This window comes from Molossus molossus, unplaced genomic scaffold (assembly GCF_014108415.1).
Source record: "Molossus molossus isolate mMolMol1 unplaced genomic scaffold, mMolMol1.p scaffold_m16_p_12, whole genome shotgun sequence".
NCBI classification, from domain to species: Eukaryota; Metazoa; Chordata; class Mammalia; order Chiroptera; family Molossidae; genus Molossus; species Molossus molossus.
Window position 1 is genome coordinate 33,725,486 of NW_023425347.1, and position 72,089 is coordinate 33,797,574.

Genomic DNA, 72,089 nt, shown 5'->3' on the forward strand with positions numbered 1-72,089 from the left:
ATTCAATAATTTCATGTCCCCCATTCCACCCTCAAAGTGTACTTCTTTTTATTATGATAATTATTTTGTTAATCCTCACCCCCATGATTTTTAGAAAGAGTGGAACGAAGAGAGGAAGAGGGAGAGAGGGAGAGGAAAAGAGAGAGAGAGAGAGACATCAATAAGAGAGACACATTGATTGGTTGCCTCCCGCACGTGCCCCGACTGGACCAGGAATTGAACCCGAGACCCTTCAGTGTGCAGGTTGACACTCTAACCGTTAAGCCACACTGGCCAGGGCTCAAAGTGTACTTCTTACAAGTCAACAAGTAAAAGATTAATGATTCACAAAACTCAGTTCAGTGTTAACACTTTTTACCTGTTTAATGTAGGGCTAGACACTGAGTTGCTTTAATAAGAAATTTGGTTATAGTTAGTCATAATTATTACCCTTTTTAAAAAAATCTTTATACGTTAGGAAATTCTAATGCTCATTTAAAGCCCTAGGGCACACTTTTAGAAAGCATTTTCTCCGTAGGTCAGCATTTATCTAAGCACGTCTGCAAACGCTCTGTTACAGGGAGAGGAAGAGTGTTGAGCAAATTCTCCTCGACAACCAGACAGCTCCGTTTTAGGGACTGACAGCCTTCCAGCTCGGGGGGAAGTGTTTCCAGGTAATTGCCAACGAGCTCCAGATGAGTAAGGTTCGACAGCTCACCCACACGGGGGGACAAACTCATCAGGCTATTTTTCCCCAAAAGTAAACACTGCAGCTTTTTGCACTGAAACAGCCCATCTGGTAGCGTCTCAATCTGGAAATGGAAAAAAAGAAGCCAGTGAAACCAGTTTTTTGCTGGCCTACTATCATACATTCACTTATGTACACCTCGGCCCTTTTCCCAAAACATTTCTGGATGTTTACATCTAACAATGATGATACATTTGAAGGAGATGGAAAATATAAAGAAAAATAAGGATATTCTGATGTGGAGCCAGAATTAAGGCTACCATAAACTTCTAAACCCTTGTTACATATGCATGGGCAACAAATTTGGTGCTAAACATTCCAATAAGCAATTCTCAAACCAAACCTAAATCAGTTACATACTCGCTGTCCCTAAGATAAAAAAAAACAAACCAGTAACTCAGGAGAATCATAATTATTCTTGAGTTCTAGATCAGAAATAAACTGCTCTCAAGAGTCCTGGTAAAGAGTTTATAGCCTTAAGCAATGAGCAATATCTTCAAAAACATCTTAAGAACAGACATGATGCTATTTTCTTAGGGTTTCACAGTAAAGCCAGAAACTTCATTCTGTTAAAAAACAAAAAAGTCGACAGAAGCAGAGACAAGAGGATTTGATATTTCATTACCCTCTACATACACACTCTTGAGTATTTCTTTACCCTTCTTCCTGCTTTCTGGCTGGTTCGATTAAATGATGGAGCAGAGAGAAATAATTTTAAATATAATAAATAGCCTGCAATTAGGTCAAGTCCTAGAGCCACTCGACTGAAATGCTCCCCTATCTAGTCGGTAGGTTGCATGTGAATTTCTAAGGGAGGCACTGTATGTCTATGAAATAGGGTTTATTGGGGAGACGTCCAGAGGAGAGTTGAGCATGCACAGTACCCTCGACTCTCACCACGCCACTGAGAGGTGAGTTCAGGCCAGGCAGAGCTGGGCTGCACACACCTCACCCTGTAATACTCCATGTATCTGTACAGGTGGGGCCAGGGCATCTTGGCTAGTACGAAACAATGTGGGCTCTTGGTTCAGGAAGCAGCTGCTAGAAGCAAGGATGAAAGGAGCACTCTGGAGGAGCTCAGCCTTCTCCTCAGGTGGCCTAACGTGGCCCCACTGAGCCAGGTCCCTGCTGGGACTTCTAGGGCCATCCAGAATGATCTCCTCAGAAGGATAAACATTCTCTATACAAACTAAAGAATTGTCATACTGCATTAAAAAATGCTCATTATGTCGGAAACTCCCCTCTCCTCCGTCGCCCACATGTACACTCAGTACTGGAGAGCCTTGAGAGTAAATCTAATGATCGCCTTTGCTAAGACCAGCGTTCAATGTAGCGCATCACTGTACACTGAAGTACTTGGTATAAGCAATGAAAAAACATCGACCCTTTTATTACAATCCCTTTTCAAGAATGCAAATGCAACACCGTACAAATGTAGATTGCAACCCTTTCTGGTCAGAGACTTCAGCAACTCAGAAGTAGGGTCACTGAGATATAAACAGAGGAAACAATCAGTCCTGGCGACTTGCTCAGGGTTGACAAGTGCCTGCCAGTGCCTAAGCAATGACTTAGGCGAACCGGTTGAAACGGGAGAAGCTTGGCTCAGCTGTATTTGTGAATGAGTGCTGAGAACCTCCTTTTATGGTTCGTGTTGGGGATAACGTGCTGGGCAAGACAGATGGGTCTTTAAGAACCTCAGTCTAGCATGGGTTCTCAACTTTGGCATTGTTCACATTTGGACAGGATAATTCGTTGTGTGGTGGGTGCCCTGTGCATTGTAGGATGTTTAGCAGCATCCCTGGCCTCCACCTCTTAGCTGCTAGTGCCACCCTCTCCCCAGCTGTGACACCCAAAAATGTCTCCTGGGGGGCAAAGCTGCCCCCCTTTGAGAAGCACTGGTCTTCATGGGAGACACAAGTATTTAAACAATTACACAAATAGTCTGTAATGGGTGCTACAAAGAAGAGAGCCCTAACCAGAGGTGCATCAGGGTACCCCACATCTCCCTTCTTCAGTCCACTTGCAGATCCCAGCAAGAACCTTGCATAATTGAGCTGCCTGCCTGGTGGGTGAGCACCCTGAAGCCATGGCCCCCACTCTCCTGCCCGGCTCTCAGCACTATTTGGTGCTCAACAATCATCTTTCTATCTCTGTCTTTGTAATTTCAGTGACTTCTCAGGAGAGGGATTTCACAAGACCAGGGAGTGAGCCTCTGGGCGGGCTGTCAACATGTCTGTGCTGCTCTGAGAGGGTGAGTCAGGGCTGTAGTCAGCGGACCCACTTCCCCAGTGCCAAGTGTCAGGGGCTTTGTCTCAACATCAGCATGTAGTTAAAGCACAAGAACTTGACTCACCTACTTGACTTCAATTTTGCTAAAAGAGGCTGGGTAGCTATGTTAGAGACTCAAGACTTTCTTTCAACTCAGCAATTTTATCTTGAAAAATCTACTTACACCTTTAAAAAATAGTTCACCCCAAGCTCACAAGAACACCAAACACTGTGCGTGGGCCGATGAATTTTATTAAAAAATATTTGTATAGCATTTATTTATATTGAATTCATTGAGCATGTTTTTTCTTCGACTGTAGACTACATAAGCCAGAAAGAAAAGAATGACCTTGGTGGACCACTGATTTCTTTTAAAAAATCAGAAGAAATATTTATAGACCTGATCAGGGAGATGATAAAGTTCATAAAAAGAATGATTTTACAGACTAAACTATAATACACACATATAATAAACTATAAAATGTACAACATGGACCACAATAAAAACTAATGCTACAATATCACTATATCCTAGAATTCTCTAGCAATGAAAATATCTTCAACTAAATGTACGAATGCCCCCAAGACATCCAAAGAAGAGCTCTCCTCCTCCTATATCTAAGGCTGACATTGATAATGAAATGCTCCACTGTTTCCCAGAGCATCGGACCTTACTTCTGAATCCTTCTCAATGTCACATTTCCTTCTCTTCTGGCTACTGACATATGCTCTCTCACTCAAGACATGCTAATCAAATACATAAAATCCAATCATTTCAAAAAACAAAGCTGAATATTTCCATTTCTAAGCAATGATGTCCAAAACAACTAGCCCTGCCACAGAAATGATCTTCTGCACTGTTCCACATTAATATGTGAAATAATGAGGAACTTCCATAGTATTCACCCTCTGGCTACAAGTTTCCGAGTTAATAAAATAAATGCATTACATGTAGAAATGCAGATGTCAGGAGACCAAGGTGTAAACTGGACTGGTTTTCAAGATTTGAGTGCAGTTATGAAATCCCCTCCCCCCTTCCTTGTGCTTCTCCATCACATTCCGTACATTCAGAACCCAGGTACCCCTTGGCACTGGGACAGAGATGGATGCTGCCTCTTCCCCTCCCATCCTCCACACACACCCCTTCCTAGTAGCACCAGTTGGACTGATGCATTATTTAATGTGTAGTACAAAGAGCTCAAGAGTAGGGGTTGAAACACTCGGATGCCATTCCAGATTCATCACTAGGAAGCTTCAGACCTCAGTTCAATTTACTAGGAGCCTTTGTTTGAGTGTCAGTAAAAGGAGGGCAGTGGACTAGAGCAGAGGATGGAGGGTAAATATTCTAGGTTTTGTGGACCAAGAGGGAAAACTGAAAATTATGCCATTGCTTGTATAACAAGAGAAAAAAAATTTCACACATTTTTATGTGATGAAATTCAAAATATAATAAACAGCAACTGAACATAATTTTTTGTAGTATAAGCCCACTAATCAGAATTTATTCATGGACACTGAAATGTGAGTTTCATAAAATTTTTATGTGTGACAAACTATTATTATTCTTTTGACCTTTACTCCCAACAATTTAACAATTTAAAAACCATTCTTAGCTCAGGCTGTGGGTAGACCTGACTCCCAGGCTGTCTGCCAACCTCTGACCCATAGTGTTCCTTTCAGATACGAGTCTTTGTCTCTTGGTTTAGATCTGTATTCCTCATCGTAAATCATAACTGATTAAACCTTTTCATGGGGTTTTGTTTCTTGACTGTCCTCTCCCAACTCTTCTTAAAAAAAAGTTTATTTATTGATTTTAGAGCGAGAGGGAGGAAGGCAGAGAGGGAAACATCAATTTGTTCTTCCACTTATTTATGTATTCACTGGCTGATTCTTGTATGTGCCCTGTCAGGGATCGAACTTGCAACCTGGGAGTATCAGGACAGTGCTCTAACCAACTGAGTTTTTTGGCCAGGGCCCAACTCTTCTATATGCTACAATCAGAGCCTCCTTTGAAGCTACCAGTTCAAGCTAACTAGAACTTTCAAGCTCAAGTTTTACCACAGCCAGTATCCAATGAATCAAACATGAACTTGACTTGCAGACCTCAAGGCGCTCTCCATTCCGACCACCTTGCGAAACACTCTCATTCTTACTACATCTGGGCATGCCTGTGGTAATCCTCTGTGCATGACCTCTATCTCGTCACATGTCCCGCCTCCAGTGTTCTCAGGATGTGTTCCACGGACTGTCTTGCTCAGGTAAGTTGGACAAATGTTGCATACCACATCTCCCTCTTGGAGAAGCATAATGCATGCTCATATTTTAAAGGCTCTAAAGTATCCTGCTGCAAGAATATAACAAAAAATATTTAATGCTTTTGTGATACTACCTATTGTTATCCTGTGGAAGAAACTCTGGAGTGCCCGCTCCTTGAATGTCTGTCATTTGGGGAACTGCCTAGAGAATTCTCTACCTGGAGCCCAGTTCCCACGAGAGGAACTGACACCACCAGATTCTTGTGTTCCCAGCTGCCTTAGGGCTCAAGTGTGGGCATTCCTAATTCTGCCAACCAGTGCTCAGACTTCGAATGGGGTAGCGTCACGAAGAAGCAGAAACCACGAAGAACCTGTTTGGTGAAGGGCAAGGGCTTCCGGGAGCACTGGTGCCCAGAGTTGGTCAGTGGCAAGGTTTCTGTACCATGTTGCTTTTGTGCTATGATTCTGGCTGTGGTCCTTTTTGCTGTCTGACTAACTTTATACTTGTTTTCTTTTTTTAATTAATTAATTAATTTTTGTTACAGATGTTTCTCCTCCCCCCCCCCCCACTGATTTCCCCCTCTGTCTCCCTCCCTGCCCTGTCCCCAGCTTGGTTGTCCATGTCCGTTGTTCATGCATACATTATGCTTGTTTTCCAAGCTTAATTCTGCAGTCTTGTCAGTGATAATATGAGCTATCCAATGCCCTTAAAAGAAAAAAAAAAAGTCTTTTCTGCTTAACTTCAGATTTAGTATTTGTTGCTTCCATTTATGAATTTGATACACTGCTTAAGTCTTTAAAATAATCTTTAAAACATCTATTCTCAGGAACCCTTACCAACCTCCTCCATTCCAAATGGATGAAGTGACTCACATTTCTGTGTATGTACATATCTAAATACTTATGTATTGAATTGGATGTTTTATGTTCTAATTTTTAAACATATTTTGGTCTACCTCATAGAATCATGAGGATCTCAAGGTTAGAAGGAACTTGAAATTAGTTAAATCCCTACATGAAACCTGAATCTCCGATTCCCTTTAACAACCTTCCTACAAAGTGGTTGTCTATATCTGGACAGTTTATTTATTTATTTATTTATTTATTTATTTATTTATTTTTATTACTGAAATTATTATACATGCCCCCTCCCCTTCCCCCATTGTCCCGCTCCTTGTACAGTTTTATTAATAACAAAGTCACCTCTCCCTTCTCAAATATTCATTCAATCTTTGGACAGCTTTTTGGGAAAGATGAGAAGTCTTCTCCTGCTTGCCCTAGTCAAAGACTTATGGGTACTCCCAATGCGCCTTCCTTTCTATGTAAGTCTTCTGAAATTCTGAAGACCACTGTGTGGACTACTCCCTGTCCCTTCTCTCCCCATCATCAGCTGACCTGTTCCATCGGAGAGGCACTTACTTCTCAGCTCTCTAGTTCTGTCTTCGGACGGGCTCCCGTTCCTCCGCAGCGCTATTCAGCACATCTCTTCAGAGTCTTAGGACTGTCCCTCCCCCATTCAGTTGTCATGGTCATCATTATGGTTCTGAGGATGCTCAGAGACAGCTTATCAAAACTGAGACAACCCAGCCAAAGATATCTTTCTACCTTGACCATAAACTACTTTCAGCATAAATTTTTCATGTGCTACCAAGCATACACCCTTATCCAAGATAGGATTTGTCTGAAACTCACCCCTAGTCTCTCAGACACGGTCCAGAAGTCAATAAACTTGGTGTTAAAAGTACTAATGCTCTTAGGTTTCATTACATTAAACTAAAAAAAAAAAAAAAATTAACTTGCTTCTACATTTGAAGAATTCATGGCCAGCTAACAATTTAATCAGCTGCAACTTTCAAAAATGCATATAGTGATTTAACTGTATGATACTTGGTGAAACCAATGCCCCTCAAAATAACTATTTATACTTTTAAACACAAATTTATTAAAAAATTTAACCAAAATATTAATATTAATCAACTGCAGAGTTCACCAACATTAATGATAACTCTCTAGACCCGTAGTCTTCAAAGTATGGTCACAAAACCAGCAGCATCAGCTTCACCTGGGACTTTTTACAGTTACAGACTCTTGATCTTGCACCAGCCCTACTAGATGAGGAGCCCTGGAGTGGAACTAGGAACCTGTGTTTTATCAAGCCCTTTAGGTAACTGTAATGTGCACTGCTAATCTCAGTCAAGCCTAAAAGAGTTTTAGAACCTCCTAATCCTTGAAGACCCGATGATGTCTCATTTATCTAGTCTCTGACATATGCGTGAAGTCTTAAGAGTTCTAAAAATCAGCATGAATTTTGCCCTCACTCCCTGACTTTCTGGAATTCCTCTAACAATCCCTGGTTCTCAAAAATAATACCTGGTGATTAATATGTGTATTAGCCGACACCATGCTCACAGCTACATTTAGCATGAAATATGAATAATAAAACGTCTAGGAGATAACACAGTTGGGTGGGTGGTAGAAGGAAACAGTTCCCGGTTTCAACTAGAGGAAGCTCCCTTTCCTCTCAGCAGATGCGAGTTCTGAGCGGTTTTCTCCTCCCCCTTCTTTCCATACGGGCATCGGCATCGCTCTCTTACCCCTTTCGGCTAACACACGTTTTTTCTTTTTCCTCCTCCTTCGCATTTTAACCTAGGAAACTACTCATTTGTTTTGTTTTTTCTTGTTTCAGAGATGTTAAGTTTTCCTTAACTTGGCTTTACTGTTGCAAATTATGGTTCATTTTTAAGGCATGGAAGCTGGAAAAAGCCTCTGAGAAGCCCTGGTGTCGCATTATAGCACCAGGCCTCTCATTTCGGACTCCCTTCTAGACATGCACGCGGACTTCGGCTCTCGCCGCACCACAAAGACAGCTTTATGAATAACTCACGATCGCAGTAGTTTTAACAGAAGTCTCTGCTCCCAGAACGGATTTGGGAAGCTGAAAAGTTTTATGAAACTTTCTAAGTAGTTAAGACCTTTCCGAAATGAAAAGTAAGCTCTGCCATAACTAGTTAGTTTAAAACACTTCAACCGGGATCTTTAGGTAAAATATGGAGAAAGAGAATAAAGAGAACATATGTCGAGCAACTACTACGAGTTAGGAACTGTGCCAAGCGCTTATATAGTTTTTCATAAAACCTCCACCCCAACGTGTCAGTTAGATTAAAAACTGCTGCTCAGTGTGTTAGTAATTTGGCCATGGTCACATGTCCAGTAAGTGGTAGTCAGGCTGTTCTCAGAGGATGCTTAGTATGACATAATGTCCATTTTCTTTACCTACATTACACACTATGACAGCAGATACTCAAAAGAGTCGCTGAATGAAGGGAAGAATGGATTTACTTACATTGTTGTTGGTCACAGCAAAGTATTGCAAATCACTCAAATATTGGATTTCGTCTGGAATGAAGGTCAGGTGGTTATAGCTTAGATCCAAAAAATGGAGTTTGGTGCATAGAAAAAGCTGCAGGGGCAGATTCTCAATATTATTATGGTCCAAAGACAGCTGCTCTAGGTTAGATAACGCCCCGATTTGGGCAGGAATATAAGCAATGTTATTGTGCCACAATTTTAAGCAGGAAAGATTCTGGAGATGCTGAAAGCTAATGATCTCCTCCACAGTTTTAAGGTTATTCTCCTTTAGGTCTAACTCATGCAAATTGTTCAGGCTGAAAATGGAGTGTGGAATGCGTTCGAGGTCACAGCTGATCAGCTCTAAGCTTTTCAGATTGACCATTTTTTTCAGGTTGTTCAACACCACCAGTTTGCTTCCCTCATTATTGAGGGACAGCTTCTGCAGCGAAGGCAGGAGGTCTGTAATGACTTGGGGGATCCGGGACAGGCTGCTCTTTAAGTAGAGGGTCCTCAGGTTTTTTAAGTCCTGAAAGCCCTCCAGCTGCATGGTACTCAGCTGCTCAGGTAGAACACAGCCCGACAGATAAAGTTCCTTGAGATTCTTCAGGTGAAACACCCAGCGTGGAATTTTCCCCATTTCAGTAAATTTCAGGCGGAGAATTTTTAAGTTCTCCTCTAAAAAGGCCAGGGCAGGATGGTCTACCACCAGAGACGAATGGTACACGTGGAGCTCCTTGAGGTTGACCAGCTGTGAGACTGTGGAGGGCAGCTTGACCTCCGGAATCAGCTCCAGGCTGAGCACTTCGATTTCAGTGAGCTCAAACACATTGTCCGGAAGACCGTTGAGCATAAACAGATGCAGTTCGACCTTGTCCTGGGAATTTTTCACCAGCTTACTTTTCAGTTTCTCAACCGTCCATTCGTTATTGAGGTTGATCTGTTTCAGTTTGTTCTCACTGACCTCCGACAGGAATATGGAGAAGCGTTTGGAGTACAGAGGGTCGTACTGATCAGCCAGGTGGAGGATGAAGGCGAAGTCATTTTTGACATCGGGTATGTCGCTGTAGTTGCTTTTTTCTCTCAACGCCTCAAAGGAATACTGCTTCAGCGAGCTCCTCAGCATCCACCACAAGCTGTAGGAGGAGGTGAGACCATACAGTATAACCAAAATGACATAAAACGAAGCCAGGACCTTAAATATCTCTGCCAAGGAGTAGACACACTGGTAACGCTTGTAGCCGGTGAAAGCCTGCACATCAATTAAACAGTCGATTTCCAGAGTGATATAGGTTAGAAAATAGGGAACGTAACTTATGATGAGGACAAACAGAATGACTTTGACGATGATCTGCTTCAGATACACTCTGTAAATGATATCCTTCTGCTCCACGTGCATGCGGAACCTTTTCACTTTCTCAAAGATGGCTTTGGCCTGTTCGCCCTCCTTCTTGTCCAGGACACTGGACGTTGGGCTTTCTATGCCAGTCGTCTCCATGCCCGGCTGCGGGTAGGGCAATGACTGCTTATTGGCATCGACATCAGCTGAACACCCCGAGGATGAGAGCAAAACCTTGGACTTGGAGAGTGCCAGGGGCCTCACCGACTGCTCGGCCACCGTTTCCGACAGGGCGCGGGTGGTCCACGGGGAATCGAAACACTTGTGAAGGATGGCCACGAAATGCTCGAGCCTGGAGCTGGTGCTGGGGTAGTGCAGCCAGAAGTTGCTGCAGGCTGCAAAGATGAGCGTGTGCAGGAGCACCAGGTAGGGGAAAAACTTGGCGAACCAGTGGAGCTGCTTCTCGTAACAGACGGCGTCGATGTAGGAGTACTGCTGGCGGTGGAGGTCGTTCTGGATTCTGAGGGGGAGCGGAAGCGGGGTCCCGGGGTCAGAGGAGGCATTCACGCTGGCTTTCAGGAGGTGCCAAGGCACGGTGCAGTGATTGTCGAATTCCACTTTACAGGGAAGACAGCACAGGACCCTGCTCTGCGTGAGCTGGAGCGCGCCGGCCAGCACGGCCACCAGCAGCATGACCAGGGTGATGTAATACCAGAAGACGTCCCACCACGGTTTTAGGATATGATAAGATGATTGGGCGTCTGCTAAACATTTTAGCTCTGTTAGTGTAATCATGACTTTCCCTTGCAGGAGTACAGACACTAGAAAAGAAAAATAAAAGAAAAACCACTGAAGTAAAAGCATCGAAAATAAGCATTTAACTCTAAGTAGGATTTAGCCCCGGGCAAACCCTGGAAGGCAGCACTGATCAGGGGGTACGGAGGTCTTCTGGTTTCATTGAAAAATGTATCCTCTAAAGCACCTTAGATGAGATACCATTTGGTGATAACCAGACTGGGGCAGGAATCTAGTTTTTTCCTAAATGTTGACTCAATGCTAAGCTATTAAAAACCAGAATCCAAATTTTCTTCAATTACATTGCGAAATGTTGTTCTTATTCTACTTGTTCCTAGTTACATTTTATATCCTCCAAAAGGTCTGAAGAAGCTTCTTCCCACATCCTACCGCATCCTGAAGGCCCAATGTCTAGAGCATTGGTTCTAGCCTAAGAGTTGTGTTTCAGTCACGGTGAGAAACCTCTTCTGAGCAAGCACTGCCTTATAAAATTATCCCTTCAGATAATTCTAGAGGGATCTACCAATTCTATATTCAAAACAACATATAATTTAATGCATTATTTCCCCCCTCCCCCCGCTGGGCTCTTGCTTTGTAACTCAAGTTCATGTGCAACTTAGAGGATTTAAAAGCTGACAAACAATAGTAATGGCTTAAAAGACTGGGAATAAAAACTCAGAGCAATATTCTACTATGGGGATGCTCATGTTGAATATTTTCATGACAAAATACTATTAGAATAAATGATTAAGGGCTTAGTCTACTATTAAATTATTTTTGCCTTTAGAAAAACAAGGTGGATTTTGCATTTTCACGTTTAAAAGTACTCAATGTTCCTTACATAAATGATTTATGTAATGTTCAGAAAGAAATATTACATAAAACATTAAAAAATTAAGTCATTAAAATTTTTAAAAAATCAATTGTTTTAAAAATGGTTAATTAGCAAAATCCACACCACCTATAAGATGGCACAGAATAAGAAAGATAAAAGGAAATATTTGAACATAATAACATATTTGGTAAGAAAAAAGAAGAAAAAAAATCACAGTTATCTTTTGCTGGTGGCCCAGTTTTAACCTACGTGCAAGGGCTTCTCTTGCACTTTCTTGAATTTAAAGTCTTTTCTTTCCTGGGTCTGAGTTTCTCTTTCAAGATATCCTAGGACTGGTAGCACTCCCTAAGGAAGACTCTTTTGAGCTCATTCATCCCCCTGCTAGAGACTGTCATCCTGCCTTGAGCCCCAGAATTCCATTACAGATGCTCTGCTACCTGTTATGTTCTCTTTTGCTGGTCAGCTCCAACACGTCATCTGACCTTGAACCCTACACCTTCATGCTTTCCCACTTGTTAGAGCACCCCATGATCCCGTCTTAACTGATGGACTAGAGTACGACTTTCTACCTGCATCCTCTCTGGACATCACATCCTCATATTACATGGATTCGACTTCCTCTTAGGACCTGTGGTTTGATGATACAACTCCCCAGGGCTTCCCTCCTTCAGTTTAGTGGGTCTATTTCTAACTCTCGGCTCCTCCCATTCTGCAGTTAACCATAACTGTGTGTCAAGACAAGACAAAAACCAAAACTAAGAGGATTATATGAGACAAATAGAAAGTCCTGGACTTAGACCCCAATATACCATAAACAGGATGGCAGGAAGGATGGTAGAAAACATTGCTGGATGAACATGTGAAAAATACCTATGGATTTTACTTGACATAAACATATACTTTTAGCTAATAGTGTGATGGTTTTTGTGCTAAATGTCGCTATGTGCCATATTAATGCTAACTATAGTTATAATATTACTATAACCTGGAGCCATATTAATAGATGAATCCAGAAAAAGGGACAACAGTCATTCTGAGCAAAAAAGATAAACTCATGGACATGAACAACAGTGTGGTGATTGCTGGGGGAGAGGGAAGACGTGGGCAGAGGGAGAAGAGGGTATGGGGGAATAAATGGTGATGGAAGGAGACTTGACTTGGGGTGGTGAACATACAATACAATGTACAGATGATGTGTTGTGGAATTGTGCACTTGAAACCTATATGATTTTGTTAACTAGTGTCACCTCAATAAATTCAATAAAAAGAAAAAAGAAAAAGAAGTGACACATGCTATAATAAATAAAACAAAACAGAACAAAAAAAATTAGGAAATACCCTAAATCCCACATATTTCTCTAAAACATTTCAGATCCACATAGCTTTTGGACTGGTATTTGATTTTGCATTTCATTGATACATTATTGTAAAAAATGCTTTGCCTTTTTTCCTCATTGAAACAAACCTAAAGTCATAATGTATGTTCTTCCAAATTAAAGCATCCGTGGCATCAATAAAACTGTTTTATATATAGCTCTGGCAATATTGAGATATGTAAGCATTTTAGTTGAATACAAAACACACACAGGATCAACAGGAAGTTGACTTTACAGTTAATTTTAATGGATGTGATGGATAATTTAAGAGGGTTTGATTCCCAGGTTCATCCTCCAAATCACAGCAGTAAGTGATTTCAGCAGAAATTACGGTATGTTCAAAATTAACAGCAAGGTCAGACTATAATTTTAGATTGAAAATGTACAGGCCATTTTCTAAATTTGGGATTCAAATACAAAAGTAGCTTTGCCATCATTATTAAATTGGCCTCAAAGACTATTCATTAGACCACTGTCCTTAAAAGTTGCCTTCTTAGGAAACTTCATCAGTTTGGTTATTCTTTTAAAGTGAGAGCTTTGTTTACATTGAAAACTTCCAGTAGGTTGCTAAAAGTAATAAAAAACAAACATACAGGCACTGAAACTTACTCTTAAAAAAAATAATAAACAGAAAATAAATCAGTGAATAAAACTGTCAGGTTTTCCTTTATAGCTTGTCCTTGATTTATAAATTTCTACTTCCTGCCTCAGGGAGGGTAGTGAAGGCTAGGTTATGGTGTTTCAGGTGTAAACTGTCTTCTGGGTTATAAGCTAGTTTGTTGCTTCATGCTCAAGGCTGTTTATTCAGCACCAACTATTAGTTTTTGGCTATAATGGTCAAAGATTTACAGAAGATATAGATCGTTGTTGTCACTTTTGTTCTCCTTATTGAAAAACTTCCATATTATTGATCAGTGTTGACAAAAGGCATGCTCATGAACAGTGGACTTATAATCTACTTCATAAAAAAGTCATTATTAATATCGATGAAATCAGTCTTTATCTAACACTTTGTTTGTTGGATCGGCCTGAAAACCTTTCTTCTTCTCCCTCCCCCCAGGACAGGAAGAGCAGGTGAGGGGACGATTCCATCTTATGGGAGCACCTCAAATTGGGGTTGTGATTGGTTCCCAGCACTGTTCACTAGGGCAATTGCTCCCTGATCCACAGAGATGCCATGGCTCCCAGCAAGGTGATCAGGATCTCTATTCCCTCTAAGTTCTCTCAAAGTGGAGAAGCAATGGTTTATGCTGGTTATTTGTACATGGCTTTGCCCCAATGAAATTGACTTTCAGTGGTGCGCTATGATATAATACTAGAGGAAGGATCATTTGTTTGCTAGATCTTTGGATGCTAGAAAGAGGGAGGGATCCAGGGAAATCATCAGAGAAAGAGAAATGGTAAAGAAGAGAACAAGAGCTTATTCAGTACTTATTGTATTCCATTCATTGTGTTAAATCAGTTTGTTTAGTCTTACAGCTACATTAAAAATAAGAGATCTTACCCTGGCTGGGTAGCTCAGTTGGTTAGAGTATCATCCCAAAATGCCAAGGTTGAGGGTCCAATCCCAGTTAGGGCATATATAAGAAGCAACCAATGAGTCCATCAATAAGTGCAACAACAAACCAATGTTTCTCCCCACCTCCATTCCCCTCTCTCTCTAAAATAAAAAACAAACAAACAACAAAAAAGAAACAGAGATGTCCATTTTATGGGCAAGGACATCAAGGCAAATAGTGGTTACTTGCCAAAATCATCCAGTTAATGGTTGGCTTTCTGTTGCCTGAAGGCCCCTGACCCAACTCCATGCCTTCTACTGCACTATGCAGAAACACAAGAGTGCAGCTGGAACAGTAGAAGAGGAGAGCGAAGGGAGAAAAGAAAAACGAAAGAAAGCAAAAAATGTGAGAGAGCTCTGAAATGCGGCCAATAGTTATTTAAGGTTAATTCTATCTGAAGTGAGGGTAATGCTAAGCAAGACCACTTGACGCATCTTTTTCGTTTCTGGGTCATATGGTTCCCTCTTTGCCATTTCAGCAGGATCCCAGTTTTAGGAAGCTATTTGAAAATTCTCTACTTAAGGTTCATCCCTCTCAGAGACATAGTTATGTAATAAAAATAAAGTTTTGCCAGAAGTATAATAACAATTTTCTGCAAAATACATTTGAGAAGAGAACATTTATTTGGTTAGTAGGATGACCCATTTCTAGGTTAGCCTTGTAAGCAGGAGGTGTGGGTTTTATTTTGCAGAGACAAGTTTCTTTTTTTTTTTTATCCTCACCCGAGGACATTTTTTTTTTTCCATTTTTTGTTCAGATAGAGTGGGAGGGAGAGAGAGAGAGAGAAACATCGATGTGAAAGGGACACATCGAGTGGCTGGCTGCCACCTGCACGACCAACCAGGGCCAGGGAAAAACTGCAACTGAGGTACGTGCCCTTAGCGGGAACCAAACCCGGGTCTCTCTGGACCACAGGCCAATGCTCTAACCACTGATCAAAACCGGCCAGCGCAGAGACAACTTTCTTAAATATTTTTTTAGTTTCTATAATATTGCATTTTTGGACTCCTGACACTCTGCCACCTTTCACTCTGGCAGAAGCCCTTCCCTATCTCTGTAGCAATCTGAGGTGAAGACCTGTAAAGATGTTTTGTTTTGATTTCAGTATTAAAAAAAAAAAAGAACCAGCCCTGGCCGGTTTGGCTCAGCAGTTAGAGCATTGGCCTGCGGTCCCGAGAGACCCGGGTTCGGTTCCCGCTAAGGGCATGTACCTTGATTGCAGTTTGTCCCCGGTCCTGGTTGGTCGTGCGGGTGGCAGCCACTCGATGTGTCCCTTTCACATCGATGTTTCTCTCTCTCTCTCTCTCTCTTCCTCTCTCTCCCTCCCACTCTACCTGAACAACAACAACAACAAAAAAAGAACCAGAAATAAAGAATACAATAGCTGAAATGAAGAATACACTAGAAAAAATCAATAGCACATTAGATAATTAGTGATTAGAAAGACAAGGCATCAGAAAACAGCCAAAAAGAGACGCAAAAAGAAAAAGAATTAAAAAAGAGAGAGAGAATAGTTTAAAGGAGATCTGGGACAACATAAAGAACAACAACATCTGCCTCATAGGGGTACCAGAAGGAGTAGAGAGTAAACTAGGGATTGAGAAGATATATCAAGAAATATGCCCTGGCCGGTTTGGCTCAGCGGTTAGAGCGTCGGCCTGCGGTACAGAGAGACCCGGGTTCGGTTCCCGCTAAGGGCACGTACCTCGGTTGCAGTTTGTCCCCGGCCCTGGTTGGTCGTGCGGGTGGCAGCCACTCGATGTGTCCCTTCACGTCGATGTTTCTCTCTCTCTCTCCCTTCCTCTCTCTCCCTCCCACTCTATCTGTACAAAAAATGGAAAAATAGCCTCGGGTGAGGATTAAAAAAAAAAAAAAAAAAAAAAAAAAAAGAAATAATAACTGAAATCTTTCCTAACCTGGGTGAAGGAAAAAAGATAAACAAGTACAGAAAGCACAGAGTCCCAAGTAAGATGACCCCAAAGAGGCCCACACCAAAACACATCATAATAAAAATGGAAAGGTAAAAGACAGAGAATCTTAAAGGCAACAAGAAAAAAACAGCTACCTCCAAAAGAGCTCCCACAAGACTGTCAAGCTGATTTATCAACAGAAACATTTCAGGCCAAAAGGGATTGGAACATATATTCAAAGTAATGAAAAGCAAGGACCTACAACCAAGACTTGGGAGTCTTCCCTTCTCTCAATTTTTTTTGGATAGTTTGACAAGGATAGGTGTTCTTTGAATGTTTTGTAAAATTTACCTGTGAAGCCATTTGGTCCAGGACTTCTGTATGTTGGAAGTCTTTTTATTACTTTTTTACTTTATTAGTGGTAACCAGTTGGTTCAGATTTTCTGTTGCTTCTTAATTTAGTTTTGGAAGATTATATGTTTCTAGGAATTTATCTATTTCTTCCACATTTTCCAATTTTTTGACATGTAGTTTCAAGTGTACAGCAGAGCAGATAGACATTCATATAGGTTATAAAGTGTTCCCTTTGATAATTCAAGTGCCCACCTGGCACCATAGATAGTTATTACAATATTGTTGACTATATTATCTATGCTTTACCTTAAATCCCCAGGATTGTTTTGTAACTACCAATTAGTACTTCTTAAATCCCCTCACCTTTTTTCACCTTATCCCTCAACATTGCTCTTAAAGGGTTATTAAAATAAAGGAGCAAACTTATCAGGGATATTGATACTCTGTTTCCCTGAGAGAGAACTCAAAGAGGTGAATTTAAATTTCAGTTATGAGGCCAGTATTATCCTAACTCTAAAAGCAGATAAGGACACGACAAACAAAGAAAATGAAAAGCCAATATCCTTGATAAACATAAATAAAAAAAAATTCTCAACAAAATATTAGCAAACCAAACTCAGCAATACAGCAAAAAGATCATACAGCATTATCAAGTGGGATTTATTCTGGGGATACAAGGTAGGCATAACATCCCCAAATCAATTAGCATGACACACCACATAAACAAACGAAAAATTAAAAACCCTATGATAATACCAATAGATGCAGAAAAAGCATTTGACAAAATCCAGCACCTGTTTATGATAAAAACTTTCAGCTATGTGAGAACAGTGGAAACACACCTCAATATAATGAAGGTCACATTATATGACAAACCTGTAGCTAAAATATAGTGAATGCAGAAAAACTAAAAATGTTTCCTTTAAGATCAGGAACAAGACATAGATGTTTACTTTCACCACTCTTATTCAACATAACTGAAAGTCCTAGCCACAGCAACCAGACAAGAAGAAATAAAAGGCATGCACATTGGAAAGAAAAAAGTAAAACTATCATTATGGGCAGATAACATGATACTGTATACAGAAAACCCTACACAGGCTACCAAAAAAACTACTAACCTGATAAATAAATGAATTCAGTAAAGTAGCAGGATATAAAATAAATATTCAGAAATTAGTTGCATTTTCATACACCAATAATAAACTCTTGGAAAGGAAAACGGAGGAAACAATTCCATTTACAATGCCTCAAAGAAAAATAAAATACCTTGGAATAAATTTAACTAAGAAGGTAAAAGATCTGTACTCTAAAAATTATAAGACACCGAAGAAAGAAACAAAAGAAGATACAAATAAATGGAAGCATATACTGTGTTCATGGATAGAAAGAATTAATATCATTAAAATATCCATTCTATCCAAAGCAATCTATAGATTCAATGCAATTCCTATTGAAATACCAGTGGTGTTTTTCACAGAACTATAACAAATAATCCAAAAATTTATATGAAACCACAAAAGATGCTCAGTAGCTACAGCAATCTTGAGGCTGAAGAATAAAGTTGGAGAAATCATGTTACCTGATATTAAACTATACCAAGGCTATAGTAATAAAATAAAAAAAAAAAGCATGGTACTGGCATAAAAGCAGACACATAGATCATTGGACCAGAATAGAGAGCCCAGAAATAAATCCACACCTGTATAGCCAATTAATACTACATACAGGAGGCAAGAACATATGGGTAAAGACAGTCTATTCAATGAATGCTGTTTGGAAAATTGGACAAATACATGTGAAAAATAAAACTAGACCACTTTCTTACACAATATACAAGAATAAATTCAAAATGAATTAAAGACTTACATATAAGACTTGAAATCATAAAACTCCTAGAAGAAAACATAGGCAGTTAAATCTCTGACATTTCTATTAATAATATTTTTTTTCTGATATATCTCCTCAAAGAAAACAAAAGAAAAAATAAACAAATGGGATAACATCAAACTAAAATTTTTACACAGAAAAAGAAACCATCAACAAAACAAAAAGACAACTTACTGAATGGATGAAGATATTCAGCAATGATACATCTGATAAGGAGTTAATATCCCAAATTTGTATAGAACTCATATAACTCAACACCAAGAAAACAACAATCCAATTAAAAAATGGTCAGAGGACCTGAATAGACACTTATCCAAAGAAGACATACAGATGGTTAACAAACACATGAAAAGATACTCAATGTTCCTAATCATCAGAGAAATGCATATTAAAACCACAACGATCTATCACCACACACCTGTCAGAATGGCTATTATCAATAAATCAATAAATAACAAACGCTGGTGAGGATGTAGAGAAAAAGAAATCTTGGGCACTGCTGGTGGGAATGCAGATTGGTGCAGCCACTATGAAAAACAGTATGAAGATTCCTCACAAACTTAAATATGGAACTGCCTTATGACCCAGTGATTCCACTTCTGAGTATATATCTGAAGGAACCCAAGACACTAATTAAAAAAATATATATACACACCTATGTTCACTGCAGCATTATTTACAAAAGCCAACATGCATAACTACCCAAGTGCTCATTTATAGATGAGTAGATTAAAAAAGCAGTGGTACATATATACAATGGAGTATTACTTGATCATAAAAAAGAATGACATCTTACCATTTGGGACAGCATGGATGGACCTAGGGGGTCTTATGCTAAGTAAAATAAGTGAGTCTGAGAAAGACAAATACCATATGATTTCACTTACATGCAGGATCTAAAGAACAAAATAAATAAACAAAACAGAAACAGGTTTATAGATACAGAGAATAGGCTGATGGTTTCCACACAGAAGGGGTTTTGGGGGACTGGGTAAGAAAGGTATAGAGATTAAGAAGTACAAATTGGTAGTTACAAAACAGTCACGGGGATGTAAAGTTCAGCATAGCGAATATAGTCAATACTACTGTAATAGCTAAATATGGTGTCAGATGAGTACTGGAAATATCAATGGGGATCATTCTGGAAAGTATATGACTGTCTAACCATTATGCTGTACACCTGAAATCAAAATAATATTGAATGTAAACTGTAATCGAAAAATAAAAATAAATATAAACAAATCAAAAATGAGTAGGGAAACCTGAGAATTTCTTTATGTTTTTGCATGACTATTTGATAAAAGAATAAGTGGATTTTTCTTAGAGGCAGAACTAGGTGGGTGACATTTCAGAAAGTCACATTTTGAATCAGTTTATAGTGGAACATCCATAGAACTGGCAATTCTGTGAAATAGTTCAGCCCTTTCCCCCTCCCAGGGTCTAGATGAATAAGGTGATCATCTGTCAGGGATGCTGTAAAGGCATTTCTTGTAATGGATGAAGAGCGTGAACCAGGGCACCCCTACAGCACCTCTACGGGCCCTTCTAGCTCAAAGGTCATGTCTTTATTTATTCTCTCAAGGGTCCTGAGTTAAATTAATTCAAGATATATAACTGAAGTTGGAGAAGAATATAAACTCAAAACAGCTCTAACAGTGATAAAGGTATTTGACAGAGAATGAATATTTATTCGACAAAGAACACAAGTCAACATTGACCAAAATAATGTACTTTAAATATGTATACTTACGACAATAAAAAAAAGTGATTCCAATAATTTGACAACACTTCAATCAGGAGGCCTACACCTTTTAAAATTTCTTAGACACACCATCTCTGTGTTTGTCTTCATTCTAAGAGAAAGCATAGATATCTTGAAATAGCTGCAGTTACTTAAGATAATTGAGATACTGTATTCACAGAACTTCTCCATCATAAGACATCATATTAGAAATAAACTTTCATAAATCAGTTCACTTTCGACACTGTGGCACATCCTGGTAAAGCTATGTACACAGGATCCCACTAGTATCAGAGCATCTCAACCCCCGAACTCCCTTAAGTTACAGAAAAATTTCTACAGAAACTTAGACATACAGATTTTAAAATCCCATTATCTACAACAGTGAGATGAACACTTAGCTTTCCCCAAGCAATCTACAAATGTTAATTTCTCTTACTCAGTCTTCATACACAGTTGGTCTTACTTGTATTTATCAAGTGTGCTGTCAAACCCTGTAATTTCTGCACCCTAATTTAAAATCACACATCTATCCAAGTAAGAAGAGGCAGTGAGTGCTCTTTAAACTTAGCCTACTGATTTCATTAGAAATAGTCGCAAGTTCATAACTTTTTAAGACATGGCTCAAAAATATGACTGAAATTCTGTGAAATTATTAAATGTAGTTACCCTTTTATATTCTTTTTTTTTTTTTACCTTTGAGGATTAATAAAAGCCACTCTTAGTATCTTATTCAAATAATCATTTGAAATCGTTTAAATTACATAGATAGTAATCAGTTTGAAATGTGACAACATTCTAAAACAAAAAAATGTTTAAATTGGGTGTGAAAATTTTTTAGTGCCTATGAAACCTCTGAAAGTTTCTGGGAAGGTTCATATACATTTATTTGTCCTGAAGATATGATCCTGTTTTGGTTTATTAAATACTTGAAATCCATGCACAGTACTGACCCCAAATTGCATTTCAGATATTTTTCGTAAAAACCTTGTATCTCTCTCATTTTTTAAAGACCAAAAAGTTGGACATGTCTGAAAATTACTTTGGACTTACCAATTTATGTGTAAAGCCTACTGAATAATTATTAACCAGTATCAAATTGTTTTGTAGGACAGAGAGCACAGTCAGTGTGCATGACAACCTAGGTGTATACTCATTTTGCACACTGGAGCATGAGTTTCTCATTCACAGTTTATTTCTCAAAGGCTTACAGCATACGATACACAGCTGCATGTATGCGCAGCAAGCATGATAAAGACATTTGATGTGTGAAACATTATTGCATCATTCCATAATGCTCTTCAGCCATGATGATACTTCTGGTATACAATACAGCTTTTAAAAAATATTACAAATACATTTTCTATTTTAAACACAGTGCTTCTATGAAAGCAGAGAAATACCAATCTTCAACTATGGTAATATTTTTAAATAATCACAATGAGAAGCTACTATAGTCTGTCAGAGAACTAGAATTTATTTCAGGTTCACCATATTTATTCTTTTTTTGGGGGGAGGGTCAAGGCTCATCTGATTAGGATCTTTAGAGACAGTGGAAGAGAGGAGGGAAGCGGGAAGAGAGAGAAATATCTGTGAGAGACACACATAGATTGGTTGCCTCCTACAAGTGCCCCGACTGGTGCCTGGGATTGAACCTGCAACCCAGGTTTGTGCCTTTGACCAGAAATTGAACCTGCAACCCTTTGGTTCATGGGCCAATGCTCAAACCACTGAACACACGGGCCAGGGCTCACCATATTTATTCTGACTAAAAATTATTTGTAAAGAACATTTGTCTTTTTAAGAATTATAAACTTTTTCATTAATCACCTAATGTAGATTTCCTTTGATGAGTTCCTTGTCAATAAAAGAGCAAAGAAGAAGCTACTGTCAATAATCTAATATCTAGTCTCCTAGTTTCAAGTCACTTTAATTTATATTAATTTGTTTCATACTTACAATAAGCCATGGAGATAAATACTATTTTTCAAATTTTATAAACATAACGCATAAGGCAGGCCCAAAGAAGTTACCATGTCCAATGTGACAAAACCAGGAAGAAACAGATACAACAAGAACCTTGGTCCTCGGACTCAAATCTCAAGCCTTTTCCACTAGACCACAATCCATTTAACTGCCAGTCTCCGTTCCCTCAAAAGCTAAAGAAAAAGCTCAATATTTAACTCTCTTCTTCAACTGCAATGGACTAAATATTTGTGCCCTCCACCCCCGAAATACACACGTGAAACCTACCCCCATGTGACAGTACCCGCGGCGATGCCTCTGGGAGGCGACAGGTCACGAGGGAAGCCCTGGGGAACAGGAGCGGGGAGCCCATGAAAGGCTCCCCACAGCTCTCTTGCCCCTCCTCCCAGGTGAGGGCACAGCAAGGTGGCTGTCTGCGCACTGGGAAGTGCGCTCTCATCAGACACAATGCACCTTGAACTTGGACTTTCTAGCCTCCAGAACTGTGAATTAATGTTTAAGTCACCCAGTCTATGGTAGTTTGTCAAAGCAGTACCAACCAATTAAGAGACCAGTGTGTCCCAACATCTGCATTCTAACTGGGTTCCATTACAATCTTTTGAAAAACAAGGATGCAAATGTAGTTTTCTGTGATGTCTCCAGTCACATATTATATAATCTACTTTTTCAGCTAAGATTTTTTCCTATTAAACACATTCCACTGATCAAAGAGTAAGTAAATATACTAATATATAACATCCACATTTTATGATGTATGAAGAGTCTCAAGCATTCCTATATGTTCACTGATGTTAATTTTTCTCACTGAAGTGTTTAACTGGAGAGCTACAGCATAGCTGTCCTTTGTCATTACAAAAGCAAATACTGTTTGTGTGTTTAGGAAATTTTTTCCAGACGATATTTTTGCAAACAGTGAGGACTCACTCCATCCAAATCAGATCTCTATTTCTAATACACAAATGCACGAAATCAGTTCAAAGAAACAATCTTAAGAGTAAAGGATTTTTATGGTCCTAATACCATTCCTTTAGCTTTTAAACCTCATTAAAAAATCATAAAAGCTTTTCAAAGCACATGAATTCATTTGACACTCTCACCCCAAAGTCTCTTAAGACTGGAACAACAACACTCCAGCTAGGCATCCTTACTTTCCACTGCTCCTGATTTTACTTTGAAAGCATTTCCAAAGTAACCAATGAAAAAATAAACAAATGATGATCAGATGGTATGCAGTCATTATATACTAAGAACTGGACGGTACTTCAAAGATCCCCTGTTCTCTGACCCCAGGCAGGGATATAGACAAACAATTCAAAATGGGGTTTGTCTTCTTATTCTCACTGAAAATTGATTTAAAAGTCATTTCATATCCCTTCAAAATGTTTAGTACTACTTCAAGATGTTTCTTGGGTCTACCATATATCTAACTGAAATTTAAATTCACCTCTTTGAGTTCTCTCTCTGGGAAACAAAGCATTAATATCCGTGATAAACTTGCTCCTTTATTCTAAATGACCCTTTGAGAGGGGTGTTGGGGCATAAGGCGAAAAAGGTGAGGGGATTTAAAAAGTACCAATTGGTAGTTACAGAACAGTCCTGGAGATTTAAGGTAAAGCACAGGGAATATGATCAACAATACTGTAATAACAGTCTAGGGTGCCAGGTGGCACTTAAATTATCAAAGGGAACGCTTTAGAACCTATATGAATGTCTATCTGCTCTGCTGTACACTTGAAACGGACACAAAATACTGCTGAATGCAAACTGTGATAGAAACATAAAAGAGTAAAGAAAGAAAGAACACCTTGGAGTTCTCTTCAGAGAGCTGATGACCAGTACTTAAATGATCGCCAGCAAAACACCTGGCATGCTAGTCTATGTCCCTTACCAACTTTTTCAGATCTTGTCAGTATAGCAATTTTCAAATAATACCTTTCCCTAGTGTAGTTGCAGTTCTGAGACCTAGAAGGGAACTAAGATTTATCTAGCAAAGTGTTTCTCTTACATTAATATCCATAAAAGCCACTGGAGAGCTTATTAAAACACAAAGTGAGAGATCCTACCCTCAGAGTTTCTGATTCATTAGGTCTGAAGTGGGCACCGAGAAAGTGCATGTCTAAAAAAATCCTAGTTAATGTGGCTGCTGCTGGTGCAGAGACCATTCATAAGCATCACAAATCCATGACAGCGGTTCTCAATTTTGGCTTCACATTAGAATCACCAGGGGCATCGTTAAAAGAAACCTACATCCAGACCCCACAACCATGGAGCAATTCAACTGGTCCAGGTAAGGCCAAAATTATTATTTTTTTCTAAATCTTCCCAGGAGGAGAAAGCCCACAAGATAGATTGGCAAGAAAATATCTGAGAAAAGTGCCTACCTTTTAAGTCTTCTGGAATTTTCACTAGATGTCTAGGATACCCCCCCTCCACAGACTGCAAAGGAACCATCTCCCCCATGAACCTCAGGGGCTCAGCTACATGAAGCAGAACAATGAGTCACTGAGCTGTAGAGATTTATTGGCAGGACAGACCGAAGTAGGAGGGATTAGAAACAAGGGAGCAGCTGAAAGGCTATTTTAATCATGTGATACAGAAATAATAAGGGAAAATTTTAATGCATTTGAAAAGAAAGCAAAGAATGAAATAGTCCCTGTAAATAAAAATTCACACCACTTGTCAACATCAGATAGAGCGAGCCACGGAGGAGTGAAACGGATTCAGATTTTTATCCTATGCTACTGTAGTATTTTCCATAGTTTTTAGCACACAGTGCACAATAAATATTTGTACCCTATAGAACTGAACGTACAAAAATGCAGAAGGCAGAAACAAAATACGTTCGGATGTTTAGGAAGGGTGTATCCAAAGCCTTTTTCAGAGAGAGGCTAGAGCTCACTCCATATAGATGAGAAGGATGTTGGCTAGCTGTTTTGCATATTCCAAAACTTAAAGGCTTTAAAAGAAATACAGTTTTATGTTCCATGATTCTGTGGGTGGTTCTTCTGCCTCATGGTGTTGGCTGGCACAGAGATAGCTGGAAGGTCCCAGATGTCCTCATTCATCAGGCGGGGCACTGGTGCTGACTGCCGGCCGGTAACTGCCTCAGGTGGGACTCCAGGTGGCTGGCTGTCCTCACACAGCGTGGTGGCTGGGGTCTAAGATGGTGCATTCCAAGCACAGAGGTGAAAACTGCAGGCCTTTCATGGCAGGGCCCTGGGAGCTACACAGTGCCACACCCAACACATTCTGTTGGCCAAAGGAGTTACACGGCCAGCCCAGATTTGAGGGGAGAAGAAGCAAACACTACCTTTCAAGGGGAGGAGTGTCAAGGAAAGTGCAGCCATGTTTAACCCACCACAGTCTATCCTCTGTCCAGAGACTGATGTTCCCATGCACACAACGCATACTCACCCTCTCCCAAGCTCCGCCCCCCACCAAAAGTTTTATCTCACTACTACAGCATCAAGTTCAGGCTTCAAGTTCAGGACCCTGTCACCTAAACCAGGTCCACGATGCCAGGAGACAATACCCTTAAGATTCTCAGAGCCCTTGGGCCTAGCTGAGACCTGCGAGGCACTGCCCTAATCTTCTGACGTCTTAGTACAAGGTCTTATAGCTGTACCCTGGTTTTTATTTTTACCTCCAGACCAAGTTTTACTGGCAGTAGTGCTCTGGGTCTGATCTTTCAACCTGAGGCCATTTCTTACTTTGAGTACCTTTTGCTGGGTAGGGAAGCTGGCCACGATTAAAGTTTTATTTATGACCCTAGAAAATTATCACTTGCAAATATTTCCTCTAAAGTCTACTTAAAATCTGAACAGTCTCTTTTTAAATTCATCTCTGCAATACTTAGATTGTAGGTGGTTAAAAAAATAAGTTAATCGGCACTTCAATATTCTGCTGAAAAAAAAAATCTCCTAAGCCAGACCCACAGATTCATTAGGTTTGTTTTCAATCTTCCATGTAGGGGACAGTCTTGCTGATTTCTCTGTCACTATTAAAAAACAAGGGTACCATTTTATATTCTCCAATAGTAGTTTTCTCACTGTTCTTCCAGCCCACAATTCTTTTTAAAATCCTCACCTGAGGATATGTTTTTATTGAGTTTTGGAGAGAGAAGAAGGGGAATGGGGGGGGGGGGCGGCGGATATGAGAGAGAGACATTGATCGGTTGCCTGTCATAAGCACCCCGACCAGGGATGGAACCTGCAACCTAGGAATGTGTCCTGAGTGGGAATCAAACCTGCAACCTTTTGGTGTATGGGACGATGCTCCAACAAACTTAGCCACCTGGCCAGGGCCCAGCCAACATTTAATAGCCTTCTTACTGCCCTCAGGTCTTCACTGCCATCTGGTCTCAAAGCCTGTGCCAGATGTTTTGTTATGGCAGCACCGTGCTTCTAGGTACTGGTTTTTGTTTAGGCTCATTATTGCTATGTAACAAACCATCCCAAAACTTAGCAGCTAAGACAACCATTTATCCTTTCTCGTGATTATGTGGGAGGCAGTTTTGTTTCACATGGTGCTGGCTTCAACGCTGGGATGACTGGAAGGTCCAAAATGCCTGTCACAGAACTGGCACTTGGCCTGGCTGCTGGCCTGGAGCTCAGCTTGGGCTGGGGACCAGGGGCCTGGCTGCTCCTCCACATGGCTGTGTAGGGCTTCTCACAGCAAGGTGGCTCCATTCTAAGAAGGAACCTTTCAAGCACACACACACACACACAAAACAGAAGCTACAAATCTCTTCAGTCCCGCCTTAGAAATAACTCCACACCATTTCTGTCACATTGGATTGGTCAAAAAAGGCAACAGGGCCAGCTCAGACCCAAAGGGAGGGGAAACAGAGTTTATCTCCCGATGGGAGAATCCCAAAATATGTGCAGTATTTAAGTAGTAGATGGTGCCATAGCAATGAATTAATTGCTTGAGAGAATGAATTTAGTGAGTGAATAATAGAACTTTTCTCCCCTAGATAATATGTCAGATGAAGAAGAACCATCAGACACAGAATAATAAAGGGGGATAAAGAAGCAGGGTCAGTGAAATGAAGGAGAAGCACAGTATTTCTGGAGCACAAAAGTCCGACTCTCAGGGAAAGAATCTGACATCTCAGTCCAACAGCACAGAGAAAGCAAAGGAGAACAGAGATGTGTGGTGCCATTCCGCAGCCTCTTCCCCAAAGCAGTAGAGTGGCAATGGGTCTATGAAATTAATTAATTTTTTAAAGGCAGACTGCCACACGTAGCGCCTCATCTGGATGTGTCTGGAGTCTTGGAAGCTTGACCACCCCATGTTCTCCTACAAATGGACCTTGCGCGCTTGTTTGGAGGCTCTCGCAGGGGAGCACAGCTAGTCATATACCCTTGACACAAGACTGGTCCTCTCCTCTGAGGGGAAGGACATCCTGCTTGGGAAGGATGCCCTTAGATCGGTGAGGGTGGACGGGGACACCGCCTAGCCAGCCAGATCAGCCGAATCAACCCTGGCGATCGATGGGGTGACAGGTGTGGTAGCCAGATGGTCCTCACATCCCATCGTGTATTTAACTTAGATGAGAATTATCTGTTTAGGAAAAGACGTCTTAGGTCTTGGATACTTTTAGTGAACTACCAGATTAACTAGGACACATTTAGACTGAAAGACGTTGCAGCCACATTATTATAATATTAGCTGCTGAGCACAGGCCACCTGTGGCTGCATTATTCTTGGAGAAGATGTGCAACCCCAAACCCTTCTCCACCACCTTCATCGTTAGAAAAATGTTTCCCTGACCCCCACCTCCACCCTACGGTAAGCAAGCTATAAAACAGAACCAACTCGGTGCCTATGCCGTCTTTTGTGACTCACACATGCTCTCCTTTCAAATGACGGGCTGAAGCAGAGATCAACATTCCACTCGCTTCTCCTGAGCCGGACTCCACAGGTGCCCTACCTTTCACGGGAGCAGAATCATATGGACTGTTTACTCCAGGAAGAAACCACAGGGTCCAGCTCTTTACAAATAAGGAACCTGAAGTTCAGAGATGTTCAAGTGGCTTCTCTAGGGTCAAAGGGTAGAACATGGGCTTATGGCCAAATTTTCTAATTTGAAAAGAACCGGATGGTTAGTAGTACTGTTCTGGCCATGTAGCCTAATTAATAACAGACCTTCACAATAAAAATAAAACAGGGTTTTGAAACATGAAGTTGCAAATATAGTCCAGAACAGTTCTATGTTATAAGTTTCCAACTATACTTCAAAATGAGATTTTTTTTCTTACCTCTGGAGCAAACCAGCGTATTCTTTAAATACTTAAAAATATAATTAAGCAACTAATCTTAACCCTTTCTCTAAAGTTAACATTTATATGCACTCAGTTACAGAGGCTAGACCTACAAAGGCTAGCGAGGAGCCGGGAGGCCTTGTTTCTGCTTTCACGGGATTTATACTTCTGTTGTGGGGAGAAACCATGTGCAGTTGAAAGCACCACGTCTTATACTGTCACTTCAGTGCCAAAATGAGTGTGATGAAGGCTAAACCTAAAAAGTACGACATTTGGTTCCATACGAACAAAATAACCCAAGAGCATTGGGTGAAACATTACTGAGCAACAGCACTTGTCAGAGACAGGTCAGAACTTGAATTGGTTCAGGCAGCAAGTAGTATTCACAATGCCTGCTGTGTACCAAGGGCATTCTAAGTGGTCAGGGAAATACAGCTATGTAAGACCCCTGCTCTCAGTGACTTCACTGGGTGGTAAGGAAAAGAGAGACAACAACCGAATGGACCACACGAGAAAATCAGAAACACTATGAAGACTACCAAGCTATTTCAGACTGGACGGTCAGGGGGGGCCTCTTTAGAGGAACTGCCAATAAAACACAGATCTAAATGGAGCCAGACATGAGATGATACTGTGGAAGATCCTTCCAGGAAGAAGGAGCAAGAAGCTCAGGGTGTGTGAGGATCAGAATGGAGGCCACCTGGCTGGAATGCCGGGGGTCTTTGGAAAGTAGAAGAATGACAGAGGGCTGGCATCCAAGGTAACGGGTTTGAATAATGAACAGTTCAGCAGTGACGGAAAAGCCGCCGAAGAGCCATAGTGGAGGAAGAGCTGATGATATTAACTTTTAAAAACTCATAGTCATCAATGAATCAGCAGGGAAATGTGGATATACTCAAGAAGTCAAAGGATCTACAGCTTCATGTATAAAAAGAAAGGTATTCAGAAAACAAGGGAACAGAGCCACTGTCCTCACCGCTGCCCCACTCGACTACACGTTCAGAACTGGGAGACACACTGGTAAGACATATTTGTATTCACAACACTAGAGAGACAAGCTATTGAATCCAGTGTCTAAATTAATCATATATTATGTCCAAGTCAAAAGCTCTGCACAGCCCTGGCCGGTTTGGCTCAGCGGTTAGAGCATCGGTCTGTGGACCAGAGAGTCCTGGGTTTGGTTCCCGCTAAGGGCACATACCTCGGTTGCAGTTTGTCCCTGGCCCCAGTTGGGGTCGGGTGGGTGGCGACCACTCGATGTCTCTCTCTCATGTCGATGTTTCTCTCTCTCTTCTTCCCTCTCTCCCTCCCACTCTATCTGAAGATAAATGCAAAAATGTCCTCGGATGAGGGTAAAAAAAGAAGAAAAAAGCTCTGCTACAGAGCTAATTTAAGATTAATCTTCCACAGCTATAAAAGAATGATGTTTGCAGGAAGCAACAGAGCCCAGGACTAGTTTATTTCTGCCTTAGCTACTCTAGGAAAGCATGGCCGTGTATTACTTATGGAAAGACAGCAAACCCATTCCATGCATTAAAAATACTACCTTAAACAAAAATCAGAAAAATACAGGCATGGAGTCATGCAGTTTAAGTCTCTTGTAGATATTTATTTTATTCTTTAGATTTTTAATGTTGAAAATGACAAATATCAAACACACACACACTCTCTCTCTCTCTCTCCTATATACAAAACTGACAAAACACAGTAAGATGACATTTTACCAAAATGTATACAGAGTTAATTTTCTGTTTAACTGGTTTAAAAACATCAAAAGGATTTCATTCAAACCGTCCATAAAAATAGCCATTTTTTTTTTACATACTAAATATTCAATATTTGTTTGCCCCAAGCTACCAATATAATAGTAATTATCTTTACCACATGTTCACAATTCAGAATGTTAATCTTACCCTATGAATGCTGGTCAACTGGAAACTGCAATTAGTTTCTATTTGAAAAATTCCTAAAGAGAAATCATAAACATATTGTTAACATTTTATGCATCATGGGACTCCTACACAATTTATCAGTTTATATGGTTCTAACACTTTCAACATGTTTAACAACTTTATAAATACACAAAAGGTAACTTTTAAAAAACAGTTAGTGCCATTAAAGAGATCACCTTCTGACCTCTCACAAAAGGTGTTAACTGATACCCGGGGAAAGAAACAAATCACTGTCACAAATTACAGATTTAATCTCACCACCATGGCAACTTAAAAAGGGTAAAATATGAACATTACATTTTTAGTGAAAAGTGAGATAAGCATTATATCTGAGGCACCACTCATTTCATAAATAAAAGGTAGAAAAACCCATTGAAAATATTTATGCTTCTTATAGAAAATAGGGAAACATGGGGGGAGGGGAGAATGAGCTAATATTTGAGATTGTTTTCTCCTTCCAGGTTTTTTTTTTTTTTTTTTTTGCTGAACTGCTAGTTTCACACAACTGTCCATTGTAAAATGCAATGGCACAGCACTGAGATCTCCTCTGCCTCATCATTTATCACAGGCTTTCTCGACGTTGTCATAGTTTCTCCAAACATGGTTCATACATGGGTATGTCACAGTTTACAAAACCATTTCACTGTGGGATACTAGATTTTTTTGTTTTTATTACTAATAATGCTGTAAACATCTCTGTACTCTGTTCATACGAATTCCTTTGCATAGACTTCAAAAAATGAGAGTAATGGGTCAAAGAGCATAAATATTTTAAGGCCTCTGATATGTAACATCAAATTGGTTCCCAAATTATGCTAATTTTCTTTCCTATAAACAATACATGAGAACTCTCACCAGATGTGGGAATCACCAATCAGCCTTAAAAACAAACAAAAAAACAACTTCACTAATTCCATGAAACAATGACCTTACTATTGCTTTATTTTGCATTTCTTTGAGTAAGTGTAGCTGAGTGCTTCCCAATATGTTTTATTAACGGGTTTCATTACTTTTTTTCTACTTATTACCTAAACCAGAGGACTATTTTGCTACGATAGAGATGTAGAACTGTCATAATGACAACTTGTCATCTCAGACTGCAGTCACTGCTTATGAAGCAAAAAACCAAAAAAAAACAACCAAAAACAAAATGTAGTTCATTTAGAACATGTAGAACAAAATGTAGTTTCTTTTTCCAGGCTAAAGCCAAATCACTCTAATTTTAGAAACCATAGCAGAAGTTATCGCCTTTCTTCCTCCCCAGCAGCAAACAAAAGTACAAGCTGGAAGGATGAGAATGCAAAAATACTGAAGGGCAATGCTTCTTTGAACAGAGGAAATAGCCCATGTTAGGCAGGACAAACACAGGCCCGGGATGCAGTGATTCTGACAGACCCAGCTGCCAAGACAGCTCCCGCGGTTTCTCCAGTTTGCTGTAAAACTGGCATTACCTCCTCCCTCAAACACATTTTCTTTCCCCAGCAGCAGGGCACAAGACATGTATTTTCACTACAAAAGTCAGTTCCAGAAAGTCATCTCCAAATCTGGAAGACAAGCAAAACACTGAGAATTCCCTGTCTCAAATAAGAGCTCCTTTCCAGAAGGTTCCCCCAAAAGATGTATAAAGAAACGCTCCCCAGCGGCTCCCCTGTGGATTAAGGAACAGAAGGGAGAACCAGCTTTCTGATAGAAAAACAAAGGCCCCAAGGTTTTCACTGTGAAATTCTCGCTCGTCAGTAGAAATAACGAAGATGAACAAAACAAACTCTTTTGTAGTAAAGCAAAGAACTACCATATAATTTTGTAATCTGAAAATGGTTTTCCATTTGGGTGAGTCTGTCTTTGTGTGATAAGTTAAATAAAATTTTAAAATGTAAGATTTATCAAGAAGTCAAGAATTTCCTTTTAGTCAGTTGATGTCATTTTGCAGGTCATCGAAAACGGCAAGAATCACTGCAATCTCACACGTGTTCACCTTGCTTTGTGCAAGTCCATAAATTGAAGGCTTTGGGTGATATGAACTATTTCATCATTTTGAAAGGAACATTTCACTTTGCCATCTGTCCCACCTTGGGATCACCTCCGTGCACCACCCTGACTGCCACAGGCTGAATCCACTGCTCTCCCAGCTCTTCCTTGGACACTGTACTAATCGTCGTCACGCTGTTTATAGTATGACGTAAGCTAGTGCCTCAAGTTCCTTGAGGACTGGGGAAGTATCCCTGGGACCTACCCCAGTGTCTCTTCCCAGTGCTAGACTGAGGGCCTGGATATCACCATGGCTTCCATGAACCGATCATCGATGGGGTGTTGAAAACATCTCTGGAAACTTAACTAGATTAAACAAAAATAGTATCTGCCGGAACTTTTCTCAGGGATTGTACGGAATGTGGTCGGAAGGCACGATAAAGAGTCTGCTATTTTTCTTCTGGTCAGCTGAGATCCTGGGAACAGGAAGAGGAAGAACCAGAGGGCCTCTCTGGCTGCTCTCTCCCTCTCACAGAGCGCTTGTCTTCTCCTCTTAAAAATGTCATGAAAAAGTAGTTAAAGAGTAGCAGTGAAGTGACATCGAATCACTAGCCTGCCCGGGGTAACTAGTCACCAGCTCACGTAGAGTGACCTCATGTCTAGTCTTGTCCCTGTCCCCACCATTAAAAAATTAGTAGTTATTGAATGAACAAATAATAGCAGATCAGGGTAACACCCAGTTGGGAACCAGGGGTCTGCAGGAGGAGGCCTGGCTCTCTGAAAGACCCGCACCTGCATGATGGGTCTGGAAGGGGCAACCCAGTGAAGGGGACAGAGCCTCACGCATTTCCATCACCTAGGACAGGTACAGAAGCAGAGGTAAGCCTTCACCCTACAGGAATACAGGAGAAAAATCCATAGTTGACAACTTCCCTGCCCAACAAGACATCTAACAAACCTGAACTGCAGCCAAACTCAGCACGACTGGCTGCTTTATAATGACGCGAGTCCCTCTGAATCAGCGAGGGGTCACTGGAAAATGCCTCAGCACTCCTAAATGACCATAATATCTTATCAAACTAACATTCCACAGTTCTTTCGTACAAGTTAACAGCATGATGCAACAGGAATAATGCCAGAACCAGTGGAATTGTCAGGTTAACATCCAAACAAGGATGGTGTGTACCAGGCCCTGTCCACCTTCCCCCAAGACCCGGGGCTCGAGACGGCAAGGGCATTTCTTGTTTCCCCGGGGCCTGCCACAGAGAAGGTGCCCTGTAATTCCCAAACCCTGTGAGCTATGATCAAATTGACCACATTGCATGTCCTTGGATGGTTTCAGTCTCACAAATTCAATAACTTCTGATAGTGATCACTATAAAGATGCTTACATCTGATATAACTGTTCTGAATCCAAGGACAATAATCAAATTGCCATGCACTGCAAGTCAGCCTAATGTTTAGATTGAGTTAATTTCTGACCATAAAAAACAAAGGTTTAATGTTTGCCAAGTAGTAAATGACCATTAATCACAAAAGATGTTTAAAATGGACATTTTAAACATGGCTGGTCTGGCTCAGCAGTTAGAGCATCGGCCCGTGGACCAGAGAGTCACAGGTTCAATTCCAGTCAAGGGCATGTACCTTGGTAGCAGTTCAGTCCCCGGCCTGGTCGGGGTCCTGGGGGTGGCAACCAATTGATGTGTCTTTCTCACGTCAATGTTTCTGTTTCTCTCTCTCTCTCTCCCTCCCCCCCCCCCCCATCTGAAGATAAATGGAATAAAATATTCTCGGTGAGAATTTAAAAAAATAAAAATGAAATAAAATGACACTGCTGCCCACTGACCCCAAAACACATAATCACTCCATACTACAAGATTCTTCAGCATTTAGGGAGTGCTGACCATTCTACTACACTTCCGTTAAACTGCGTCACAAAAAGCTGGATACCTTCCTGCCTCTCTCTGAGCTCTTGGAAGAGTTCACTGTAAAAGACAGGGCCTAACACACAAGAGTCTCAATAATTATTTGTTGAATGGAAGAAGGTCCAGGAGATGGAAAGGTGAAGGCTATGATTTATGTGTACTCAGTGAGGTAGGCATTATGGTCTCAACTCTAAAGGTGAGAAAGCCGAGGACTGGAGAAAGTAAGAAATTTGCTCATGCTCACAAAGCAAACCCAGCATTCACACCAACTCTAAGAGCCATCTGCTACACTGCCTTTCCAACGAGCTATATAAAATGGAGTTTTATATAGAATATGACGTCCCTATTTTTAAAAAACTCTGCAAGCTATTTTTTAGAGACACAATGTAAAAAAAAAATCAGATCTATATAGTTTCTCTAGCTCATTACTCAGTATTCCATTTAGTGAAACAGAATCAACAAGGGCCCCCCCCATCCTGCCTGCCTCTATTAAGTAATTAAGATCAACGTGATCGATAGCCAGATCAAGGGTGCATCCTGTCCGAACAACTCTTACAGAGAAACATACACCCAACAATTTAATGACAAGAGGAATAACCAAAGTTTAATCTGTACTTAAATAATGTTTCACATGGCTTTTCTTCCTGCCTTCCTATTAAAATGTAATTCAAATAAATTAATATAATATCACAGAAATATGACCTTCTTTCTTCTGAGTGACTTAATAAAGGAGTATCACAAGACCTCAATTTGTTGTTACTTCCAATATGTTACTTTGTTAGGCCTATCCTAATTCTTATCCTCAAATTCTTATGAATATTTGAGAGACCTGGAAGGGAGGATAGCAGAATGGTTAAGATCAAATTCTGACTTAGTCATTTACCATTGCTTGACCTTAGATAAGCTAAGGATCAATTTTATCATCTGTGAAACAGATACTAATAAAGTTGTTTCCAGAATTACATGAGGCCCTGGCTGGTGTTGCTCAATGGTTAGAGTGTTGACCCACACACCAAAGGGTCCTGGGTTTGATTCCTGGTTGAGGACACATACCTGAGTTTGCAGGTTTGATCTCCAGCCCTAGTGGCGGCATGTGCAAGAAAGAGGCAACCAATCGATGTGTTTCTCTCACATAGATGCCTCTCTCTGTCTCTCTCCCCCTGTCTCCCTCCCTCCCCCTCTCTCCCTACCAAAAAAAAAAAAAAAAATCAATGGAAAAAATATCCATGGGTATGGATTAACCAAAAACAAACAAACAAACAAAAAAAGAATTACAGCATTTGATTTATAGTTACCTCAGGTGGTAACTATAAATTAAATGCTTAGCACAGCAGCAGGTACAAAGTAAGTGCTCAAAATGGTAATTTATTAACAGAGTAGTAGCTATATCTAAAATTAATCCTTTAAAGGTTGGCTTTAAAGTATTACCCCATAAAAGGAAATTAGATTGGATGTTAGAAGGTTTGGTTCTTCACCTAAATTAGTAATTTCCATGCCAGATTTTGCAATATATCACATGACTCCAGTGTTATGAAATATGAATGTAAATTACCTCAATTATGTAATACATGGCCCATACAGAAAGACATATTGTAAAGCCAAAATAATACACAGTGATACAACTTGTTAAAAAAACTTAACCTGTAGATCAGAGCAGAAATAAATGACATAGAGACTAAAAAAAAACAATTCAAAAGATCAGTGAAACAAAGAGCTGGTTCTTTAAAAAGATAAGATTGATGGACCCTTAGCTAGACTCAGCAAGAAACAAAGAAAGAGGACCCAAATAAACACAATCAGAAACAAAAGAGGAGAAATAACAACTGACACCACAGAAATACAAAGGATTGTTAACAAATACTATGAACAATTATACAGCAACAAATTGGACAATCTAAGCAAAATGGACAAATTTCTAGAAACACATAGTCTCCCAAAAGTGAACGAGGAAGAGATAGGAAACTTGAACAGACCAATAACAACTAAGGAAATTGAAGATATAATCAAGACTCTCCCAGCAAACAAAAGCCCAGGCCCGGATGGCTTCACAGGAGAGTTTTACTGAACATTGAAGGAAGAACTAACACCTATTTTCCTCAAACTATTCCAAAAAATTCAAGAAGAAGGAAGACTTCCAAACTCGTTTTATGAGGACAGCATAATTTAAATTCCCAAACCAGATAAAGACACTACAAAGAAAGAAAACTACAGGCCAATATCCCTGATGAACATAGATGCCAAAATCCTTAACAAAATATTGGCAAATCGTATCCAACAATACATTAAAAAAGTTACACACCATGACCAAGTGGGATTCATCCCAGGGATGCAAGGCTGGTACAATATTTGCAAATCAGTAAATGTGATATACCACATAAACAAAATGAAAGATAAAAACCATATGATCATATCAATAGAAGCTAAAAAAGCATTCAACAAAATCTAGCACCCATTTCTGATAAAAATGCTCAACAATATGGGAATAGAGGGATCACATCTCGACATAATAAAGGCCATGTATGAAAAACCTACAGCCAACATCATACTCAATGGGCAAAAACTAAAAGCATTTCCCTTAAAAACAGGAATAAGACAGGGATGCGCACTTTCGTCACTTTATTTAACATAGTACTGGAAGTCTTAGCCACAGCAATTAGACATGAAGAAAAAATAAAAGGGGTCCAAATTGGAAAGGAGGAAGTGAAACTGTCATTATTTGCAGATGGCATGATATTATGCATAGAAAACCCTAAAGACTCCATCAAAATATACTCGATTTAATAACCTGTGCAAGTAACCTCCACTTTTTGAGGCAAGGCCTGTCTCCCCAATCAAGATCCATGCTGCAAACTAGACAGATACTGCCAATGTCACCCAGGAAAAGGCCATGTTTTAACTACATAAACCTACATGTTTAAATATGTAAATCTCTCTATAAAACTATAATCATAGTTGCATAATAATGAGAATGTACATACTGCCACAGAATTGCAAACTTAAAAATGATAAATTTTATGTTACATATATTTTACCACAAGAAATTTATAGTCATGGAAAACAGGAAAAGTTTCTGACTGCCTGAAAATGAATGTAAATGGATTACACAAATTAAATATATAGTGAGCCCCAATGTACTAAAAACATGCCAATACACCAAAATATAATTTTCCTGTGTCCAATTTGCTCTGTCTACAATTCACAGGTTATTATAATACATACTAAATGTTTAATTTCCAATTTTGTTTGTTACCTTGAATTAGAAGGATTTGTGTGGGAGCAATATGGTCCTACTAATTTTTCCCCAAAAGGCACAGATGTTTTTTTTTTTTACACTAGATAAATAGCCATTATATGAAGTTAACACATTCAAAATCTTTTAGTGACTGTCTAGGTTAAACACAGTCACCCAACAAACATGGAAGCCCCAACATGTTTATAAAAATCATCACTAGATTTAGATAGATTTGAAAAGTAATTGATCCTCTTGTTAATCTCCTTTTTACTAAGAGGTCAATCTATTAAGTCGGTCAATCCCCACACGGTGTCAGGAGACCTAATTTCTACTCCCTACATTACATCTAACTGACAGCATAACGTTGGGCAAGTCATCTCGCCTCATCTCATCTCACCTGACTTTCTTCACTGGTAATACTAGATGGGGAGCCAGATGATCGACAGACCCTCCATTCCCTGCATTCCACGAGCCTATGAGTTGATTCACTGCGGCTGGAGTTAGGGAACAGCTAATCTGAAAGACTCCTCTGGGGCGGTGAGAACTGCACAGGGCTCGGAAGGGAAGAAGTGACAGGGCCGGGAAAAGCATTCACTCCAAGAACAGTACTGGCTTTCTTAGAAGGAGAGCACTGAACGGACTTCAATTGGCAACGAATACGTTGGTCTTGCTAAAAAAGAAGTAAAAGTGGGTCGTAATGAGAAAAGAAGGGCATCAGGTCAAGCATGTAATTAATGAAAGCACTGATTTTAATTGAAGTAAAAAGGTAACTGGGAAGAATCCTAATACAAACCCACCACATACAGTACTTGGCCAGTAGATGCATATGCTCTCCTGGGGTGACATCCCCTGTGGTTAAAGGTCATCCACCACCTCTGTGTAGATGATTCCCTTCTTCTGCATCCCTGATACCACTGCCTTGGGGGGAGCCTGCCCCATCTTTGAAGAGGACAACTGAAATACCCTCCTCTCTTGCCCTTCTTAGGCCCCTTTCCATATTGCAACCAGAGAGCTATTTCTAAAACATATCAACTCCCAATTTGCTCTTTGTTATTATAAAAACAAAATAGTGTCTCAGGGAAGGGTGGGGGAGGCTTGGCAATAGAACCAGATGGAAACAAGTGCTCTCCAGCTTCTCTCGTTGTTTTATTGGATCTTGCTACTTCCTGCCCAGGCATTCTAGAGCGTGACCCTGAAGGGCTGTGCAGGCTGAATTACATATTCTGTGATCACGGGGACCATCGCTCACTGGAGGACGGCTGGGATAGAAAGAAAGGACGCTTCACCACATGGGTCCCTGGGGATACACACCCAACCTCCCAAGTTAGTATGGCCACCTCAGCTCACCCTGCCTGCTTCGTGGATTCTGATACAGTTGCAACTACAGGGGAAGGGATTTTTCAAGCCTCTAGCTCCGTTTCTATCTACATGTGACTGGTGTCTGTGTTCCCAGATACTGGGCATTTTTACAGGAGTTGTCTTCTACTTCCTGGTCAGCAGCAGCCAGTTCTGGGGACAGAGTGTTTGCTCCTCCTGCTGACCTGTTGCCCTGGAAATGTTCTGAGCTTCTTTGGGCAAGTGCAAACCGCCCTGTTTTACTTTATTTTTATACCTCTGGTTCCTCCCAACCCCAGGGGCCTTACTGCTGATTGAGAGAATTCGCAGCGTCTCCACTCCCCCCATAAGTGCGAGTGAGGGTAGGGGCCGGTGCAGCACGGGACAGGTGTCCTGCCAGGCCTGCCTCCACCAGGCGAATCACTCACACCAGGCCTTCCTGTCCTCGGCTTTACAGTGTGGACAGTCACACTGGCCCGAGGAGTTGACATTAGTGGTAAAATAAATATTGTGGAAGAACTTTGGAATCACTGAAGTGGTGCACAAATGTAAAGGGGAACTCATAAAGCAAGCCAAGTCTTTTGCTGGTAAGGCCATTTTGAGAGAGAATGGCCTTGGAACATTGTCTTAATTTGAAACAAAACAACCCATGAGGTGAGCTTTATTTACCTCCATTTTGGTCTCAAGAAAACAAAACAGCCAAGGTTGCTGGCACCTCCTAACATGTAAATCCTACTGCAAAGCCAAAAGAAACTCTGTGGAAAGGCCCAGGTGTGTCCAGGTAGAACTCTGTGGCCCAAACACAGAACTGCACTGTGAGACGATAACCTGAGTGGAAAATTATTCTCCAAATTACCTTGCCATAATGGACTGATAATGGGCCATTTACATTGTATCAATGGGGGATGGAAGGAAGGAAGGAAGGAAAGAAGGAAGGAAGGGAAGGAGGGAGGGAGGGAGGGAGGGAGGGAGGGAAGGAGGGAGGGAGGGAAGACAAGAAAAGAAGGAAGGAAGAAAGAAAAACACCCATAGCCTTTGGCTCAAGGTGCCAATGAAGAGCAGCCTGGTAATGTACCCAATCCAGAGAGGATCTTTCAAAACATTCCAGTCAGCCAACACTGCTGATCTCTCAGGCTCCCATTTTACCCTCAAAAGAACATGTGGTGAGTGAAGCAGTGGGCAAGAACGCTCTAAGAGAAACAGTCGGTTTTGAAAGAACAGGCTTTTATGTCATCTATTATCTCAGGTAAAAAGTCCACCTTCACCTCAGTGGTAAAGATCAATGCTTCCTATTTGCAACGTGGCTAATGGCTGCTGGCCAGGCTCCCTGCTTTCCATTTGCTCCTCTGCTGGAGCAGAGCACAGTCTGGTTTACATTTAGGATGAACACAATGAGACGTCTTTTGTTCTGACATGATTTTCTCTCACATGAACCGGGTGTCTCACAGTGAGATCCTATCGCGACACAAATCAGTGTCAAACTGCACAGGTTTCAGGGTTCAGTCCCACAAGACCGTCCCTACTTCAGACACCAGTCACAAGTGCCGGTATCCAGACTACCTACCCTTCTATACGACCTGATGACAAATTCAGGGTTTCCCACAACCCACTCCTTAAGTTCAATAATTTACTAGACCATAGAGCAACTCACAAAACTCAGGACAACCCTTTACCTAGCTTTACTGTTTTACTGTAAAGGATACAACTCAGGAAAGGCCAAATGGAAAAGATGCACGCACTGGGCAAGGTGTTTTGTGGAGGGGAGGGGTGGACCTTGCAGGCCCTATCCAAGTACTAGTCCTCCCAGTACCTCAGTCTATTCACCAACCGAGAAGCCCCCCAACCCTGTTATTTAGGGGTGTTTATGGAGGTTTCATTATATAGGCATGACTGATTAAATTGCTGGCCATTAAATTGGCCTAGCCAGTGACAGAGGTCCCGGTTTGATTCCCGATCAGGGCACATGCCCAGGTTGTGCTTCTAAGGATGCTCAATGAACTTAGTGAAGGCCTCAAGAGAATAAAAATGGACCAGTCAGAAATGAAGGATGCACAGTTAGAAATGAAGGCGGCAGTAAATGAAATTAAGAATAATTTATAGGGAATCAATAGTAAAGTAGGTAAAGCCAAGAAGCAAGCCATCAATTTGGAATATAAGGAAGCAAAAAACACCCAACCAGAACAGCAAAAAGAAAAAAGAATAAAAAAAAAAAAAATGAGTATAGTATAAGGAGTCTCTGGAACAACTTCAAGCGTACCAAAATTTGCATCATGAGGGTGCCGGAGAAGTGAAAAGCAAGAAATTGAAATCCTATTTGAAACAATGACAGAAAACTTCCCTAACTTGGTGAAGGAAACAGATATACAAGTCCAGGAAGCACAGAGAGTCCCAAATAAGATGAACCCCTAGAGGCCCATACCAGGACATATCATTATGAAAATGCAAAAGGTTCAAGACAAAGAGAGAATCTTAAAAGCAGCAAGAGAAAAGCAGTCCATTACATAGAAGGGAGCTCCCATAAGACTGTCAGCTGATTTCTCAAAAGAAACTTTGCAGGCCAGAAGTAGTGGCAAGAGATATTCAAGGTGATGAAAAGCAACAACCTACAATGATTACTCTATCCCACAAAGCTATCATTTAGAATTGATGGACATATCAAGAGTTTCCCAGACAAAAAAAGTTAAAGGAGTTCATCACCACCAAACCAGTATTATATGAAATGTTAGAGGGTCTTCTTGAAGAAAAAGAAGATAAAAAAATGAACAATGAAATGGCAATAAATACATATCTATTGACAATTGAATCTACAACTAAAATAAACAAGCAGAACAGAAACAGTAATAGATACACATAACATTCTGATGGTTGCCAGATGGGACAGGGGTTGGGGGAATGGGTGAAAAAGGTGAAGGGATTAAAATGTACACATTGGTTGTTCAACTGATGAACCTCAAAGAGAAGGGGGTGGGGGGTGGGAAGAAATAAACCAAAGACCTTATATGCATATATACACAACCAATGGACACAGACAATAGTGTGGGGAAAGGCAGGACGGGGGTAGGAGCAGGGAGAAGGGGGTCAATGGGGGAAAAAGAAGAAACATCTGTAATACATTCAACAATAAAAATAAGGTAAACAAATAAAATTTAAATTAAAAAAAATCAGTGGAAAAAAAAAAGAATAGAATTACCATATGACCTAGCAACCCCTCTTCTGCGTATTCTACCCCAAAATTTTGAAAATGTTTATTTGTAAAGATATATGTACCTCTGTGTTCACTGCAGCATTATTCATGGTGGCCAGGACATGGAAACAACAGAAGTGTCCTTCGATAGGTGATTGGATAAAGAAGATGTGGAACATATATACAATGAATACCACTTAGCCATAAGAAAAGATGAAATGCTGCCATCTGTGACAACATAGATGAACCTTGAGAATAGCATGCTAAGCAAAATAAGTCAGCTAGAAATAGTAAAGAACCATATAATTTCACTCATATGTGGGATATAAAACTGAAAGCAACAAATGAACAAAGAAGAAAAATAAAAAACTCAGACCCAGACAACAGTATGGTGTTTACCAGAAGGAAGAGGTTGAGGGTAGTAAAGGGTAAAGGGGATCAGATATATGGTGATGGAACCAAATTTGATTTGGGGTGGTAAGCACACAATGCAACAGACAGATCATGTATCACAGAAACACACACTCGAAACTTATACAATCTTATTAACCAATGTCACCCCAATAAATTTAATAAGAAAGATATTAAATGGCCCAGCTGGAGTGGCTCATTTGTTTGAGTGTCTTCCTGTGCACTGAAAGGTTGCCAGTTTGATTCCCAGTCAGGGCATATACCTAGACTGCACATTTGGTTCCTGATTGGGGCACGTATGATTGATGAATACACACACACACACACACACACACACACACACACACGAGATGAACAGATAAAACAATAAAAATTAGACCCTCTTGCTTGGAGCAAGCACCACAACACCTTCCTACTATAGCTACATCATTTTGTCTTGAATTCAAGAAATTCTACATGAGAGATCCCTGAATCCTTCAGCAAGTAAAGACTCTGTTTGAACCCTATCAGCAGAGAAGAGGGATTTAATTCAGCCACAGCATTAAGAATACTTGGAGGCATCTCAGGCCATACTGACGTGACAAAGTAAGGTCAGGCTTCTAAAAGAACCCACAAATAACTAATAGGAATCCAGCAGAATGCCCACATTCCAAAGAAGGTGATAGGCAGGGTTTCTACACATTGGGCTTCAGAACTCAGCAGGATCCTGCAACTTCACTTGGTGTTAGTTAGCAAAAGAGAAACCATGTTCTCCCTGGGAATTTCAGAGTTTTGATGGTTTCCCAAGAGACAGAAGCCACATTCCCCTCTGGAAGCTTAACACATGACTTCTAAACCAGGGTGGGGCTTTGTCCGACCTAGTGACAAATTCAGCTATACAACATGCATGATCTCTAGTCAGACTTAAGTTCCTTCTCTGTGCACAGCAAATTAATCTACAGTTATTTCTTAGCAACCCAACTCGAAAGGTGGAAAGATTGCACCAATCTAATGGTGTGTGCATTTTCTTTTTCTGTCTTTTTTTTCCTTACCACAAGAAATAATATTTTTCTATTTGTATTTGACAACACTATCTGTTTTTACTGTGGAGAGTCTTAGCTGTTCAAGGGAGGCAACAACTTAGTCATGTTAGTTGAACAGAGTTAGGAATAAAGGGGACCCTTGGTATCACCAATGTGTGTCATGGCCAGAGATGTGACTCCAGGAGAAGGTGTGAGAGGAATGTGTTACCTTGCATCCACCCTGACACTGGGTGTACTCAACAATCATGGCCAAGCTCCTGCTAGATGCAAAGCATCATTCAAGATGCTATAGGGGATAAAAAGGTATCAGACTCAGACAGGACCCTCAAAAGGAGCGTATACTTTGGTGATATAAAGCATAAATATATAGCCCGGCCCCTGTGGCTCAGTGGTTGAGTGTCGACCCATGCACCAAGAGGTTGCTGGTTTGATTCCCAGTCAGGGCACATGCCTAGGTTGTGCGCCCAGTCCCCAGTGGGGAGTATGCTGAAGGTGGCAATCGATGTTCTCTCTCATTGATGTTTCTCTCTCTCCCTTCCTCTCCCTTCCTTTCTCTCTAAGATCAATAAAGAGAAAAAAATATTAATAAAAAATTTTAAAGTATGAATATAAGAAATGGATCACATAGTGTATCTTAAGGCAATACATGCCAAAGGAATAATAGTTACAGCATAAGAGTTAATAAAGGAATAATAGTTACAGCACAGGAGTTATGAGTTGGGCCAAGAAAGATGCATAGAATTTATATAGGTGGGAGGTGAAGGGATAGGGGGTTAATAATAGGGTGCATAATATTTTTTATTTTTTTAAATTATTTTTAATTTGTTTTTGTTACAGATGTTTCTCCTTTTTCTCCCACTGACACCCTCTTCCCCATCCCCCCAACCCCATCCCCAGCTTTGTTGTCTATGTCCATTGGTTATAGGATGTATAATATTTTAATGTGGAGGAATGGAGGAACAAATAAAGGTAGGAGGAAGCCAAAATGAAGTTAAGGAGTTAGTGATGAGACATACAGATGGAGTGGTATGTTTGAGACGAAATAATGAAAATAAATTAGGAAGTAGATTAGGATCAAATATTAAAGAATGTCTGGAATGTTAGGCTAAGACCTTTTCAAGACACAGCCCAGACCTTAGCATATAGCAGGCACCTGAGAAATGACTGTTTTGAAGTAAAAATGTCACTTTTAGAATTAAGAGCTAAACGTTCTAATGACAGCAGAAAGGAATTTAGATTTGATGATACAAGCAGTAGGAAATCACTGATGATCTCTGAGCAGGGGTATCATGGGAAAAAAATACATTTAAAGGAATATTATTGTATATTAGGAAAATTATTTTAATTTGAAAGCATCAGGAAGGGGGTTAGATGCACCACAACACTTTCCTATTATAGCTACATCATTTTGTCTTGAATTCACCAAATTCTACATGAAAGGCCCCTGAATCCTTTAGCAAGTAAAGACTGTTTGAACCCTATCAGCAGAGAAGAGGTATTTAGCTCAGACACAGCATTAAGAATACTTGGAGGCATCTCAGGGCATACTGAAGTGACAGAGTAAGGTCAGGCTTCTAAAAGAACCCACAAATAGCTAATAGGAATCAGGTAGAACACTCACATTCCAAAGAATGTGACAGGCCTAATTCACCTTCTTTGTAAGCCTAATTCTATATTAGGGTATATTAAGATCAGCTTGTAAAATAAAACAAAAATGAAATTCAAAGTCAAAGTAGAAATTTTCAAGCAGAAAAATAGTTATGCTTAAAAAATTAAACAATCAGACTAGCTAGTAAAATGATAGAACTGGACAGAACAATTAGATTTTGAGGGAATGGATTTTTCCAGAAAGTTTTAATAGATATTTTTGAAAAAGAAGATTTTATTAGGTGTTTTTTTTTTTTTTTTTGGTTCGTTTTACACTAGATGGTACCTGAATACTTTGGTAAAATTAGATGCTTTGGGGTAAAAATATACCTTTTAGAATTAATAGCCAAATATTTCAGGTACTGTCGGATCACACAAGAACAGTCATTTAAAACACATACACATCTCTCTAATGATTAGTGATGTTAGCATTTCTTCATATGTCGCTTAGTCATTTGTATGTCCTGTTTGGAGAGGTGTCTATTTAGTTCTTCTGCCCATTTTTTTAAATTGGGTTCTTTGCCTTCCTTTTGTTGGCTTATATGAGCACTCTATATATTTTGGAAATTAACCCCTTATCTGATGTATCATTGGCAATTATGCTCTCCCATACAGTGGGTTGCCTTTCCATTTTGATGGTTGTTTCTTTTGCTGTGCAGAAGATTTTGAGTTTGATGTAGTCCCATGTGTTCATTTTTTCTTTTGTTTCTATTGCCTTGGGTGATGTGTCAGTGAAAATTCTGCTGCGTATGATGTCTGAAATTTTGTTGCCTACAGTTTCTTCTAGGATTTTTATGGATTCATGAGTCACACTTAAGTGTTTTATCCATTTTGAGTTTATTCTTGTGTATGGTGTAAGTTGATGGCCTAGTTTCATTTTTTTGCATATAGCTATCTAATTTTCCCATTAGCATTTATTAAAGAAGCTGTCTTTACTCCACTGTATGCTCTTGCCCCCTTTGTCAAATATTAATTGAGCATATTGTCTTGGGTTCATTGCTGGGTTCTCTATTCTGTTCCACTGGTCTATATGCCTGTTCTTGTGCCAGTACCAGGCTGTTTTGATTACACTAGCTTTGTAGTATAACCTGAAATCTGGTAATGTGATCCCTCCAACTTTGTTCTTCTTTTTCAAGATTGCTGTAGCTATTCGGGGTCTTTTTTGGTTCCATATGAACTTTTGAAGTATTTGTTCTAGTTCTGTGAAGTATGTTGTTGGTATTTTGATGGGGATTGCATTAAATCTAGATTGCTTTGGGTAATATGGACATTTTAATGATGTTAATTCTTCTAATCCATGAACAAGGTATGTGCTTCCACTTTTTTATATCTTCCTCTATTTCTTTTTCAATGCCCTGTAGTTTTCTGTGAATAGGTCCTTTATTTCTTTGGTACCTAAGTTTAGTCCTAGATATCTTAATTTTTTTGCTGCAATGGTAAATGGATTGTTTTTTAGTTTCTCTTTCTGTGAGTTCATCATTGGTGTATAAGAATGCCGTCGATTTCAAGATTTTATTACGTAGGTTTTTTTGGTTTGTTAAGTTTGCATCCTGCTAATTTGCCAAATTCATTTATTAAGTCTAGTAAATTTTTGATGGAATCTTTCGGGTTTTCTATGTACAGTATCATGTCATCTGCAAATAACGACAGTTTCACTTCCTTCTTTCCAATTTGGATCCCTTTTATTTTTTCTTCCTGTCATCAGAGAGATGCAAATTAAAACAACAATGAGGTATCACCTCACACCTGTCAGAATGGCCACCATCAGCAAATCATCAAACAACAAGTGTTGGCGAGGGTGTGGAGAAAAGGGGACTCTAGTACACTGCTGGTGGGAATGCAGACTGGTGCAGCCACTATGGAAAACAATATGCTGTTACCTCAAAAAATTAAAAATTGAACCTCCATTTGACTCAGTGATCCCACTTCTAGGAATATACCCTAAGAAGCCTGAAACACCAATCAGAAAGAATATATGTACCCCCATGTTTGTAGCAGCACTATATACAATAGCTAAGATCTAGAAAAAGCCCAAATGTCCTTCAATAGACGAATGGATAAGAAAGCCATGGTACATATCCACAATGCAGTACTATGCAGCTGTAAGAAAGAAAGATCTCTTATCCTTTGAGACGACATCGAGGGACCTGGAAAGTATTATCCTAAGCCAAACAGAGAAAGACAAGTATCATATGATCTCACTTATTTGTGGAATGTAATGGACATACCAGTCTGAGGAATGGAGCAGTCCCAGAGACGTGGAAGTGGGGTACAGACTGACAATCCCCAGAAGAGGGGGTGGGGGAGGAGAAATAAACCACAGAACTTATATGCATGTATGCATGAACAATGGACACGGACAACAAAGCTGGGGACAGAGCGGGGAGGGGGGGAGGGGGGAATCAGTGGGGGAAAAAGGACAAACATCTGCAAGAAAAATAAATTAAAAAAAAACACGTACACAAAAGGGTACACACTAGAGGCCATGATAACACACTATTAACAAGCCATTATCTTAAGAATACACTGGGCCCTTCTTCTGGAAAAATCACTAGGCATCGTCACTCACCCTGCAATCAAACCACTGTTAAACATCAAGTTACAATCACTTTAATTATGGGCCAACATTTCATTTGTTTCATAAGTGGTATCTATTCAAACAGCTCTGTGGATGACTTCACCACAAGGTAACTTAATTCAATTCAGTGCCAAAAAGTTTTTTTGTTTTTTTTTTTAAGGGTTTTCTTTAAGCAACTGATTAAAAATTTAGGCATCAAAAATCTTATTTCTATAAAAATTACTACATGAACTGTATCTAAATCAAACCAAAATGCTTCCACCCATTATAAAACAATATTATTCTGTCATAAACATTTTGTTTCAATATTTTCCAGCAACAACAGGCTTGTGTGAAACAACCAGGAAGCGAAACCAAACACGATCCCTTCGTGAAAGCAGAGTAAAATGAAAGAACACATTTGGAATTAGCTGAGGCACCATTAAAATTTCATTTAAAAAGACATTCCTTTAAAAACATTGGTTTAATGAAAGCAGTTACACGAGGAATACGTCTTCATTTTGTTTGGCAATTTCCCCAATCTTCTGTGCAAGAGTCTTTTCATATCCAGGATGGTTCATCTGAAATGTGCACACACAACCAGCCTGCCTGTTGAATGGAGGGGTGAGCTACCACTGTCATGCTGGCAAATCTACTCTTCCACAAAACAATCAAAATCTTTGGTGATTTGCTTGGGAGAAATATACCTTTTGCTTCGAAGGTAACACCCAAATCCCATTTTTCTTAGTTGTTTTGCTAGGGTTACTATCATTCCCTTTATACTACTGTCAGTTATAAACTCCCTGAAAACAGGAACCAATTTTTTCTGCTTGATTAGTTTGTTTTTTATCCTCACCCGAGGACACTTTTGCATTTATCTTCAGATAGAGCGGGAGGGAGAGAGGGGGGAAGAGAGAGAAGAGTTATAAAAAAAAACTAATGATTTTCTTATTGTCCAAGGATAGTTTATAACCAAGACTTGTCACAATTTATATTTCCCTTCTAAGATGGATACTAAGCAGAACTGTTAGCGTAGGAAGCTAGATATTAATAAAGGGAGAGAGCAAAGGGAATTGGACATTGTTGAGCTTAATGGGCAGAGAAGCTGAACTGGACAATAAACTTGCCTCACTAGGAAGTTACAGCTTCACACACTCCCCGGGCATGCTCTGCCCTGAGGACCTAATCCCCCACAGGGTGCAGGAAGGATCTAGTAGGTCACTACCAGGGGAGGAATGAAAACGGCAGGGGAAATTCCTCTGCTGGGCACATGCTCTGCTGGGCACATGCTCAGTAGAAGTAAAGATGGCACAGCCGGAGGTCCCTCCACTATGAGGCATGCGCAGCAGGGACTAAAATGGTGACCATAATGGGGAGGTACCTGGCTTGAGAAAAGAATCAGATTGGATCAAGAACACAGACCCCCCCACACAATATAGGAAATAGATTGGTTGGGGTTGGACCCATCAGAAGCCCCAGAAAGATTGGGAAGTTGACTGGTTAGTTTGACAGGGTGCGTGGTCCTTCCCAAGCCTGGGATAATATATTCCAAGCTTAACAAAGTTCTCTCTCTGGTGCTTGTAACACACCCTCACCCTATTTGTTCACATGCTCTCTCTCCATAGTGGCCATGCAGCCCTAACAGCCACCTGGGGTCCAGCAGCCACATGGACTCCAAGCATGGGCCTGGGCAGTGCCAGCTGGAGTGCCAGGAACAGACTACCGAGCAGATGGGGACGGATGTGGACTGAACCAATGGCACAGAATTTCTGGACCTTGGCCTTTGTGCTGGGCTTGATGAAGACAACGTTGGATTTTTTTCACAGTGGGAGGGACGGAGATTAGACAGTTGGGAACCCAGGGGCAGCCTTCTATTTCCACCCAAATAAATCTTACCACCAGACTTCATCCTCCCATGTAGGTCCCCAAAATTGCTTTTCTTGTGACACTGAAGGGACCCCATTTCCACCACCAGCTGAATCATAAATCCCTGCCTTCCACTACCATATCCTTTATTCCTGGGGGGTTGCCTGTGAGAGGGGGGCTAGAAGACACCTCTGCAAAACAAAAATAAGTTCTCATTTAATGATTATTAATCTTTATTTTTAATTATAAGTAGGATTTGAGTTATATACAGTGCAAAATTTTTATAGACAATTTCTTAGCAATCTAATAAATGAATAAAAACTACCTATAACTTCAGCAAATGATCAAGTACTCCCATCAAACACTGTGCAAAACCAGTGCAAAGGAGAGTATCAGTGCTACTCTGCCGACAAAGCAGACACACTGTTGCTGCACATGAGAATGAAATTTAAAAGGAAAAAAGAAACTAAGAATAAACATGGGCAGTGACAAACAAATCCATTGACATGTATATGTGTGTATAAACATTTTGTGTATGCGCATGTATAGTGATACAAAAATTATGTGGATGGTGCGTTCAACAAACACTTGAGAGCCTGCTCTGTGTAGGAACTGTGTTGTTCCTAAGAAACTGAGGCAATTCCATCGCCATTGTCTAAAAGGTTGAAAAATGTGCCAAGGAGGTCTAAATCCTAAACTTGTCTTTGGATGCATAAAAGAAGTCAGGATTGAGGCAGGCCAGACCCCTAGTCAGTCTACTTCTTTCTGGCCACCTCGTTTTCTTCCTGCTACTTTCTCACTCCCTGTACCAAGCACTGCACGCTCACTATAGCGCCTGATACTCACATGTATTGGATTCTCCTGACAGAAGAGAGTTTACTGAACATTTGCTATGGTGTGCGCTTAATAGGACAAGAAAATTTTTTTTTTGGTATTTCATCTTATATTTACCCTTAAAACGCCCATAAAAGATGAAAAATATACACAGAGTGAATAGGGAACAGGAGTATATAAAATCAAGGATTAAACTGTACAGTTGAAAGAAAATACCAGCCGCATAATGCTTTAAAGTTTATGGAGCATTTTCCCCCATAAGTCATTTATACCATGCACTTGACTTTATGTCAAGGATACCAGCTCAGAGAGAAAAAAAATAAGCTGTCTAAGTCACAAGTCTAGTGATCAAGTGCTTGACTGATCCCATAACTGACATCAAACATTGTGTTCTTTCTACCACCTGAAGCTGCTCTCACCAAGGTGAACAGTTCGAGTTCAGGGAATGGAGAAAGCAGCATGGGTGATGTGCACCTGGAGCCTTTAGGGACATGCAAGAGCTGGATGCAAAAGAACTCCAGTCCGGGCGGTGTGGCTCAGTGGTCGAGCGTCAACCCATGGACTGAGAGGTCGCCAGTTCAATTCTTGGTCAGGACACATGCCCAGGTTGTGGGTCTGATCCCCAGTAGGGGGCATGCGGGAGGCGGCCAATAGATGTTCTCCTCTCGTTGATGTTTCTATCTCTCTCTCCCCCTCTCTCTAAAATCAATAAAGGGGGAAAAGATGAACTCCAGCTGGGAAAGGCCAAGAACAGAGGGGTCTTGAGTGAGAAAAAGCAATGAGGCAGCAGGTCCCACGGAGGAGAGAATCTTTATAGCCAGAGGGAGATGATTTCACAAATAAGTAGGGTCGTGAGAACATTTAGGACTTCAGATTCCAGAATGGAGTCTGTTGACTCACAAAAGAAAACAATAATTGATTCTAAAACAGAATGGGTATAGACTGACAATCCCCAGAAGACGGGGAGGTGGGGGAGAGATAAACCACAGAACTTATATGCATGTGTGCATGAGCAATGGACAGGGACAACAAAGCTGGGGACAGGGCAGGGAGGGAGGGGGAGGGGGAATCAGTGGGGGGAAAAGGAGAAACATCTGTAACAAAAATAAATAAATTAATTTAAAAAATAAATAAATAAAACAGAATGAAAGCAATGTTTCAGGAACGCTAACCTGGTAGGGCATGGGAGATTTACTGGGGCAGTAGAAGGCAGTGGGGCAGAGTGAAGGCAAGGGAACCAGGTAGGACCCAATGTAGTAATTTAGTGAGAAAGTAGTGAGGATCAGCAGTGAAGGGAGTATCCGTGCAAAGGACCCGGAATGAAGAAATGTTAGTACAAATAGATGAAGATGACCAAAATTTTGCCCTCTTGACACTGCCTTTTTTGGGATTTTGACTTTACATAGTTAAGAGACAAGACTCAGAAAGAACCTTTGACCTTTTCCCATTTCCTGCCCAAGAGATTCCGATAGAAACAAACAAACAAACAAACAAACAATAAACACTCTGCTTCAGGAAGGAGATCTTAGGATGTTAGCTTTAGCCTTGTTTGAACTACGTTTGGTAAACAAGAGGGCTTCAGGTAGGTACATGTTAGATACCCTCTGCATCCCACTGTTTCTGAGTCTCCTAGCATGAATTTGCCTGCTACATATGTTCCGCTCTTCCCCACTACCTGTAGAAAGCTCATTCTTACTTCTGAAATCTAACACTCCATCCTCATCCCTTTCCCAAAGTGTCATATCTATCCAATGTTGCCTCACTGTCTTCAGAATTTTCATGCATATGTGAATTCCCCATGCACACATATTAAAAATTAATTTTCTCCTGTTAATCTGTTTCTGTTCATTTGATTATTAGCCCAGCTAGAAAAATATTCCAATATTCACTGGAAGACCAATGAGCAATCTGGCAAATTCTGCTCTTTCACTTTGAATCAAAGATGACTAATTAACATAATTAACAAAAATAAGTTTTGACTGGGTATTGCTCTTGAGAGTAAACCCAGTGGGAAAGCTGAGATGGGATGAAAAGGCTCTATAGCATAGTACCCATGCTATAGAACCAATGAAGGTTTTCATGCAAGAGAGTGACATAATCTGGTCAGTGTGTAATTTAAAATTTAGAATCTGTCCCTTTGGTAGCAGCATGGAGGATTCATTAGAAGGTGGAAATGTTTGATGCAAGTAGAAAACCAGATCAATAGTCGAAGGGATAAAACAAGAAAGAAGGCTTGAACTAAGTGAATGGGTGTGAGGAGGAGAGAGAATAAAAAGCAAATGCTTTTCAGCTGTTTTAAGTACCAACACTTTTAAGAACTTTTAAGTAGGTACTCTGCTAAATAGCTAATGGGCATGAATTCTAGAGTTACTCAGGTATTAATCACGAGGACTGGTGGCTGTCTAGATATTAAGGAGAGCCAGGACTCCAGTACTAGTAAGCACCCTGCTTCTGGCCACAGAGTAATGGTGGAAAGTGGTCAGTAGAAGAAAGTGATTAGGATGATTTTTTAAATGCCAAGTTTGCGGTACCTTTGGGCCATTTAGGTAGTGAGGTCCAGTATTACAGCTGGAAATACAAACTGGAGCCCTGGGGAGAGGAGAAAAATGAATTAGTTTTTTTGCTGTTGACCTTGGCCAAAGTTGGGTTTAAAGGCTTTCACTTGGTAATTTAGGAAAAAGTAAGTTATTTAAAATGAAGTACTAAATGTAGCCTGAGTCCATCTCCTATGTAAAGAAGTCCACTTAGGCTTGGCCAATATGGTTCAGTGGTTGAGCATCGGTTGTTGGTTCGATTCCTGGTCAGGGCACATGCCAGGGTTTCAGCCTTGTTCCCCAGTAGGGGGTGTGCAGGAGGCAGCTGATCAATGTTTCTCTCTCATTGATGTTTCTAACTCTCTCTCCCCCTCTCCCTCTAAAAAAATTAATAAAATGTTTTTTTTAAAAAGTTCCCTTAATACCTTCATTTCCTAGAATTTCCACTTAAAGGTGAGACAATCAAGTTACTTAACATAAAAAGCCTTATGTTATAGAAGACACACACACTATACATACATACACCACTACTTTGAATGGCTTCTACTTGTCTTACCCAACTGGAGGTAAACAGCATTGGGAACAAAGTTGTTTTTAAATAACTCCAGTCTCCCTGTGGTAGGTGTTCACTGCCTTCCTGATCATCCACAGCCAGCTCTCTAACAGCTATGTAAGGGCATTTTTTTATTTCCTATTTTACTTTAGTGTAAAAAAGCTGCTTCCTCTCCCATGCTATTTCAACTTCAATTTGTGCTCTAAACTGACAGGTTGTAGAAATAGTGAATATATTCAGTTTATCAACAGTGTTAATAGAATCATAAAGGAATTTCAGATGTGGTATGTTTTGTATTTTTATAAATATCCATTTTTCCTTTGCTAGCTTTGATAGAGTTGGAAAATGTATTCTTGGGGAATCTAATTCTGAAGAATATTTCCCGTTTTGTTTTTCTCTACAGAATTCATCTCCGTTTTATTTACCATATAATTATTTTGTCTATTCTCTGTGTCTACCCACTAGCCAGTAAGCTCGAAGAACACAGGGCTTTTATCTGTAGAGTTCACTGACGTATCCTCAGCATTAAGCCTAGATAGTAGGGTCTTAATAAAACACTGAATAAATCAGTCCTGTGATTATTACACCTCAAGAACTTACCATGTTTTTGCTCAGCAATCATGACTCAATCTCCATGCTCCGAGTTAATCTTGAACCATGACTTCTATTTATATACTCCAAAGAAATTATTTTAGGACCTATATTGTGGTGGGATCCTACAGGGCATTAAAGGTGATCAATACAACTAAATAAAATTGGGAAAAACTGCAGCCAAGTGTCCAAACCTGCAGGTTCTCCAGGTGATTCTTTTGCCTTGCTCTGCCTTGAGGAAGAGTTATGATTCCTCACCTACCACCCTACTCTGACTTCTGGTTTCCTGATTTCAATTCCTGTCTCAGCATCTGCTTCAGTCTAGCAGATGGTATTCTGACCCAGGCTACCTGAGTGTGACTCTGTTGTTTCATTGCTTCACACTTTGATGTGTTTGATGTTGTGTGGTTAAACCTGGAGAATGGTCTCAGCCTGAATTTCTAGACAGATCAGAGACTCTCAAATTTTAAAATTACAAGACAGATATTATGGACTACTTTTTCCCCTCAAGGTTCTGAATGTCCTTTGCTCTTCCCATTATAGAACCCAATAATTTCCTCACCACCCTGTTTGATGGGATAATTACAGCGACCACTTGCATTCCTTACTCAACATAAAATTTCTTTCCTGGTCAACTGGATTTAGTTAGTATGAATTATTATACAATCAAAGACAAGAAGAAACTATTATCATACTACAAATTCCCATTAAGAATAAAATTTAAAGATCTTCAAAATTAGAAAAAGAGATGTTTTCTAAGTACTTTGTGCTACAACATTTCCATTTGACATCTTAGAAAAGAACTGTGAAATGTAGCTATTGTATAACATAGGCCATGGTTTTCTTTCTTTAAATTATTTTTTTCTTTATTGATTTTAGAGAGAGAGGAAGGGAGAGGGAGAAAGAGAGAGAAACATCAATGAGAGAGAACACTGATTGGCCGCCTCCTGCATGCCTCCCACTGGGGATTTGGCCCACAACCTGGGCATATGCCCTGACTGGGAATCGAACTGGTGACCTCTTGGTGCATGGGTTGACGCTTAACCACTGAGCCACGCTGGCTGGGTGGCCATGCCTTTCTAAGTAACTGGGTTGGGCTAATTTAATTCATAGGCCAACAATTCCAAACACATCAACTGTATCAGTGAGGCAGTGTTTAGAAGGGCTCTCATCACCTGACAGAGGACAATTCACTTGACAGCATCTTTTCTTGGGCACTGACTCAAAGCAGCTAGACTGAAATAAATCTAAAGGGCACAGCTGTCATATAGCTCAAAGCTGCCCTCTGACCAATAACTTGATTCATTTTTCCCTATTTGTACAACTGGTTCTGCAAACAGGATTGCAATCCAAGACATGGATTTCCCCCCCACCCCCACTGTGGAGCTTCTTAGTGTCCTAGCAAGGGCTCTTGGATTCCTCTGCCCTGATGGTGATGATAAACTGAACATAGTAATTCTTTGATTTACTTTAGCAAGAAACAGGCATTTAACTCAATGAGCTCTGTGAACCAGTTACAAACAAGGGCTCTAAAATTAGAACATAATATTTTATCAAAGTAATGTTAGCATCAAAGTTTGAGGAATGGACAGGTACTGGACTGCATTTCAATGTCTACTGGGTATAAGAAGTTACTTATTTTCCTTATAACATTCCTTAATTTTTTTAACTTTCTGTTATGGAAAAATTTATATATACACAAAAGTAGAGAGAGTGGTGTAATGAAGCCCATCACTCTGATACGATAATCATGATACCCACCTCCCATAGATTATTTGAAACAAATTTTAGACATCCTACTTTACCTGTATTATTTCAGTATGTATCTCTAAAAGATAAAGAGAGTGTTTAAATAATATAGCCACAATATCCTAAGATGTGGTGCGCTGGTAGTTTTTAACAACCAGATCTCTTCAGGGGGTGGGATGGAGGGGGATGGGGTGGAGGATCCCTGATATGCAGTTTTTGCCAATTTCCATTTCATGGTGTAGATGCTTCCCCAAAGCCAATTTCAAGGTACCCACTTGATGCTAGACGGTGGCACTGAGCAGCAGTGCAGGACACCATTTCACAGGACTTCCACTATGCAGATACATTAGACATAAATAACCACAAGAACATAAATAATAGCAAATTATAGTAAAATAATTAGAAAGGGATACATTTTGAGCACTCATTTTATTTTAATACTTTAATTTCAAGTATGTATACTTTAATTTTTAATGGCTGTATCGAACAACTGGCTCACAAAAGTCCTGAATGGTAATCGGCTCTCGTCATTGCTAGCATGACACTGAATCACATCCAAATATTTAACAATATTTGGACTTCTTACGACTCCCAGCTATCCAAATTTTTCTGACATGTCTCTCTCTCCTCTTTTCCTCAGCAGTAGAGAAATATTTTAAGCAGGAATGAAGAGGGAACTTTGCTTCTGAAAGCTACAGCAAAGTGTTAGGTTTTCCAAATGGTCAGCCTGCTGTTCAGGTCTGTTTCCAGGCAGTTAAATTAGATGCGCACGCACACACACCTGTATATTACTTAGGAATCATAGTAATGTTTTTATTTTGCTTTTACTGACCATCCTCAAGCCCCCAAGAGAAAGAGTAAGAAAAGGGACAGGGCAGGGACTTTTCAGAAGGAAAAAGCAGTCCTTCCCAGGTACACAGCCCTGAGCCGATGGAGGTTTCCACGAGGAGATTCCTAAGATGTGAGCTACCCTCTGTGCCTGGCACGTCCCACCACTGCCATGTGGTTTGTAAAAAGCCCTCTTTTAATGTGCCTTCCAGAACTGAACATAGCAGCTCAGACATGGCAGGGCCTGCAGCAGACGGCAAAGTGGGGTAGCTGCCGTCCTCAATGAGGATGCCGGCCTGCACTCAACTCCTCCTTGAGCTCATAGTCAAGTACAACTCAAGTCCAGTCAATGAGCCAATGTCTACCACTACTCACCCAGACTCCACAGTATGCACTCATGAACCCCCTCCCACCACCAAATCTGTTCCCTTACACCCCCTTCATCTTTCCAAATCCAATCACATCCTTCAAGGCTCAGCTTGGATCTCACCTCCTATATTATTTCCACTGAACTTGTCACTTAGTCATATGTCTCCTTGGACACCTCTCTTATTGCTATCCAGTTGTTCTTTCCCTCTTACACTGTATACTCGCAATGTCATTGGAAAGAAGGAAACCTCTCGCCCTACACATACAGTACAACAACAAAGGCTTAGCAGGGAAAAAAACCTAAAGAATGACAATTTGGCTTTATAGAGTTTATTAAAATTTGCTTCCATTTTACTCAGTATGGTCACCAAATTTGTTATATGGAAACTGTCTTATCACACAGAGCGTGGTCTGCAGACACAGTATGATGGAGCAGAAAGAACACGGAGTTCAAAGGCCTGGGTTCTTGACCTGGCCCTTCTCTGTGTGTGTTATTTTGGATATATTGACTGACTTCTTGGAGTTCACCCATAAAGTAAGAATTAACTGCACCCATCCTTTCTCTTTCCCTCACTAAGCTGTCAAAATCAAATGAGATTATATATGAAAAAATGGCTTTGTAATCAATAGAGCATGTCGCTGACACACTTCATTACCTATAAGTGCAGAAATGACTGGCCATATGACTTGACAACAAAACAATCTATTGCTTTGGATCCTGAGTATCTGAGAAGAATAAATGTAGGCACTCAACAGGGAAAACGGGAATGTGATGGATAGTATAGGGACCAGGTGGGAGTCAGAACCAAGAAAATCAACCATGGGAGGAATACCTAGGTAGTAAGAGCATACCTAGATTCTTCCTGAGACCTCAAAAACCAAGGCATTATAATTAAAACGGACAAAATGAAGGAACCTTAGAAAGAGACTGCAAAGGAAGCAAGATATACTGTCAGCTATTTAAGAAAAAGTTCTGGTGTATTAAATAATTAAATAAAAAGACAAAATTCAACATCTGATTTCCTCCTTCAAATAAAACTGTACAATTACCCAATAAAATGACTATATATCTGAGTTCATGCTCTCCTAGGACATTTTCGAAGCCCCTGGCTTCTCAACTTTGCATTCCGTTTTGCCAAAGAACAGTCATTACTATCAAACTGCAAACGTGTACTATATTATACCAAACACTACTTAAATTACAATGGAATTGTGATCTCTTCTTTCTCTACTAGAAAAAGGGATAGATGGGTTTTTCAAGAAAGTACTATTCTACAAAACCACACTATAAGCTGTGAGAGGCAGGTTCAGTCTATCTAAACTATCCACTGTAATAATAATTTTATTATTATATTTTTTCTTGCAAGTAAATGAAATTACAAGGGTTGGGAAAGGCTTATATTTTACAAAACTCTGAATAATCTAGACCAACATAGAAAAAAGAGTTTTTCAACTTTGGACAGTAATACAATTTAGCAATAGATGGTAAAAACAACAGCTGCTACGCCTGGTAAATCCAAATAAGATTATTAGGTCAGAATCACAGAAATACACAGACAACACTTCAAAATTCCCAGCATTCTGACAACAAAGCACCAATGCGGAATTTCATTAGGAAAGGAAATATTTTGTTTAGAAAGAATTTTTTTTAATAAGATTTCACCATATGTGGTATCTCTGAGGACTTCACTAGACAGGAAAAACACAAGAATCAAAAGGGTAAACTTCAGAACAATTGTTTCCTTCCTCTATTCCTCTTCCCCTCTATTAACCCCCACTGCACATATCCGGCAACCCTATGTATCCTTACATCTTGTTCTCCAAGCACCCATGTATGCAGAGATTTTTAAAAATCATAGTTTTTAAAATATAAGTTATTAAAATATACTTTCTCTGGTATAGATCACTCTAAGATAGGGCAAGTACCAGTCACTGATTCAGTTACCTTCACATACAACAGGAAAAGAAACAAGGCAGGTTCAAAGCTTCTAACAAATAAAAATGAGGATTTCATACCGTCTAGACATACTACCTTGAGTTTTGTTACCTATAATGACCAATTATCATGAAAGATTTTTCAAGGATAAAGTCTACATATCTCAAATAAGCTTTAAAAAATGTGAAGGACCATTAATTTTTTTACTTCTCTATTTGCTAAATAATTCAAGGTTGAATTTCAGTGGATGTAAAGAATGAACAAATTCCAGACTACTACAGAACCTTGGAGGTCTTTCTCATCTGGTCCTGGGGCAGCTATAAATTCTTCTAATTTGTCTGTAGTGCTCCTTGTTCATCAGTAATTATACAAGCCTAATTTGTCAGCATTAAGTAATTTGGCTGTACTTTCAAAATTAACCAAGAAAAAGTCCACTGAAGCCTAGTTAACTGAAACAACAAATTATGAAGCATCAAAAGACAGATCAAGTGGAGCTTTTCCTCCTTGTTCCTCCTCAGTGGATAAGACAAAAGTCCAGTGTGTGTGGACACACAGACAGACCTTAATAAGAGCCGATGTGAGGCTGACGTAGTTGAATATGCTCAGTGTATTACAACAGCCATGGGAACGGATGCTCAACACAAGATAACCATGTTAAATATTCTTCTGATCCTTTAAGGTTAGTTAATTGATGTTCCCACAGCTCCACAAAGTTATCGCCTATTGACACGTAAGACAACTGAGACAGTTGTGTGATTTGCGCAGGCCTGCGCTACTCGTAATAGTAAAACTAGCATGAGTATGAATAATCATCAAAATCATCTTTGAGGAGAATAAACAGTAGCTTAGCTCAATGGAACGCACCAGAGTAAACACACATTCATTCAGTAAAGAGTGAAGTCAGCAAAACGACAGAGAGTGAACTCCCATCCTGCCCACTACGTGCCTGAACTTTAACCAAGCTACGCAATCTTTCAGAATGCAGCTTCTCAATTGTAAAAACAGAAATTGTACCTGGCCTACTTTCTACCTTCACATTGATGATAAAATCAAATGCAATGGAAACTCCCCCTCCCCCGCCCAGGAGGTATCAGAGAACAATCACCCAGGAATGAGGGAACTCCTCACAAATACAAGCTCTGTTCTTCCCAAAAAACCTACACACCATGCGCAGTTTTCAAGCCTTCTAAAGACAAGGAACTGTCCTGTGTGGTTTCAGCAGATCCCTCCTGTACACAATAAGCCATTCTTCTTCCCACAGAACAAACCCAACTTCCCCCAAGCCTCTTCAAGCCAGTCAGAAGACATTCATGTTTAGAAGCTATCTTAATCCATTCCAGCTGCTATAACAAACTACCGTAGTCAGGGTGACTTCATCCACACACATTTATTTCCCACAGTTCCAGAGGCGGAGAAGTTCCATATCAAAATGCCATATCAAAATACCAGAAGAGTCAGTGTCCGGAGAGAGCTCACTTCCTGAGTCACAGACAGAGCTGTTCTTGCTGGGCCCTCAACGTGGCTGGAGAGGCAAGGAAGCTTTCTAGATTCTACTTTATAAGGGCACTAATCCCATTGCTGAAGGCTTTATCCTGATGACCTAATCACCTCCTGTGGGTCACGACCCCTTTGGGGGTTGAACGACCCTTTCACAGGGGTCGCCTAAAACCATCGGAAAACACATATTTCCGATGGTCTTAGGCACCGAGACACCGCTCCTCTATCCGTCCCCAGGTGGGTCTGCCCACATGCAGATACGCCCATGTACAACACGAGGAACTGTGTTAAAGGGTCGTCGCATTAGAAGGTTGAGAAACACTGAAAGCCTCCACCTCCCAAGACCACAGCCTTGGGGATTAGGTTTTAACAGATGAACCTGGGGGCGGGGGCACACAAACATTCAGTCTAGAGCAGAATTTAAGATTTTTAAAGTTGTGCTAATGTAATTTTATATTCACTGGTAATCTGAAATTTGAGGATTTGCAGGACCCAATAAATATTCAGGAGGAATTTAATCCATTCCTTCTATGAAAAACAACTGAAGTTGTAAAGTAAGCATAGTTTAACTTAAGTCATCACCATGGAATCCTTGTAATGAAAGTTAATGGAAATATATAATTCTATGACCTCTTTCTCAAATTTCTTTTATATTAATCTCCTCTGTTCTTACCCCACTGCCCTACCCGATCTCCCAGTACAATCTCTGATCTCCAGCACGTCCTCCATACAGATGCCAGCATCACTTCCCCACACAAATACGATGGCATCTGCTTCAAAACCTTCCTGTGGCTCCCAGGCTCCTCCTGAGGAAGCTGAGTGCTATTCGTTGAGGTTAAAAATGCACCTCCAATTTCCAGTTAAGAGGGTGGTGTAGGTAAATGCGGTATCGCCTCCTCCCACAACCGCATCAAAATTACAACTAAACCATACAACAAACATCCTTCAGAACTACCTGAAATCAAGCTGAATGGAAGTCCTACAACTACAAAAATAAGGAAGCCACATCGAGACTGGTAGGAGGGGTGGAGGCATGGACGGGCTGGTCCTACACCCACGTGTGGCAGATAAAAATCAGGAGGATACCTTGGCTGGGAAGGTTGTCCCTGAGGAGTGAGAGGTCCCCGTCCCACACTAGGCACCCATCTCAGGGTTCCAGTGCCAGGAAGAGCAGTCCCCATAACTTCTGGCTGTAAAAACCAGTGGGAACTGAGGCTGAAGGAGGCTGAGGCTGCAGAAGCCCCAGGCAGTTCCTCTTAAAGGGCCCGCACATGGACTTACTCAGTCTCCCTTCCCTCCAGGCTCCAGCCTGGCGGAGGCAGCTTGAAAGGCACCAGAGACATGCAAGGAAGAACTGAGTTGTTTGGTATCAGGGCGAGGGCTGAAGAGGCAGTTTTCTCCTGGACAGACATGCTGTCAGAGGCCTTTGTTCCCCTGGTGAGCCCTTCCCTGGGGCGGCATTCCGCCACCACATCTGGGATTCCAGCAACCTGGCTCACACTGTTTGCCCCACCCTGTGATTCCCTGAGGCCCTGCCCCACCCAACTTTTGGGCCCACCAAGCTGTTTCCAGTGGCTTTATCATAGGATTGGCCGGTTTAGGCTCCTACTTCAGATTTTCCTAAATTCTCTCAAACAAGAAGCATCTGGACACAGCAACCCCCATACCTCTTGCTAAGTGGCCCCAGACCTGGCACTAGAAGCAGCCAGCCTTGGTTCACAACTTGGCTTTGCCTGGGCACCTGCAAGCCCAGTATGAGAAGCAGCCATCTGCAGATCACTTTGTAGCTTATGCCTGGTGGCCCTGGATAGAACACAGGCAGTGGCTGACCTTGACCCAGAGCCAGCACACTCATCGGACAGCTTCAGACCATGTCAAAGTACCACCACCCAACCACCTCCACAAGTGACACACTCAAGGAATGAACTCAGTGGGTACCAGAGCTCTGCTAAAGTAAGTCTTGCTCTGTGTGGTAGACCCTGCACAGCTTGTCCTTCAAGGTAGTCAGAGGTAGATGGGCAGAGCGAGTCCTTGCAATTGGTCAACCTGAGTAAAACCCTCCCACTGACGTGCCAGAGTCTTGAATCAAGACTCAATTACACTGGAAGGATGTAAAGTCCACACGAGGGGTGTACCCCGAAGGTCCAGCTGGGTGACCAGGGAGGCTGTGCCAGTGGACCCTATAGGCCACCTACTACAACAGGCCACCCTAGGTAGCCTAGGGGACATAGCAACCCTAGCTAATACATAGAAACAAACACCGGGAGGCAGCTAAAATGAAAAGACAAAGAAACAGGTCCCAAATGAAAGAACAGAACAAAACTCCAGGAAACGAACTAAACAAAATGGAGATAAGCAATCTAACAGATGCAGAGTTCAAAACAATGCTTATAAGGATGCTCAATGAACTTTGTGAGAATTTTAAGGAACTTTGTGAGAACGTCAAGTAACTTAGGACCTCAAGAGCATAATAAAGGACCAGTCAGAAATGAAGGATGCTCTAATTGAAATAAAGAATAATTTACAGGGAATCAATAGTAGAGTAGGTGAAGCCAAGAAGCAAACCATCGATTCAGAATATAAGGAAGCAAAAAAGACCCAATCAGAACGGCAAAAAGAAATAAGAACCCAAAAAATATATAAGGAGTTGGCGTTGGTGGTATAGTGGTGAGCATAGCTGCCTTCCAAAAAATATATAAGGATATATAAGGAGCCTGTGGGACAACTTCAAGGAGTGCCAGAAGGAAGAGAGAGAGGGCAAGAAATTGAAAACCTATTTGAAAACATAATGTCAGAAAACTTCCCTAACTTGGTGAAGGAAACAGACATACAAGTCCAGGAAGCACAGAGAGTTGCAAACAAGATGAACCCAAAGAGGTCTATATCAAGTCACATCATCATCAAAATGCCAAAGGTTAAAGACAAAGAGAGAATCTTAAAAGCAGCAAGAGAAAAGCAGTTAGTTACCTACAAAGGAGTTCCCATAAGACTGTCAGCTGATTTCTCAAATGAAAGTTTGCAGGCCAAAAGGGAGTGGCAAGAAATATTTGAAGTGATGAAAAGCAAGGACCTACAATCAAGATTACTCTAACCTGCAAAGCTGTCATTTAGAATCGATGGCCATATAAAGAATCTCCCAGACAAGAAAAAGCTAAAGGAGTTCACCACCACCAAACCAGTATTATATGAAATGTTAGAGGGTCTTCTTGAAGAAGAAAAAGATTAAAAAAAATATGAACAATAAAATGGCAATAAATACATATCAACAATTGAATCTACAAACAAAATGAGCAAGCAAAACAGAAACAGACTCATAGATACAGAGAACTTTTTGTTGGTTACCAGATGGGAGAGGGGCTGGGTTAAAAAGATGAAGGGATTAAGAAGTATAAATTGGTTGTTAGTCTGAGGAACCTTAAGGGGAAGGGGGGAGGTGGAGTGAGAAGAGAGAAACCAAAGAACTTGTACGCATATATGCATAACCAATGGACACAGATAACAGTGTGGGAGAGGCAGGAGGGTGGTGGGAGTGGGGATGAAGGGGATGGGCGGGGGGTGGGGGGATATATCTGTAATACATTCAACAATAAAAATAAGTTAAAAAAAAAAATAATGCATCTCCAAGCCCACTGTAGGCAGCAGCTGAGCCAGAGTGGACCCTGGGCAGTCCAAACCCCCTTGAGTGCTCTTGTTCTTCCAAGATCTCAAAGGGAAAAAGCTGACTTTGCTCAGGAGAGCTACACTGTCTAGGTATCTAAAACACTCAAAGTATGAGGCTCATTCCAAGCATATTTTTATGTCAGTGTAAAAGCCATTATAGCAGATAACAAAATTGGCAAAATGTGGGTCATCAGGCAAAAAGAAAGGAAGTATGTGACCAAATCAAGCATGTTGAGCTCGAGGGAACTTCAAGCCCTCATGTCATTCCACAATGCAACAGGCATCTGGAACATTTGGTTTCTTTAGTTCCAAAAATTGGATTCATTTTATATTCTAAAGCACTGTGCTAAATTATTTTACCCTGGATCTTCCCCATAAACATAAAAATATGAGCAATAGAAACTTAAAATATAATATTTTCTCTATTGAAAGCTTAAGTTAAGCAACGTGATTCACAATGGCTAAACCTAAAAACTAGCCCAAGATTCTTTCCACGAATATGCTTCCACAGAGCACTTTTGTAGTGGGTTGACTTTCTGTGGCACTAATTTTTGTACTCCATCCTCTCCACAGGCTCCCATTGCTCTTCCTTCAGCTTCTTGACTCTGGCTAGAGAAAGGTCTGGTGAAGTGCAGAACAATGGGAATAGTAGGGTCTGCATCTGCCTGTAACCCCAGTGCCCCCCCCCCCCCCGCAGTTCGGCTGGTCCATTTCTGCTACCAATAAAGAACCAGCCTTGCCTGAAAAACCTAGATCCCTTTTTGAGCATTGTCAACCATGTAGGAGATGCTTATTACATCTGCTTTGTTCTCTATTGCTCTGATGCCCGTCACCATAGTAACAAGGCACACAGATGGAAAAGTAGGCTAGAAATACCCCCAGATGGGGGTGGAAATGGGGAATATGGAGGAAAGGGCCTTTCACTGATTAAGAGAGAAAAGGCTAGAACTATTGGAGGTATCACAATATTGAAGGAAAAAGTAGGTTGTAATGGAAAAAGTAGGTTTGCTTTCTCTTTAAGAGCAGCAATAGAAAGGAGCTTAAAATTCAATAAATATTAATGTTTATAGGAGGCAGACTTGCTGGACTTTGGAGGGTTTAAAGCCAGATGTATTTTATTAGAAAATCTTGTATGCAAATAGAAATATTTACGTAGCATCCAATTTTGGAAATCAGGTTACTCGTTCCACAGTGTGGATTATTACTACTTAAAATTTTTGGTTAGTAAAGTACAGCAAAGAAATATAGTCAATATTATAATAACTATGTACGGTGCCATGTGGATACTGGAAATATTGGGGGGAATACTCTGTAAAGTACATGATTGTGTAACCAGTATTGTATTGTGAAATTAATACAAAATAATGTTGAATGTAAACTGTAATATAAATTTTTTTTAAAGTAAAAAAAAAAAGAGTTTTGGTTAAAAAGGAGCATTAAATTTTACCAAATGACTTTGGCCACTGTGAGAATGGCATTTAATTTAATAAATGATATGCATTGATTAAAAAATTATTTTTGTTGTTGTTTTGTAGTACTAAAAGTTGAAACATTTGTCAAGGAAGTGTGGTGGGAAAGATAAGTTGATACAATGAGTATTTTCCTGAAAATGAAAAGTTTATCTTCCATGTTTTTGTATAAAATGTCCCAAGAGGAAATCACTGGGTGTGGTGATGAGGGTGACTCCTGTTTCACCCTAGGGAGTCACTGCCCCTTGCTGAAATTAGAACAAGGCCTTTTGAATCTCCAGCCCCTCCACCACCTGTACACTTAGAGATCTTTAAAGGCACCATCAGTCTCTATCTGCTCTTCAAAGCCATGACATGACAAAGTTTCACTGTAAGAAAAGATAAATCTTCTGCATTTTGTCCTTTCCTGCCTGAGTCCTCCTTGCTCAGAATTTTCTAGGACATTTAGAATCCTTGGGGTATTACTTAAGTAGTTACTGGTCAGGAAATAGGAAAAGGAACCACACTAGCCACTTTAGCTACTTGGGGATGTTTTACTCTATGCAAATAAAAGTGGTGCATGTACAAAAAAAAGCAGATGTTTTATGGACAATTGTTTTAGAAAGTTTAACACCCCAGTTGTAGTTTTTGGGGAAAAAGCAACAGACAAGTTTGCGGGGATCTTTAGATCCTTGACTCAGCCACAAACTAGTTATGACACTGAGGACAATTTTTGCTCTGCCTTTCTCAACCTTAATGTCTTATCAGTAAAAAGAAAGGACTAAGAATAGAACAGGGATATGAACTTGAGGTGATCCAAGGATGATTTCTAGGCATGTTCAAATGTTATGCATATAAGCCTGTATTATTCTGGGAAAGACCCTCAAGGATAATCATAACATTAAATAGTTAAAAATCAAAAGATCTAATATCTTTTCCAAATAATTCTAGAATACCATGACTTGAATCAACTTACCCAAATAAACTCAAGATTTTGAACTCAGACTCCAGTGACCATAATATTCAGGTCTTTTGAAAAGTCCCCACCCAAGGAATGTCCCTGATCACTGTAATCTCAATCACCTCTAATTCTTGTGGGTTTTTTTTTTTTTCCAAAGTACTATGACATTATCTCTTGCATTTGCTTATTGTCTAACTTCCCTCTTCTAAGATCATGCAAAAAGCATTTTCTTTTTTTTTTTCATTGTTGGATTTATTCCCAGAGCCTGGCATGATGCCAGACAAATATTAAGTGCTAAAAAAAAAATCTCTTGAATGTATTAATTTTTAAAAATCCATAAAATAAAGCATGGCAGTACAACAACGCAAATATGTTATTTTTCTTTTTGAAAAGTCTTGCTAAGAACCGTGCACTCTACTAAGCATCTTATAAGCATATCTATCTTACTTAATCTTCATATGATCACTTTAAGTCAAGTTTTCCAGTTCTTAGAGCCTTAGAAAATAATACGCCCGGGGAAAGAAGCCAGGCAGTACACATGCTGTAGGAAAAGTCGCTTCACCGAGTGCCAGATCTGCTGTTAACTTGTGGTGTCTGCCTAGACAAGCCACAAATCCTGCTGCAAATTCAGTTTCCACATCTGTATCATGGGGATAATACTTGCCCCATCCACTGCAGGTCATCAGGAGAATACAAGTGAATATAAATGCTTTAGTAAGTTAGAAGTGATGGACAAACATATGATACAGTAAGTAATGTGGGGGTCCCTGTAGAGTATTTCAGGAGAGATTTGCTATCAGCTGTTGGGAGAAGGCGAGGAAACAGGACAGTCGTTCAAGTGTCCTTCACACGTGGCCAGAGCATCCAGGAACCAGGACGACCCCCGTAAGGATGACAGCTAGGCTTAACTCCTCTCCCTCAGAGTGCCTTACTGCATAAACTAAAAGGTCCCAAATCTAGCCCTGCACCAGCCTTTTTCCATGCTGTAATTCACAACCTCCTCCTGGGAAGAAACAAGCATTTTTAAATATAACACAAAATATTTTTTTTCAATGTGATTGAGACTTATTTTTAAAAAGCAGTCACCCATTGACCCAGCTGACTATCAGTCAAGCATCTGCTAATCTTGACCAATGTTTTTCTTCTTTTTTTGTATCTAGTCTAACAATGGATATTTTAAAAAATGGATAATTTCTAACTGTTCTAGGAGAGTTTGTGTGTGTGTGTGCATTCTTAAAATGGATGATGATGATTATCCATGGCATCAAATTAGCTTCTATTGGACATCTGTCTGTCTATCATCCATCTATCTATCTATCTATCTATCTATCTATCTATCTATCTATCTATCTATCATCTATCTATCTATCTATCTATCTATCTATCTATCTATCTATCATCTATGAGTGACTGCACTAGCCATGCTCTTCCCCTTTTGGATGTTACTGCCCACCAAGAGGAAATCTTTAAATTGGTCTTGTAGGAGCCTTTCCCTTAGAGCTGACAGCTAATTTGATTGAAAAGCTTTCTTTAGCACTCCAACCAGTTCATCTTTGAACAGGGCTATGGGATTTGAGGGGTTTTTTTGTTTGTTTGTTTTTTGAGGAAGACACACTCTGGAAGAATTTATTTTCAGATCATCAATTAACCTGGGTCTAACCTGCTTCAAAACACCGGGTGTCCTGTTGGTTCTTTCCAGCCATCTCCTTTCCTCCCTTTTCACATTCATCCTTCTTCCTCACATTCGAAAAGAAAGGCATAGCATCTCACTTGTCAGGGGTCTGCTTACAGTGCCCCATTTTGGGGAGTAAATATCCCCAGGGCCCCATGCAGAGGACCATTCTGAAATACCCATGGGTTATAGGTGTTAAGAAAGTGAATGCCTTTCTTGACTGAGAAACAAATCCTTTGGGAGTCGGGAAAGTTTCCATTTCTTTACTTGGAGCAACAGTGGAGGAAGATCAAATTAAGTTGTTAAACAGCAGAAAACTGAAAATCACTTTCATGATCAATCACTAGATAACTTTTAGCATATAACTCAAGAGTTTAAAAACTAGGGTTGGAATTATAGTGCCTTCATTCCCATATACTGATTTGTGCAGCAAGATTTCTTAAGTAACTTACATTTAAAAGGCAGCACATGATTTAATACGAAGACTAGCTTACTCTAGCAATAAGTGATACTTAGTTTTGCATACCTAAACTATTTTAAAGGCCCAGGCACCTCACTGAGAGAGAATTTTTCAATCAAATTTTACCTATGCCTAATAACGATTCATCATAATTCTAATATACTTATTTTGGTCAACTGTATATTCAAAAAAATCATAATTCAATCTAAACAGCATTTTATTTAACAGGGCCTTATTGTCGCAAGAACTTAACAAAATAAAGATATAGTGCATGTGGATGTGTGTGTCACAAGAGTATGACAAGGTCATTAACGAAAGATGTTCAAGCATGATAATGTTACTTTGGGATTAAGTTTAACAAAAGAAGGAGAATGACATGAGTCCTGTGAGGGAAATAACTATGTAAAATTCCCAACTTTTCTAGAAGAGCCTGTTCATGTGTTTTTTTAAATGGATGATACGGTAAATATGAAATCATTTTGGTATTAATTTAGCTTCTACTGGGTGGTATCAGAAATGTCACCTTTTACAACTATTTAAAATCACGATAAAAATAGTTAGATATTAAATTTTTAAATGTATGAGTAGAGCATATGGTTTTTTCAAAATACTTTTAGGGGATACTGGGAGAAAAACACTCAAAGGCACTGTTTTAAATTGTCTGAAAGCCAAGAGCTTATGCTGACTACCATGTTGACTTCTAATAGGAAGACAAAGCCAGGATTATTTCAAAAAAGGACAAAAGCATCCCCTGTAAACTGGCAAATCCAGAACTCTGAACACTATATGTTCAATGAACACCAGATCATTGAGAAAATATTTTGACCATTCAACTGATATCTATTAACAGCATAAATACAATATGCCTTTCTACTTTTAACTTTCAAGGACAGCTTTCAAATTTTAGTCAAATACCAGTCAAAAGTATGCAGCCCTGGCCGGTTTGGCTCAGGGGTTAGAGAGTCGGCCTGCGGACCAGAGAGTCCCGGGTTTGGTTCCCGCTAAGGGCACATACCTTGGTTGCAGTTTGTCCCCGCCCTGGTTAGGGTCGTGTGGGTGGTAACCACTTGATGTGTCTCTCTCATGTAGATGTTTCTCTCTCTCCTGCTGTCTGAAGATAAATGCAAAAAAATGTCCTGAGGTGAGGATTAAAAAAAAAAAAAAATACCGGTCAAAAGTATGTTATTGAAACAAAGCCCTGGACTCAGAAATAAGTATGCTGGGTCTTATTCCATAATTCTTTCCCAGATTTCCATTTACATGCCAAGTATGATGACCTGGCCCAGGAAGCCCTAGAGATGAACAAAATAATCTTTATCACGAAAGAGGACCTAGGAGGAAGCATAGCTGTTCTCAGGCATAGATGTTATAGTAGGTATACAGGCTCAGAGGCAGCACAGAGGAGGGAATGAGGAGCTCTGGGGGCTGGCAGGCAGAAGGAAGGCGTCTTGAATGGTTTTTGAGAATAAGCAGGTATGTTTGAACTGATTCTTGAAAGATGGGCAGGTGTTTGAAGGGGATACGTGACTCCCAGCCAGAGGGAAGGAAGAAAGCCAACTTCCTCCCTGCACTGTAAATAGTTTTGGATGGCTGGTGCGTGAGGTGACTGTGCATGCTGTGTCCATGGTCCACACTGGGGATTAAGAAATGACAGGGTGGCAAGAGGTGAAGCTGGAGAGTTGTAGAAGCCAACAGAGGAAGACACATTAGATGGTTCACCAAGGAGTTTGGACTTGATCCTGTGGCAAAGCAAGTCATTAAAGGTTATTAAACTGGGCAGTGATGGTATGAGATTTGCCTTTCAGAAAAATGACTTCCCTGTGCTGTGGACAACAAATTGGAGGCGGCAGGGTGGAACCTAGGAAAGACTACAACTGAACTATTGGTTGGAAGACAATTAGCAGTGATCCTGGAAAAGACTCACACCAGCAAAGGGGTTGTGTAGGGAAGGTGCCTTAAACATACGGTCTCTGGACAAGTTGCTTACCAGCTGTATCAGGAGCAGTTTAGGTGGTGGTCGGGAGTGGGGAATGCGGCCAAGACAAGCCTAGAATGAGTTCTAGGTTTCTCTGGGTCAACTAATTGGGTAAACAGTATTGTTACTGGAAAATACGGAATGTAAAGATGTATAGCTAGTTTTGGGGAAAAGAAAGAATCTTCAGTCTACTAACCCCAGGCCCTTATTTGTTCTATAAGGCAAGTACCACAGGTATTATTAGCTCCATTTTATTCTCAAAGGTGTAAAATTATTTACCAATTATCACATGTAGCAGATCAGGAAGCTTACTGTAAACCAGGCTTAAAAGCAGGTAAACAGGGAGATAGGTTCATGCTTTCACAGAACTTATATTCTAATTAATGGGAGGTAAAGGGAATAGAAGACAAACCAGCAAGCAAACAATAAGCCGAGGTCTGAAAGATGATGATGGGGGCAGGTGGGGGGTGTGGGGACTTTACCTGAGGTGGTCAGGGACAGTATCTCTAAGGTGACATCAGAATTGACTCCTTATTAAAGAAAAGCAAATAGTCATGCAAATTCATAAAGAGCGAGCATTCCAGGCCGAGAATAGCAAGCGAGCAGTCTCTGAGGTAGAAGCAAGCCTGGTGTGCCACTGAGCGATGAATTCCAAACACGTGGCAAGTGGGGAGCGAGAGAAAGTCCAGTAGCAAGGGCATTCCTGGGAGGGTGAAGGTGAAAGGCTTGTGGCACCTTAGGGCGGTGCTGGCACCGCACAGACTCTCTTGGGGAAGTCTGGGAACCCAAGCTCCACGCAGAACACTGTGTCTGAGAAACTGCATCATGACTCACAGAGACTTTTGGAAGACAAATCATTGCTTAGTTGAGGACTGCCCATTTCAGCATTGAAACAGGGCCAGGAACAAACTCATTTAGTTTTGCCTAGAGAGATGAACTTTAAAATCTTTAGAGGAACAAAATTCATCTTAAATTTATCTACTCAGAGCAAGAAACAACTTATAGTCCAATTGCAGGCAGCTCTGTCCCCAAGGCTAAGTCATGCCCAGTACCCTCCTAGGCTCTCAAAGAGATTAAAGAGGCAACATTTCCTCCCAAGGATCCCCAAATAGCTCAGCAGGACAGGACAAGGAGAAATGGTGGAGCTGAGCTCCTGCCTACGCATACCTGACAGCCTGGAAGGCACTAGATGCTGGAGCTGCCCACTGACCCTGAGAGAGGACATCCCAGCCCGGCAGCCCAGCTAGCTCTCTGGAACACTCTGCCCACACTTA

The 72,089-nt window shown here is 40.4% G+C and overlaps 1 protein-coding gene across 2 annotated transcripts; it reads right to left on the reverse strand.

Moving 5' to 3' along the window:
* Positions 1-245: 245 nt before the first annotated feature.
* Positions 246-53,167, reverse strand: LRRC8B (leucine rich repeat containing 8 VRAC subunit B). 2 transcript variants are annotated; one of them, XM_036256952.1, is made up of 5 exons: positions 53,114-53,167; positions 30,563-30,615; positions 20,407-20,509; positions 8,594-10,758; positions 246-791 (listed from the first exon to the last, which is right to left on the reverse strand). In XM_036256952.1, exons 4-5 carry the CDS (start codon positions 10,730-10,732, stop codon positions 519-521), a joined length of 2,412 nt encoding a protein of 803 aa, XP_036112845.1. In that variant the 5' UTR covers positions 10,733-10,758; positions 20,407-20,509; positions 30,563-30,615; positions 53,114-53,167; the 3' UTR covers positions 246-518. The 2 variants fall into 2 exon arrangements, with proteins under 2 accessions (XP_036112845.1, XP_036112846.1); XM_036256953.1 differs by lacking the exon at positions 53,114-53,167 and adding an exon at positions 38,124-38,391.
* Between the last annotated feature and the right edge of the window lie 18,922 nt (positions 53,168-72,089).

Coding starts and splice junctions, on each gene's coding strand:
- LRRC8B (XM_036256952.1), bottom strand. CDS start 10,732: ATGATTACACTAACAGAGCTAAAATGTTTAGCAGACGCCCAATCATCT. Junction 792..8,593: donor TTGCTGTGACCAACAACAAT/GTAAGTAAATCC, acceptor TTCCATTTCCAG/ATTGAGACGCTACCAGATGG.